Below are 72089 nucleotides of genomic sequence, written 5' to 3'. Positions count from 1 at the left end.
TTAAGCAGCTATGTTTCATTTCTGTCTAAGGGTGAATTACCAGAAGATAAAAATAAGGCAAGAAGGGTAAAGACAGGGGCTAAGAGATATCTGCTAATTGATAATGAGTTATATCGGAAGAACTCTGGTGGACCACATTTAAAATGTATATCACCTGCAGAAGCTAGTCTAATCATTGTTGAGATGCACAAAGGGGAATATGGAAATCATTTAGCTAGAAGATCATTAGCTAACAAAATAATGCGGAAAGGATACTTCTGGCCACAAATGTGAAGAGATTATCTTCGATATGCAAAGAAGTGTATCCAATGTCAGAAGCATGGACATGTTATTCATGTTCTAGCAAAAGAGCTACATTGTGTATCAAACCCATGGCCATTTGCATTATGGGGAATGGATATTATCGGTCCACTAATACCTGAGAGAGGTAAGAAAAGATTCATGCTTGCTGTAACTTGATGAGTAGATAGTGGTGGAGTTTAGGGTTGTGTTGTTCATCTTGAATCCTTTGTTTGGAGGATGGTTTTGATGGTTGGAAAAACTAGACTTGTAACTCTTCTCTCTTACTTTCTAATGGGTATTTGAAATTACTTCTTAATGTGAAACTCTTGGTTGATTTGTAGATGGATTAAAACTTGCTTTTAACTTGTTGTTGAATCAAAACATAGAATTAAATTGGTTTTGATGGTTATCTTGCTCACAAAGTTATACTCATTTGAACTTGTCAAATGAGTATGACTAGTGTTTTGGGGTTGAATAAAAAATGAGATAAGTAGAGAAAACTTGTATTGAATAAAAGAATGAAAACTTGTATTAAAGTTAGTATTGAAACTTGTATTAAATCACTTAAAGCTTGAAGAACATAAAATGGAAAACAAGTAAATAACAAATTACACTATTAAATTAAAACATTTTATCTACTCTTAATGACCAAAGATTAGCTCTAGGGTTACTCTACTCCTAACAAACCAAATGGTTTGGACCCTAAAATAAATGATAACTAATTCTCTACATCTCTTTGGTTTATATAGGACACCAATTACATATTTGCCCTTCCTTGAGGATAAGATTAAGCTTTGTGGGCTTTTGACTTAAGCCTATCTAATTGAATTCTTGATTTGGCTTTAAGTCCTTGAGTCTTCAGCTTTTGGTTTTGAGTCCTTCAAAGTTTGACCTTAACAGTTGACTTGGACTTTTCGGCACTTTTGCTCCTAAGCTAGAATCTTCCCGAGCAGCGTCAATAGCAATCATTTTTGCGCTAAAATGCATGTTTAGGAATATACGTCCTAAATAGCCTGTATCCTGCAAACGGTACCAAAAGCTATAAGTTGTATGTTTATTAAGCATAAGAAGGGAATATTTGAAGCATTGTAAAGGTAATAAAACACATATTTGGGGACTGATCATAACTGACTACTTCACGAAATGGGAAGAGACTATAGCATTGCAACATATCAAAGAGCAAGGCATTATCAATTTTCTGTTTGAAAGAGTTGTTTGTCGATATGGTTGGCATATCAAAGAGCAAGACATTATCAATTTTTCTGTTTGAAAGAGTTGTTTGTTGATATGGTTTACCATATTCCATCATATCGGATAATGGGCCCCAATTCATCAGTGGCAAAGTGAAAGATTTTTTAGAATCACACAAAATTAAGCACTTCACATCAACACCTTATTATGCTCAAGGTAATGGGAAAACTGAAGCGACAAATAAGACTATTATGGATAACATCAAGAAGAAGTAGGAGGACAATAAAGGTTTATGGGTCGATGAATTAAACAACGTGCTATGGGCATATAAAACAACTCCAAGGGTAGCTACTAGGGAGTTGCCATTCACTCTGGCCTATGGTATGGAAGCAGTCACTCCAGCCAAGATGGTGGTATCGACATCCAGGATAACGCTTGTAGAAAATGGGCTTAATGACCAAGGAATGCATGCAGAGGTCCTAAACTTGGAAGAAAGAAGAGAACAAGCAAGAATAAAGCTTTATTCTTATCACAGACAGCTCTGAAATGCATTCAATAAAAAGGTCAAAGAAAGAAGTTTCCAAAAGGGCGACCTAGTGTTGAAAGAGGTAACTAAAGCGACAAAAGAGAAGGGGGCTGGCAAGCTATCGGCAAACTTGGAAGGCCCTTACATTGTCCATAAGGTTGGAATAAATGGGGCATATTATTTGAAGAATGTTGATGGAGAGTTACTACCAAAACCTCAGAATGCCAATAATCTGAAGGTATTCTATCAATAATATAGTTTTCAATTTGATCGCGTAATGAGCTGTGTAGTAAGAATATTCAGTTCAATAAAAAGTTTCAAGTTCCAGAAGAAATAATGTTATAATATGCATATAAATCCCTGATATCGACAGAAATGTTGGTATTAGGCATATCGTCAAAAGTCTTGGTATTAGAAACAGTGGCAGATACCAGGCATAGAAAGACCTGATATCGATAGAAATGTTGGCATTAGTCATATCATCAAAAGTCCTAGTATCAAAAATAGTGGCAGATACCAGGCACATAAAGCCTTGTTATCAACAGACGTGTTGGTATCAAGCATATCGTCAAAAGTCCTAGTATCAGAAACAGTGGCAGATACCAGGCACATAAAGCCTTGTTATCGACAGACATGTTGGTATCAGGCATAAAAAGCCATGTTACCAATAGAAATGTGGATAACATGCATATCATCAAAAGCCCTGGTATCAAAATCCGATGCAGATACTGGGCACAAAAAGCCCTAGTACCAATAGAAATATGGGTATCAAGTATATTGTCAAAAGCCCTGGTATCAAAAATTATCAAAAGGCAAGGAAACTTATCAAAAATCATCCAATGGTTAAGGTATGTTTTCCCAAGCTATATATTGCTATATATCAAGGATACTTTTTTGGTTATGGGAACCAAAATTTTTATTCACATAGATATATGTCTAAGTATCAATGATACTCTTTCTCTGTTAGAAGGTATCGAAAATTTCGTTTCTTCAAAGATATATATTATAAGTATCATTGATACTCTCTCTTTCTGGGAGGGTAGTGAAAATGTCATGCTAATAGATATATGTCTAAGTATTAATGATACTCTTTCTCTATTGGAGGGTATCGAAAATTTCATTTTTTCAAAGATATATATTCTAAGTATCATTGATACTCTCTCTTTGTATAAGGGTAGCAAAAATTTCATTCTCGTAGATATATGTCTAAGTATCAATGATACCATTTCTATGTTTGAAGGTATCAAAAATTTTATTTTTGTTTATTACAATGTGAAAAAAATTGAATTTTTAGGCACAAATAGTACGATAATAAACTGTTTATTCTTCTTCTTCTTTTTCAAAAATAAACAGAACGATTGGAAAGTAAATAACATAAAGAAAGCATCAATCATCATCTTCATCTTCATCATCATCATCATCTTCATCTTTATCCTCATCATCACCATCAGTTAAATACCCATCATCACTTTTTTCATAGAAATAAGGGTCTCGAAGCCATTCATCTTCATTTTCTTCTTCTTCGTCTTCTTTTTCTTTTTCTTCTTCTTCTTTTTATTCTTCTTCTTCATCGTCTGAGTACTCACTGGTAGGGCAATCCGACCAATGAGACCACTCAGGCATAACCATCTTTGTTGTTTTTAGTAAGAGATTTACAAAACTCAAGTTAGACTCATACAGGTTGATGGTCGTTTTAAAGAAGTAAAATATTATAAAAACAAAGAAATTTAAGGGGGATTAGCAAGAAAATGAGGAGGTTTAATGAGATTAGTTGAAAATTTAATTTTTTGGTTATATGTGCATGGGACAGTTTAAGAGTGTTAATTCATTGAATGGTAATTCATTAAAATTTAATGGGATGTTAATTCAATGCATGTTGGTTATTTAGTCAATTTTCTGATTTCATTTATTGATGATAAGGTGAGTCTTTAAGTTGAGTAAATATTCAAGACAGTGGATAAATATTACAAGATTAATTACCAAAATTGTCATCAAGAGCAAAACTACTAGTTCAAATACTGGCATCTGTAGTACCCTTGACTCAATACCATGTCGAAGGGAAAATTCTGGTATCTGTAGTGCCATTGACTCGATACTAGGTCAAAGAAAGTTCAAAGACAACGGTATCTGTAAAGCTATCTCGATATCCAAGGTATGTTATCAATTGATACTACTTTTAAGTGGAGTATCAATTGAAATTCTAAATTTCTTTTCAAAATATTGTTAAGTATCAATTGATATTACGTTTAAGTGGAATAGTATCGAAATTCTAAATTTCTTTTCAAAATATTGATAAGTATCAATTAATGCTACTTTTAAGTGGAGTAGTATCAAAATTCTAAATTTCTTTTCAAAATATTGCTAAGTATCAATTGATACTACTTTTAAGTGGAGTAGTATCGAAATTCTAAATTTCTTTTCAAAATATTGCTAAGTATCAATTGATATTACTTTTAAGTGGAGTAGTATCGAAATTCTAAATTTCTTTTCAAAATATTGCTAAATATCAATTGATATTACTTTTAAGTGGCATAGTATCGAAATTCTAGATATCTTTTCAAATATTTATAAGTATCAAAAGCTATTAACAGATATATTGTAAATATTAAATAAACTACAAGGAGCAAAATAGATCTATTTCATAATTAAAAGAAAGTTTAAGAGAGTATGGCAAAACAGACAAGTCATTGTATCAGAATTACAGACCATGAATAAAAGATTAATTGTTAACTGGGGGAATATTAAGGAGATCATCCACCTCAGCTAAGTCAAGTGAGTTAATAGATATGGTCTGAGTAGTATCAGCAGGAATGCGATGAGCTGAGTTAGTTTCTGGGTCAGGATCAAAAGAGAGAGTCGCATTTTGAGTTTCTTCTTCATCGGCATCATCAGCAGTAAGCCCATGTTCTACAAGGACAGCATGAGGAAGATATTGTTTGAAGGCTTCCAACCGATCACCTAGGAGGTTTAAAGCCAAAACAACGTTGTTATACTCAGCATCAGAAACCTCCTCATACTTGGCCTTTTCTTTAGCAAAGCTTTCATTAGCCTTATGCAAAACATCTTCAGTGGCTTGCTTTAGAATTTCAGCGTGTTCGGTGATTTTCTTAGTTAGAGTCTCTTCGGCAGTTTGAACAATAGTCTTCAGCCGATGTACTTCACTATTCAACTGACCTACTTCTTTGTTCAACCGGCTCACTTCCCTATTCAATCTATCAACTTCCTGCTGCTGAGAAACAACTGTTTTCTGGAGGCGACCAAGGGACGATCTTGTTTGTAATGAGTATCGAGCCAAGAGGGCCACTTTAAGCTACATGAACAAGAGGAATAGATAAGCAAACAAATTAAAAGAGATAAACCCATTATGAGATGATAGAAGAGAAAGTAAGAATACCTTTCCAACATAATCACAGATTAATGTCAAGCGTTCAACACTAGATTTGTTGCACATGGCAATTTTATCATTGGGAAGAACGCAATTGGTAGAAAGAGTAATAGCTAACTCATCGATGGGGTTGTCAGCAAAAAGCGAGGCTGTCAAAGGGACAACACTTCCATCATTCAAAAGGAAGACAGGTTGGAAGCCGCGAGTAGTATCGGCAGACGTAACAGAGGCAAGAGTTTGACCAGCCTCAAAACCACTTTCACCCCAGGCAATTTTTCTTTTCTTAACAGCAGGAGCAATAGGAGCAGTAGTAGACGTAGTATGTGTATCTTGTTAAGAAGTAGGATGCTTATCTTTGGAAGGAGCAGGATGTTTATCCTTGGAAGAGGCGACATGCGTAGGGAGGAGCAGGTTTAGCCTGCGGAACTTTAGCTGACACTCTTTCGGTAACTTTCTTTTTCCCTTTATCAGATAATGGGTAACCAACATTTGGGTTTATCGCCACTTGAGGTGCCATATCTGTATACAACAAAGTATGTTGATCAAATACATCTTACAAAGAGGGTAAAAGTCAGGAACTTCTTTTTTAATTTGGGGAAAAATATCTGGGGTCATTTTAAGGTTATTATTTAAGTAATCAATATAACATTGGAGAAGAATAGGAGGTAGTTCATGCAAAGCAGAGGACAGAAGAAAAGAAGGGTTATCTAGAGAATTTTCTAAAGAAGATTGAGTTGGAGTTGGCGACTGACCCATTCTATGAAGAGCCTTACTTTTAAGAACATAAATAGGGGGACGGTAATTATCGATGTCTTCAAGATGAACATTAGTGATGGGGTTGCCTTTTTTATTAGCCCCAGTCCTGGCATCGACTTCTTCATTGGTTCCTTTCAAAAGTTCGAGTACTCTCTTCGAATTCCCACGAACCTTGTCAAAATGAGAAAGGAAAACTGAAAAGATACAGATAGGGTTTGGTCAGATTGGAATTCCGATAGATAGATATCAAAAATAAACAAGAGGGATAGTATACCTGAAGAATTGAAGACTCGATGTTTCAGAGGAGGAGTGGCTTTAGTATCGGCACTCTCCCAATCGCCGAAAACTATGATAGGGTACAAAGTCCATTCCTTATCGCTATTACGATTTTTTCGAAGGATACCCGCAATCTCTTTCTTTGAATGTTTTTTGGGATAAAAGTATCCAATGTGTTTCTCATAAAACTTATAGTGAAGAAGAATGTCAGATAATCTAATTCTATAAATTTCATACTTTTCTGGGGAGAAATGGCTATTGTAATAATTACAGACAAACATCAACCTCCATAAATTACCCATGCCTTGACTAGGAGAAATGTTCAGATGGTTTAAAACTTCAGGGTCGAGGTTTGTCAGAGGAAATCTCAACCCTGCAACTATTTGGCCAACGGTGACAATGATGGCTTTCTTATTACCACTCTAGCATTTGGTATATTTCTGATTCCCAACATAATGTTGAAAGTAAAGGGAAGGGGGAATTCGATAGGCAGTTTGGACCAAAGCTAGATTTTGCCGTTTGATAAAGAATGGGTTGAGACCATGCTTCCATCGACTAGTATCTTCGACAGTCTCGCCTTCAGATTCAGAAGAAACAATTTCGAAAGGATGACAAGGAATTCCTTCTACAACATAATCTATTTCCCAGGAGGTATTAGGTCGATAGTTCCTAGTAGAAATGGAGGTAAAGTTATGACTATCGACTCTATCTTCAGAATGAGTATCTTCACTATTGGTTCTAACATCAGAAAGGGTGTCTTCACTTGCCATCACGATGACTATAAACAAAGAGGAGGTGACGACAAAGGTATTTTTAGTATCGCCAATTTAATATATATATATATATATAGCACATCGTCAATAATACAATTTGAGATATCATAAGTATTGATAATGTGGTTTCAGTCGATACATTCGATGTGTAAAACAACATATAGAAGGTTGTACACACAAACCATATTAGTGATACAAAGATGCAAACTTTTGAGCCTTTTAAAGAATAATACAGTGTTCTCTACTTTATATAACACAAAAGTACACAGATTCACAATCTTCGAGTTTAAAAAATCTTCAAAACCTTAAACTGTCGGATTTATTTCTTTCAAGATTATGTGATAAGGTGAGTTTTAGGTTAACAAGTAAAGTACAAGAAGTAAAGAGCTTACCATACAGGTTGCAAAAGTTTGTTTTTATGGAGAAGAACAGATGATTACAAGGACGAAGATGAAAGGAGTATACTGGTTTCTCATTTTCTCTAGATAGCGTATGTAAGAAGTTGAAAAAGTGAGGGAAGGCAAAACGATTTGTTCAAACTTTTATACTTGAAGCTTGGGCCGGGTTGTTATTCGGGCCCAGATGTGAAAATGATTATTTTGATACAACGGTTTCTCAAAAGTTGAAATTTGAAGTGAAATTTCAAAATTTCGAGAGGGGGAGATATAGTGGGCAAATATTGTGCCTCTAGGCATTTTATCTAAAATTTCAAAGCTTGAGATATTGACATAAGGGTCAATATCTCGGTATATTTCGTGGTTATTTCAAATAATTGCAAGTATAGAGTGGGAAAAGAAGGAGAAAGATAATGGACATGCGTTGATCAATGATTGGAGATGAGACACTATATAAAGAGAAGATCAAGAAGGATTCAGGATCGAAAGCGAGAGAATGACTTTCATTTGCTAAAAATATAAAGTGAGTATCGAGAGCTAGATCATGAGTGTGTAATCATTTCTTCAATAAATAAAGTCCTTTGACTCCAAAATCAATCTTCTTTAATCATTCATATTACATATCCACCATTATCTTCAACTACGAGCATTAATTCGAGTGATTTTGGAACAATTAAGAGAGATTGTTCTTAGACATCACAGTATTGATGTGAAACTTTATGGAGCATTGATGGTGAAGCATTGATGAGTTTGGCTGAAGTTCTGGACTTGATGGAGACAGCTGGCTCATCCGTTACTGACTATTATGATGACGCATCATGATGGTAGTTCGTTATGGCAGTTCGTGAATGAGTATACGGGCAACCTGCTTGGCGATCTCATGGAGAGATTGTCAATTCGCTATGAGTTCGTAATGAGGTCGTCCGGAGAAGTGTTCTCTGATAAATTGTGTTGGACACGTGTATAATATACATTGGTTGTGTATATTAGTCCCTCACAATGCACATAAAATGTATCCAAGTTAGTAAATAACAATAAGTTCGATCTTTCCTCTGCATATGTTGTTCTGAAGAATGTGAAGAGGAAGGTTAAATGGTTCAAGATTGTTTAGGGAAAGCTCTCAGTACCTAAACACTCTTTCACAATATGGCAGTTATTCGTGGGGTCACTTCCCACCCAGAATAGATTGATGGCCAAGAAAGTGATAAGGGTTTCGAAGTGTTGTTTGTGCAATGTACAAGAAGAAAGCTCTGCTCACCTGTTTTTTGATTGCCCTTACTCGAAAGTTGTCTGGCAAGAGTTCAAGAAAATAATGGGGTTGCCTGATAGAGTGAGATCCTCACATAATGAGTGGTAGGCATTACCTTATGTGAGTATTTAGGGGGAAGTCAGTGGCATCTGAAGTTCTAAGGGCTTTAACTTGTGTAGTTGTACAAGCAATATGGAATGAAAGGAACTGGTATCTCAAAAGGAAGAGATACTTATCTGCTGAAGCTGTAAGTTTCAAGGCTTTGAACAACATGAGAGTGTATATCGGGAAATCATTGGATAAGGTTAAGGAAGATGGGGCTACGAGAATGGTGTTGACAAGACTAGGCATTGGGGTTAGTTTCAACCAGAGAGAAGATAAGTGGGTAAAGTGGGAGAAGCCTACCACTGACATGCCGACCTTCAACACAGATGGCTCACTACAAAATGGACGAGCTGGTTATGGAGGGGCTTTGCAAAATTGGAATGGGGATGTGCAAATGGCGTTCACTGGAAGCTCAAAGAAGCTATCAGTATTACATCAAGAACTGTTGGGAGTACTTCAAGGGCTTAAAGGGGTGGCAGCAATGAATATCATGAGAGTGGAAGTGCAAGCTGACTCAATGCGAGTGGTGAAGATGCTGACCAAAAAAGAAGACCCACCATGGTACTGTTGCAACTTAGTAGCCCATATTTTTGTGGAGCTAAGGAAATTTGAAAAAGTAAACTTCAAACATGTTCTGAGGGAAGACAACCAGGTGGCAGACTATATGTCAAAGCTACATACTATGGACCTAGATGCCACTAGCGAATGTAATGAAACTTTGTACTTTATGCCCCCCATAGATCACAAAATTAGTGAATTGATCAAAGGGGATAAAGAAGGGAAGTTGTACTTGAGAACTTAATATTAATATAAATAAAGGTTGGGGTACCCTAACCCCTAGTTGTTTAAAAAAAAAAAAAAAACAATAAGTTTCACTGGAAGCTCAAAGAAGTTATCAATATTACATCAAGAACTGTTGGGAGTACTTCAAGGTCTTAAAAGGGTGGCAGCAATGAATATCATGAGATTGGAAATGCAAGCTGACTCAATGCGAGTGATGAAGATGCTGACCAAAAAAGAAGACCCACCATGGTATTGTTGCAACTTAGTGGCCCAGATTCTTGTGGAGCTAAGGAAGTTTGAAGAAGTAAACTTCAAACATGTTCTAAGGGAAGGTAACCAGGTAGTAGACTATATGTCAAAGCTACATACTACGGACCTAGATGCCATTAGTGACTGTAATGAAACTTTGTACTTTATTGCCCCCCATGGATCACAAAATTAGTGAATTGATCAAAGGGGATAAAGAAGGGAAGTTGTACTTGAGAACTTAATATTATACACCCGGTTTTCAAAAATATTAGTGATATACCCCCCCCCCCCCAATTGCAAGATCCAACGGTTACGAGATGATTTTTTTTTTTTTTTTTAGATGAAGAAATATGACCGTTGGATCACTCAAATGGGGTAAGTCTAACTAACCCTATTATAAATAAAGATTGGGGTACCCTAACCCCTAGTTGTTTCAAAAAATAATAATAATAAAAATAAAAGTTTTGTTCATGAAATTTTTTGCATAAACAATATATGACAACTCGCATATATAATATTAGTCAGCTTGATGGTGTCAAGTGTAAACTAACTAACTAAGAGTATGTATAACGTAGCTCGTCTTCTATATTTTTCTCAGCTGTTGATGGGAAATATAGGAGCAACTCATTTTAATTTGTAATTAAGATATTAGTGGAAACCAAAGATATGTATGTTTGGCCACTACTCACTGCCCATATATAATGGATGAGATATGATAAGTTTCAAGTTGGCTCATCAGCAAGTCGCAACTTCATCATTTACAACAACCGAAGTTGAAGTATACTTAATTTTTGCGCCTTCATTACCGACCTTTTCAGTGCCATACATCGTAAATAATGGAAGATAAGCTTAATGGACTTTTTTTTATTGTTTAGCATGAACTCGGGTGAGACATGGTGGAACAATTTGGAGTGGGACGATGAATCCATCAAGTCCAAATTCACACCAGTTTTTCAATAGGGTTGGGTTGGAGTTGGACGATGAAAAATTGGTCGTCAGTTTTAACTCTTCTTCTGCATTTTCGATTCAAGACTTTGTTAATGGTTATATAATACCTCCATAAAACACAATAATTATGACTTCTGTTATTTTCTCTTGTAGAATCGGAATAGAACCATTAATAGCTTTTGTAGCCAAAAAAAAACATTAATGGTACATCATCAGCTCCTTTCTCTTCTCCTTCATTCATTTTCGTTTATTACTCTTATTTTCTACTTTTTAATTCTTCTTCACTAAAGCATGAGTGGAAGTCAACTTCAAGTTTAAGAAACATATTGCATTCTTACTACTTCATCCAAAGTGCAAAACTCGTCATATAATTTGACAACTAAAAAATCCAAATATGAATGTATAGAAAGAAACTTATAAAAAATTTAAAATTGAAATTCTCAAAACAAATTGATTAAAACTTGAATCAACTTGTCAAACAATACATTGAGTTTGACTAAACCGGCAGAAGAAAGTAAATAAAATTATGAATGTCAGCTAGACTAATCATCATGGAACTTCTATTTTGTAAATGGGATGTACCTTTCAAATAAAACTCTCCGTCAAGAAATCCAAATGCAGATAATTGAAAGACACTTTGTTTTCCACAACCTTTGGAGTTTCAAAAACCTGAATAATGTCCTTTGTTTTTTAGCACAATAGACCCCTGGCCATATTGGCACCCAACAATAGACCATATCCCATTCTGAAACACAGACAGGATATGGGTCACATTCAGGTTTTCCATGAAAAGGAAGCAAAAATTTAAAAAAACCTGCACTACTCGTTAGCATGTTGAGTAAAAATAGCATGCTATCAAATTTAAAAGAAAAAGAAAATTTTGAAGAAAAGGTATAATTTGTCTTACCCATCATTGTTGGAGTTATCCCTCACATGAGAATGAGGAAGAAAAGAAATCAGTTCTGCGTGAAAAAGGTATGAGCGCGCGCGCACTCAGATTGGTCTTAGTCTAAGGCGTGCCCACGCCCATGGTATTGGACAACGCAACATGCACTTGAGGGCGCGCGTACTCGCCATTGGCCTTGCCGAGAGCGCGCTCGCGCCCATGCCTATTTTCGTCAGAATTTCTATTTTTGCGAAACCGCGAGTTTGTAATATAGTTTTGGGGTTTTTTGGCAAAACCTAAGACACAAACCAGACAACATAAGAGAGAGAAAACCCAATCTTGAGAGCAATCAAGATTGAGAGATAACCTTTGCAGAGAGAAAAGCATGTAAAGAGAGAGGAGTGCTCTAGTAAAGTGAAAGACTGAAAGGAGTGGTTGTAATCGTCTTTCTCACTTTATAAAAGGATTAGCTCTTGTGGAAGTAGGCATCATTGGCCAAACCACGTTACATCTAGTGTTGTGGTATGCTTTATATTTTCTTTGCATTATTATATGTTGTTAATAGTTATTTAGATAGTTGGGCATGTTAGGTTGGTTGTAGTGAAAGTTTAGATCTTTGTCTGGAGTTGTTATTGATCCTAGTACAAGTTATCTGTGTAGTAGGGATCGATTGGTATCGGATTAAACCCCAATAAGTGGTATCAGAGCCTTGGTTAGATTAACCTAGGGTGTTATCCAAATCTTGGTCGGAAGGTGTTTGACAAAATTTCTAAGAGAAGATTTGAGTTTAAATAACTTATAGAGATGGACCATTCCGTGAACACTCACATGACGAGTCTAAATAGGAAGAACTACACCATTTGGAAAGCTAAGATGGAAGACTTGCTCTACTGCAAGGACTTGGCACAACCCATTGAAAATGGAGGAGAAAAACCGAAATCGGCTGTTGCGGCTGAGTGGAGCAAGCTTGATAGAAAAGCAATTGGGTGCATTCGATAGTGGATTGACGATAGTGTCTTTCACCATGTATCCCAAGAGACTACAATTTTTGGCTTGTTGAAGAAACTCGAAGACCTCTATGAGAGAAAGTTGGGCGGAAACAAAATGCTGCAATCTTGCTGCTCATTAAGAAGTTTGCCAACACGAAGTACCAAGAAGGTTCTTCAATGTCTGAGCATCTTAATGAAGTACAGAATACCATCACTCAGTTACATTTGATGAAGATTAATATGGGAGATGAAATTGAGGCTTTGTTTCTATTAAACTCTCTACCCGAAAGTTGGGAGACATTAGCAGTTTCTCTACACGGATCAGCTAAGGATGGAATTATTTCCATGGAGATGTCTACCACATCTTTGTTGAATGAGGAGACTAGAAGGAGTTCAAGAAGCAGCTCTTCTCACTCAGAGATCCTTGTCACAGAGAAACGGGGGAGAGGTAGAAGTAGATAACCATTTCATTCTAGAGGTGATGACAGAAGAAAATCTAGGGGTGAAGCTAGAACTCCTAAGGCAGAGAGGCAATGTTACTACTGTGCCACCAAGGGTCACTTCAGGTATGAGTACAGAACTCTGAAAAGAGATAAGAAGAATAATTATGTACATGAAGACATGGTAAAGAGGAACAGAAACTCAGGCAGAGATACTACCGCACTAGTTGATGATAGTCTAGTGGAAATTGTGTCAGATTATGGTGAGTGTTGTCTTAGTACCTCATGCCAGGATACAGAGTGGGTGATAGATACAGGAGCATCCTATCACGTCACACCGCATAGGGGATTCTTCACTACCTACAGCTGTGGTGAATATGGTGAAGTAAAGATGGATTACAGTGGAGTCTCGAAGATTGCAGGCATTGGGGATATTCATATAGAAACCAATGTCGGATACACCTTGACACTCAAGGATGTAAAACATGTCCCTGACATTCGACTAAGCCTAATTTATGCTGGGAAGTTAGATGATGATGGCTTCGTAAACTCGTTTGGTAACGGGGTATGGAAACTGAGCAGAGGTTCCATTGTAGTAGCCAGAGGGAAGAAAACTTGCTCTTTTTACAAAACACAGGCTACTTTGTGTAAAGCAGAAGTAAATGCGGCAGAAGAAGAAGCTTCCTCCGAACTGTGGCATAAGAGACTATATCATATGGGCAAAAAAGGCATGGAAGTTCTTGACAAGCAAAAGGCCTTGCCATACATCAAAGGTACACATTTAAATAGATGTACTTACTGTTTGGTAGGAAAGCAACACAGGGTGTCTTTCCAAAGATTCCCGTCTCACAGAAAGGACAACATCCTTGAACTAGTGCACACAGATTTATGTGGTCCTATAAAAGTAAAGTCCCACGGGGGAGCTTTATACTTCGTGACCTTCATTAATGATGCGTCGAGAAAAGTATGGGCATATAGTCTGAAGACAAAAGGTGAAGTACTTGGCGTGTTTGAGAAATTCCATAGCATGGTAGAAAGAGAGACAGGGAAGCTTTTGAAGTATATTCGCTCAGATAATCGGGGTGAGTACATTGGGCCATTTGAAGAGTATTCCTAGAGTCATGGGATTCATCATGAGCAGACCGTTCCCAAAACTCCGCAGCAAAATGGTATAGTCCAGAAGATGAATCGTACCATTGTAGAAAGGATGAGATGCATGTTGTCTCACTTTAAGCTACCTAGAAGCTACTGGGTAGAAGCAATGCGCACAGCCGTACATGTGATCAAACTATTACCATCAAAGCCTCTGAATAGTGATTATCCAGAGAGAGTATAGTCAGGAAGAGATGTTGATTATAGATACTTGAGGGTATTTGGGTGCAGGGCATTTGTGCATATTCCAAAGGATGAGATATCCAAGCTTGATAACAAAGCCAAGCAGTGCATTTTTCTGGGTTATAGGGATGAGAAGTTTGGCTACAAACTCTATGATCCGATTAACAAGAAGGTAATCCGAAATCAAGATGTTGTGTTCTTGGAAGACCAAACCATAGCAGCTTTTGAGGAGGGTGAGAAGCTACAAACTTTCACTAATGATCTTGTTGATTCAGAACCAGAAGTTCCTACTGTAGAACGTGCAGAAGGCATTGAGAATGCAAATAACCATGAGCTTGAAACTTATGATGAGAATCCTATTGCTCATGATGGGATAGAACCTATTCATATAGAAGATGCAGATGAAGTGCATGAACCACCACCAGAGCAAGCAGAAGTGCATCCTCTTGAGGCACCAACAGATGGGGCAAGGAGGTCAGATAGAGAGAGACAAGCTTCAAATAGGTATCCACCACATACGTATGTTCTACTATCAGATGGTAGAGAACCTCTGTACTATCAAGAGGCTCTTAAAGGTATAGACAAAGAGAAGTAGCTGAAGGCCATGCATGATGAGATGGGTTCTTTGCATAAGAATTACACTTATGAGTTAGTTGAGAAACCCGATTGAAGAAAAATTCTCAAGAATAAGTGGATCTACAAAATCAAGCATGAGGAGAATAATCCACACCCAAGGCACAAAGCTCGCTTTGTTGTGAAGGGATTTGGTCAAAGGAAAGGTATTGACTTTGATGAGATTTTCTCTCCTGTAGTCAAGATGACTTCTATCGGGGTGGTATTGGGTATGATCGCAAGTATGAACCTAGAGATTGAGCAACTAGATGTCAAGACAGCTTTTCTTCATGGAGACATTGAAGAAGATGTCTACATGGACCAACCAGAGAGGTTTGAGGTCAAAGGCAAGGAGGACCTAGTATGCAAGCTGATAAAGAGCTTGTATGGGTTAAAGCAAGCACCGAGACAGTGGTACATAAAGTTTGATTTCTTTATGGCGAAGCAAGGATACAAGAAGTTTGCTTCCGATCATTGTGTGTTTCTTCATAAATTTCTAGATGGGGATTTCATAGTGCTCTTGTTGTATGTGGATGATATGTTGATTGTTGGCCCAAACATCAACAAGATATCCAAGCTGAAGAAAGACTTGAGTAAGTCTTTTGAGATGAAGGATTTGGGTCAAGCAAAGCAGATACTTGGGATGCGGATCACTCTTGACAGAAAGAGTGAGAAGTTGTGGCTTTCTTAAGAAAGCTACATTGAGAAGGTGTTGCAGAGATTCAATATGGATCAAGCGAAGCCAATCAGTTGTCCGCTTGGTGGCCAGTTTCGCATGACCAAAGAGATGTGTCCAAAGGGTGAGCATCAGCAGAGTCAGATGGAAAATATTCTTTATGCATCCGCAGTGGGCAGCTTAATGTATGCAATGGTGTGTACAAGACCGGATATTGCTTTCGTCGTGGGCGTTGTAAGCCATTTTCTGGTAAATCTAGGGAAGGAGCATTGGAAAGATGTTAAGTGGATATTGAGATATCTTAAGGGCACTTCCAAAGCGTGTTTGTGTTTTGGTGGAAGTAAGCCCTTATTTGAAGGCTACACTGATACAGACATGGTAGGTGATGTTGACTCAATGAAGTCTACCTCCGGTTATCTGGTTACTTTTGCAGGGGGAGCAGTTTCTTGGCAATCTAAGTTGCAAAAGTGTGTTGCCCTCTCCACTACAGAAGCCGAGTATATTGCAGCCACTGAGTGTTGCAAAGAGATTCTATGGATGAAGAGGTTCTTCGATGAACTAGGACTAAAACAGAAGCAGTTTGTAGTTATATGTGACAGTCAAAGCGCCATCCATTTGAGCAAGAATCCAAGTTTTCATTCTAGATCCAAACATATACATGTGCGTTATCATTGGATTAGAGAAGTACTCGAAGACAAGCATTTGTGCATTAAGAAGATCCATACTGACAAGAACGGGTCGGATATGATGACCAAGGTCTTACTGAAAGGTAAATTTGATGTTTGTTGTGCTACCGCCGGAATGGTAGCAAACTCCTCCTGTTGATTTGGAAATTGCATGGAGGTATCCCCCATCATTGTTCGGGAGGGGGAGATTGTTGAAGTTATCCCTCACATGAGAATGCGGAAGAAAAGAAATCAGTTCTGTGTGAAAAAGGTCTGAGCGCACACACGCTCAGATTGGTCTTAGTCAAAGGCGCGCGCACGCCCATGTTACTAGACAACGCAACATGAACTTGAGGGCGCGCGTGCTCGACATTGGCCTTGCCGAGAGCGCGCCCGCGCCCATGCCTATTTTCGTCAGAATTTCTATTTTTGCGAAACCGCGAGTTTGCAATATAGTTTTGGGGTTTTTTGGCAAAACCTAAGACACAAACCAGACAACATAAGAGAGAGAAAACCCAATCTTGAGAGCAATCAAGATTGAGAGATAACCTTTGCAGAGAGAAAATCCTGTAAAGAGAGAGGAGTGATGTAACGCCCGTATTTAAAATACGTATTTTTCTATTTATTAATTAATTAAATTATTTATTTAAAAATCGGCTGGATTGGATTTGGGATCCGCGGGCCTGATTTTTTGGGCCCGAGTCTGTATTGGGCTTGGGTTTCAAACCCAAGTATATAATCACATTGTTATAGAGAATAGGGTTTTAGAGAATAAAAAAATAATGAAAATGGAGGCAGAGATAAAAGTTGGATTGCTAGAGGGTGGAACGCGACGATTCGGACTACGAGGGATTCGTCGAGTTGAGTTTTAATACAGGTGAGTAGATATTTTATGGATTTTTACTTTTATAAAATCCTTGTTACTGTCAATTTCTTTTCTGTTGAAATCTGTCGTGTTGTTAAAACTTAACTCTCTCAAATTTGATATTGAGTATCCCTAATTTGAAACTTCGGAAAACCGATATGAATCGCCGGGTTTGATTTGGGCTCGTTAATGGCGGCGTGAGCCCAAACAAACAGTGGTCGTGTAGATGGCTTGAATACTGTTATACTATATTGTAGTGTGGGTTGATTTCGGTTTGGAGGTTGAACTGTTATACAGTTTCGGATGGGTGATTGAACTGTTGGAGCTCGGTAGTGGTCGTTAATGGCGGCCAAAGCTACAACCTCGAAATCGCCAGTTTATGCTTTGAACTTTTTTTTTATTGAAACTAGATAATGTGATTTATGTTGTGATGATGGTGGGATGTTGTTTGGTTGTTAGTCGATTGAATGGTGGTGGTGGAAGCTTGAAAACAAGAGGCTGTTAATGGCGGCCAAAGAATCGCCCAGTGGATTTGATTAAGTGAAAGGTTGTTGTGTAGGTTGGACGATGTTGGGGGGCTAGTGTAGTGTGTAAGGGAAGCAAATGGGGGTGGTGGAAGCTTGAACCAGCCATTAATAGAGGCGGGAAGTATTTCAGATCTGGATTTAGGAAGAGTGTTGATTTTATGATTTTCGGTTTTTGCTTTTGTTAAAGTTGGTTGGTTTTTTATTTGGGGTACAAAACCGAGTTAGTTCGGTTTGGTTTGGAGCGCCGGTGGGTGGTGGGTGGTGGCTGGAAGTGGTGGAGGGAGAAGACGACCTGTTGGGCCAGTTGGGCCTGGGTCGGTTTCCCTTGGGCCTTGGTTGGTTTCTTTGGGCCGGCTATTTTGGTTTAGTTTGGGCCCAATTTAGGTTAAGTTGTTTGGGCCAAAACTAATTAGTTTTCTTTGGGCCGGTTTCAGTTAAATTTTTAGGCCGAACCCATTTGTGTTTCGGGTCAGTTCAGTTGAAGTTTTTGGGCCTAAACACTAGTTAGTTATTGGGCCGGATTAATCCTTTGTTTCGGACCAGTTTAGTTTAAGTTGTGGACCAGTTTTAGTTTAAGTGTTGGGCAGGTTTCAGTTAAATTCTCCGGGTCGAACCCATTGGTGTTTTGAGCCAGTTTCTAATTTTGGTTTTTGGGCTGGTCATGTAACTTAAAATATATCTAATTGGGTCTTTAAATGTTCAGACTTTCGGGTTCTAAGGTTTGGGCTTGGCCAGTTGGGTCCGAACCATTACCTTGGTCATGAGCCCATGAGCCATGCACCTTTGCCCTTAGGCATGAACCATGGCTATGACCATGAACCTGTTGAACATAGAAACGACAGTTTGACTTTGACAATGACAGTTTGACTTTGACTTTGACCATTGACCGTTGACTGTGGAATGTTGACTTTTTTCAGTTTTTCTCATATTTAAGAATATGGACAAATATAGTAATAAAATATTGTCGAAAATTATATAACGTTGTTTGTCATTATCTAATTAAGATTTGACGTGAGTAGTGTGTAAAGCATATATATATTGGGCTTTGATTGTGGACTGTAGACTATTTAATTGTGCTACATTTTATGTTGTAAATTGTATGAACAAATCAAATGCTAAAATGCTGTGGAAGCTTGTATAAATTTGGAGGTCATTATCTAATTAAGATTTGCCGTTGATATTGTGACATTATATAATATGTTGGGATATATATATTAAATGTAATAGTTTTGGAGAAATAAATGTATAAACCTTCTATTATTTTATCTGTGAGATGCTAGTAGAGTATTTGTGGATATTTTCCACGGGAGTGTGGCGTAGTGCAATAATATATTTACACGTGAAAGAATGAAAGTGGTTAGGAGATATAATTGAGATATTTCTAAATATTGTGGCATAGTGTAATAAGGTATTTGACCTGCACGTGATATAGTGGAATTATTATGAGTCATAAATGGATGACACTTGAATAAATTACGTAACGAAAATCCTAGAACCTAGCTACCACAACTCATGTGATTTGGCCCTTCGGTGGTTTCAGTGAATCTGAATGGCCTTCGGGCGTAAGTAATGTAATTGGCCCTTCTGGCGTTTCAGTGAATTTGAATGGCCTTCGGGCGTAAGTAATGTGATTGGCCCTTCTGGCATTTCAGTGAATCTGAATGGCCCTTCTGGCGTAGCCGAATAGTGACTTGATTATTCCGTTCGCAAAATAGAACGAGGCCTTGCGATATTTTTGTTGAATAGTGGCGATTACTTACATAATGGCTTTCGTGTGAGGGTTACGGTGTGCGACATCCATTTCGGGGTAGTTAAGCACCGGAGTGGTTCATTATGTAAGGGGAAGCATGTGGATGTACATGTTAGGCATTGGGAAGCGATTGTGGTAGCTAGGAAGGAAAACTAGGTAAGACATAGATCTGATGTGATTTTAGGGACACATAAAGAAAAAACCTTAATTAATATAATTATGGTAATATGTTGTTTAATGATATATCTTTAGATAGAGGATTGTATATGGTTTCTTGAGAAGTGGGTCAAACTAATTACTTGTGCGAGATGACCCACTCAGTAATTGAGCTTGAAATGAGAGGTAAGTATGGAATATGTTTGGTATCGGGTTATAGTTTAGTTAGAACCTAAAAAGCCTCGTGGAGGAACTAAATGCCTTTTATTACGCGTATGGTTTGTTGTGTGGTTAGTAGGAAGTTAAAAGCCTCGATTGGAAGAACTACCCGCCTTTATTTATTGTACTTAAGGATGTTGTATTAGTCATTAAAAGTTAAAGGCCTCGGTAGAGGAACTAACTACCTTAAGGATTGTGTATGTATATGTATAATTATATGTTGTATTTTAGAGCTACTCACACCAAAGATTTTTATAATCTTGACCGATTTGCATGTTTGTTTATCGGGTGTGTTCATTAAATGAACATAGTTGATAAGTCTTGACAGGTTTAGTGTTGAAGAAAGATTAGTTCTTTCGCTTGTGGTTTCGTTAAGCGTCGCGCATTTCAAGATAGGCTTTGTTTTCCTTTGAGGTGATATAGATTTTCAGTTGAGATAAGGTTATTTGCATTTTCATTTGTTAATTTTTGTAATGAAGAGGACTTTTGTTTAAGTTAAAATTTTTATTGGTTTTTAATTATCTGCATATTTAAACTGTTTATGGGTTTTTGGAAATTGAGAGTGCGTCACACCTCGGAGATCGAAGAGTCAGGAACAAATAATGTTTTTCCGAATTCTGTCGAAATTCGGGTCTTGACAAGTGATCTAGTAAGGTGAGAGACGGAAATGAGTGATTGTAATCGTCCTTCCCACTTTATAAAAGGATTAGCTCTTGTCAGGGCCGACCCTAAGCTTTGAAAGGCCCAATGCAAAGTCCGCAATATGGGCCTATTTGTTTACTTTTTCTAGGCTATTGTTTGGGGTTTTAATATCATAGTGGGCTTTGTATAGCTTAATGGGGCCTTTAGTTTCGGTTTAATTTGGAGGCCCTATGCAAGGGCTTAGACAGCATAGGCCCAAGGCCGACCCTGGCTCTTGTGGAAGTAGGCATTATTGGCCGAACCACATTACATTTGGTGTTGTAGTATGCTTTATATTTTACTAGGGTATGCCCGTGCCTACGGCCCACGAGACCTCGACGCGCCTGCGACATTATCCCGACAACTCATCGCGCCTTCGTCGCAAGGCGTACACGCATCTTAGGCGTAAAATATTGACACAAGACCAAATAAACAACTCAATTTATAAATCTGACCGCCAAGGCCATCCCAATTACCCATTATCTATAAGCCCAAATCAATTGGGTATTAGCGGTTTATAAATTAGCCAACAATTTATAAGTCCAGCTGCAATTGTTGACTTTTGGTTGATTTTTGGATAGATCCCATAGTATTGATTACACTTAATAAAATTACACAAACTCTCCAAACACTTGGATCTGTCATGTCACAACTTAGAAAAGACAATGGCAACCATTGGATAGAGTCTCTGTGGGCTCCACACCATTGCTTTTTATTAGATAGATTTGCATTATTATCTGTTGTTAATAGTTGTTTAGAGAGTTGGACATATTATGTTGGTTATAGCGAAAGTTTAGATCTTTGTCTGGAGTTGTTATTGGTCCTAGTATGAGTTATATGCGTAGTGAGGATCAATTGGTATCAGATTAAACCCCAACAATCATCTCACTCTTCCTTCTCCCTTTAGCTCCCCATTCCACTCTTCTTTTTCCTCTTTTAATTGTTGTAGTTCTAATATGCTCTAAGAGGCTCCTGGATCAAATAATTGTTAATAATTATTTGAGTTTAGTCCAATACAGTGGTATCCAGTTTACGATTTCCCGTTAATTATTCTTTGATGTTAGTTTAATACAGTTGTATTTAGTTTCCGATTTTCTCTTAATTATTCTTAAACTAGTTCAATGCAGTTGCATCCAGTTTCTGATTTTTCGTTAATTATTCTTTGGGATTAATTATTGGGCTGACGGGTTTTGATATTCTTATGCTTTATTTTGGGTTTTAGGCTTTTAGCTCAAATTGCATCCAGAGTTGAGACGAGACTCAGGTGGATGGTTAAAACTTCCGTGTGATGGGTTGGGTTCGGAGTCAACTCAATAGCAATCCATCTATGCATCTAGTGTTCATCGACACGTTACTATATCAATGTCTTGATCATTTGGTTCCACACCAAGACCAAACAATGAGGCTAAACTGATCCAAGAAAAAGATAATAAACGTTCAGTGGAAATTCCTTATTTGTCTGATTTTTCTTAGTGTCAATTCTTTATTTGCCTGATTTTTCCTTAAAAGTCTCATATATTTTTTGGAATTAGCCTAAGTGTTTTGCAAAGAAGGTATAGCTATAATATATATATATATAGATAAAACCAATTTAGCTGATATTAATTGACAAATGTTAGTACTCGGCGCTAAGGGCATCCAGATTTAGGGCATTGGCCCGGCCCTCGTTATTGGTGGTGAGTGAACTTATTATTATAGTTAAGTTGGTTAGCATTTCTAATTTGCTTTTCGGCTCTCTTCCTTCCTTCCCTCCCAAGAATGTCGAATCTTCCAGAAGAAATGATAACAAACATTCTTTCCAGACTTCCTGTGAAGCCTCTCTTGCAATTTAAGTCTGTATGTAAGTCTTGGTACTCTTTAATCAATGATCCTATATTTATTAAAATGCACCTTAAGCATGCTACTCGAAACAATAACTTGAATGCTATGTATTTTGATGCTTCTAATATCTATACCACAGACTATGATACATTATTAACAGAAGCAATAGAGGTCAATTTTCCATTTAAGTCTTCTAAAACTGTTGTTGATTATTATGGTTCTTGTAATGGTTTAGTATGCCTTGATGTTAATAGTAATATTGTTATATGGAATCCAAGTACTAAAGAATTCAAGAAATTGCCGTTGTCGTGTGAGGTGTTTTCGAAACGTGCAAAGGGTTCAGTGGCAACCTTATTGTCTGGTTTTGGATATGATCCTAATTTAGATGATTATAAGGTTGTGAAGGCGATGCAGTATTCCAATGGTAATGACTTTGTTGGTTCGGAATTTGAGGTTTATTCATTGGAAAAGGATTCATGGAGAAAGGTTGATGGTGCCCCTTACTACATTTGTGGTGGGAATAGTTTGTTTGGATTTGAAAATCCTCATTGGCTAGCCATGACCGGACGTTGGACGTTTGAATCGAAATGCATTGTTTATTTTGATCTCGTGGAAGAAAAGTTTTATGAGATTCAGCATCCTGACTGTGTAAACAATTTAATGAAGGTGGGTCTGTTAGGAGGGTCTCTTTATATACTCGATGATAACGAGACTTGGTCTGACATATGGGTGATGAAGGATTATGGTGTAAAGGGTTTATGGAATAAATTGTTTACCATTTCCCATACATGTCAATATTTCCGAATACTACGCTTTTCTGAAAATGGCAAAGTTCTTTTTGGGCCGATAAACCAGGATCTTGTTTTGTACGACCCAGAACTTGAAAAGGCAAAGTATCTTGAGGTTCACGGTATTTCAAAGATGTGTTGTGCAGAGGTATATGTGGGGAGCCTTGTATCACTTAAAACGGGTACTTATGTGGGGCAAGAACAAGCAAAAAGGGATAGCATCAGAACAACGGGTTTAAAAAGGTAGAATCTATCATTATCTCTTTTGTTCCTTCTTTAGTAAATGGCATTGTATTAAATATTTACATAATGAGATAACCGTTTTATGAGTTTAAGGTTGAACACCATAGGTATTAGATAACAGCCCAATGTCAAATGCATTTATTACATATGGTTAAGGGAATTTTCAGTGCCCTTTACACTACTTAGTTTCCATGATGGCATATCGTAACTCAGATGTGGATTATCGTTTCTATTACAGAGGATTTTTACTCTTAGTGATGACAATGTAGAGGGCAGTAAAATTGAAGTACAAAGAAAGAAACAAGTAGAAGAATTAGCATAGTATCTATTCTTTCTGTCTATTAATCCATATAGAGTTGTTTCGAAAAATTCAGAATTAATTCCTTATGCTCTGTCTGGTATATTGCTCTTGTCTGTAAAGTAGGTTTTATTTGATATTTTCTAAAGTAATAGTCATTTGTTTTATTGCGTATCTGTGAAACCATATCATTTTCATCTTTGATGGATTAACGAAATGCACTTGAAGATTGCTTTAAAAATCTTGTCCTAGTTCTGTACTCCTTTCGTCCTAACCCAATGCTTTTGGTTCGGATTTGTGTTGCAAGTTTTAAAAAGAGAAGCTGGGTTTAACTGTTTAAGACCCTAACTAGCTAATTGTATAACATAAATGATTACTATTCTAGTGTACCCTTCACCTCTTGTCTAGCTATTTTTACGTGTATCATTAAAATGGTGAAAGAAAAGAAAACCGTCTAGATACATGGCTACCACGGGTGGTGTGACTGGGTTTATTGGTATTTTTTCCCCCATTTATAGTCATTTGTGACAGTTTCTTGATTATTAGTCTGTCTTTTCTCTGTTTTTCTTTTGTCTGTTTTCTACACATGATCTTATAGTAGTGTTCCATATAAGGAAATAATATTCAATTTATAGTAATTTAATAATAACGTCGTCGACAAAATGATTCTTCTTCAACAAGATACGTACATAATGTGATTTACATATGTTAACCTTTTGCTTCAATCCCGAAAAAAATCATTTTATTAATCAATTCAAATATTTTTGGCTGTCCAAATGGAAAGTAGAAGGAAAGAGTTACGAACAATCTAGGCAATAGTTAGTTTGTGTACGTATGTTTGTGTTCAACAATAATGACAACAGTAACGTCACTCATTCGCAGATCTTTTTTTCTTATATTATTTTCTCTAATAACCTTCTAAACTGCTTTTGAAGTTGAATGCTTGAGTAAAACCTTTTCACTCAGTGATAACTAGATAAAATTGTTTTGTGCTGTAAAAAAAGTCTTGTGTTCTTCCAGTATCTCTTAGGGTCCCAAGTCCTCGTTCCATAACGCCTACATTCGGATGACTCCATAATAACTGTTTTTGGCAAGGCTGTTTTAAATGAGATTGGTAACTCAGTGATGCTGGCGGGGTATGAACCTGGACCCCTGGTATCATCACCCAAAGGTTTTACTGACTAAGCTAGCTGGCACCTGCATGAGTCCCATAATCAACTATACTACTAGGGTAAATAATTTGATCGCAGTTGTGAATAATACCAATCATTGCCCCCAATCTAATATGGTTGCGGAGATCTCATTAGAGGGTTTCTTGTTCCTCTTTACGTTTGTATGTGCTCCATAGCGCTTACTGGTACTATTCACGACTGAATCAAATATGGACATCATCCTCAACTTCGTCAAATAACCATTCACAGAGTTGATTGTTTCCTTCCTTTCTGAGAGGGAGGAGTATCTACTGCATTCTTGTAATGAGGATATGCTGGATTGTGGATACTGATATGAATGAATGACTTGATTGTAAATGACCACTCTAGAAGCAAATTAGCGACTGAAGCTGCTCCACCTGCAAGTCATTCAATGTGATGTCAATATATCATTCTTCAAGCCCATAGGAAAACCAATTCAAAATGGAACACCGGTTCATGTTGATCGAGTAGTGGTGGATACCAAGGCAGTGGCGTGGTATTGGGTTGGCGGCACTATTAAGAACTGAGGCTATAGTTTTCAGGACTTGATGGCCTGTTGGAAAGCCCTATTTAGGGACTATTATAATTATGTTGGTGTGCTGTTTTGGGATGATCGCGGTGATTCAGGGCTAAACAAGTCCAATTGTGGAAAGTAGGAGTTGTTCCTTTACAGGGGGTTATGTCTGTTGGTTTGGGTGTACTGAAATCCTCCCTCACTCAGCCTTTCCATCAGACAATGCTAAGCATAAGAGAAGTTTGTTCATATCCTTCCTGGTTCAGACACTTTTATGTCAGTAGATTGTAACTTATATTTTATATGTTTCTCATGAATAAAGTTTTGTTCATAAAAAAGAAAAGAAAAAAAGGCTAGAGCATTCCTCAAGCTATTGAGAAAACAGGAAACTCATTAATGGCTTACATGTAGACTAGAAACACTATTTGCATGTTTTTTGTTTGTATCATGATTTCTACTCTCAGTTTTTCTTGCGCGATATATTATAAAGGTTTAGATGTTCTCTCGCTTTTCTGGTTTTATTTGAACTTACTTTGATTGTCTCTGACTAGCTAACGAATACTACTTTGCTTTTTCTGACTACCGTTGTTGCAGTCTTTGTGAAATCATTGTCATCTAACTAGTGTAAATCAGACCTATGGTGTCTATCCTTTCATCTTTTGGTTCTTTATTTCATGAATTCCACATGAATGAAATTCTAAGCAGCACGTAAAATGATATATCTGATGATACAGGTAATCTAAGTAGCATTGACACGGCTATCGGTGGCCGATGTGGTAACCTATATGAGGTAGGACATGGGGACACCTCTAAAAACAAAATTACTATTACTATTCTTTAGTTGCGGAACTAATTAATGGGCCCTAGTGAAGTCTGACATGGGGACACCTCTAGGTGGCATATCATGGAGTCGTGACTGTTAACGGATTGTGTCCTTAGTCTTTTGGAGTTGAAAAACCCTAGTTTGAAATCTATTCATAATGTATTTGTGTGTCTGACACGGATATGTATTTTACACAAATCTTTTTTAGAATATGAAGTTTCCATGTTACGTAGCAGCTGACCAATACTGCTATAAAAGCCTCTTATAATTAACTTTTTTGTATTTGTTGGTTAATTTCTTTCTCTGAATGTCGTGATATTAAATAGGCGAATCAGTCTCCGTGTACTTGCTGATCTGCTTCCTCCAGCTCAAAGCATCATTTCTAACTCCAGCATTTAAGAAGCTTGTGGAATTAAAATATCTGCATTTCATTTGAGTTGCCCAAAGACAGGTTGAATGAATAAAACCCCAAGCTTGTTTTTATAGAAGTGCATGAATCTGTATGTACAGGTCTTTTTTCCTAATCATCTAATCCTCCACTTTTCAGGAGATTTGATGCTGAGGGTGCAGAGCAAGCGGAGTATATGGGAGCAGCTGAGCAGAAGTAGCAGTCTTGCTAGCTAACAAGCTGGGAGTGCAGCTGGTCATTTTTTAGGGTGACAACAAAATGATGATACAAGCCTTGCAGGAGAGACAAAGAGAAAGCGGGTTGGTGGAATTTTAACTTAGTTGAAGACCTTTTATTTTGTCTATCTATCTAGTTTCCTGGGTTGTAAGTTTGTATGGATTAGGAGAACAGGTAATGAAGTGGCTCATGAATTTGCTTCTTGGGCAGTGAAGCATGAGAAAAACTTGCATTTGTTTTGTTTAAACCTGTAGACATGTCCTATTACCGAATGTCCTTCATCAAATTTAGTTTGTTTAAAACAGATGATGTTGTGTTTACTTTGGTCAGTTGAGACATCCATTCTCATTTCCTTCCTTGCTTTCTATTCCGATGGAAATCTGATTTGCGAGTTAGAAGTTGGAACTTCTTCATCCTCTGAATGTTGCCAATTTTAACAAGGATGACCTAGTATCTACAATTAAATTTCGGAAACTCAACGTGTTTTATGTTCATTCAACTTAACATGGGGCCCAAGATTCAGGGCATGCCTTGGGGCCCATAAGCTCAGTGTCAAATATTAGTTATTGGATTGATGCAATAGGAAATGTCAACGGGTAATAAACACTACTGAGTTACAGTGAAAAAACAAATTTTCACTAGCAGTTGCTTAATGAAATATGTTTGTCTGCCTGAGAAAAAATATTTTGTAAACTATATATAATGAACTCTCCGAGTCCTCATTGGCTGGCCTTGACCAGTACTTGGTCATGGTTACCCGGATTTGTTTGGTGAGATTCAGTATCCTGATTGTCTAAACAATATATATACAAGATGTAGGTATGTTAGGAGGGTCTCTTTTTGTACTCGATGGTTTAAACAAGTTTCAGACTGATGTCTGGGTTATGAAGGATTATGGCGTAAAAATCTCGTGGACAAAATTATTTTCCTTCTCCGAGTCACTTGAGAGCTTTGAGGTGCAGTGCTTTTTTGAGAATGGGAAAGTTTTTTTAGGACCGAAATGCTTTGATCTTGTTTTGTACGACCCTGAACTTGAAGACGTAAAGACTCTAAATTTTAATTTCACGGTGTTTCAGAATATTCTAGCTTCCAAATTCGTCCTACGAACGAGTGTTGTTATAAAAGTATTAGCATGCTCGTTATAAAAGTATTAGCATGCAGCTATGCATAACTATGAAATATGAATATTATATTTACCATTCATCCAAATTTCTTGCAATGCGAGAATCCCACTTTCAATAAAAAGAAAGAACCTATTCTGATAAAACCCTTTGACTTTTTTTTTTGTTGTTTAATTAATAATATAAGTTTGATTAAAGTTTTGGGAGAATGCCCAAAGAGACAAAGATCACATTGACGCTAATTGAATAGCAAAACATTACGATAAACACCATTTTAAATGCGAAACTATACTTGTCAAGACATTCCCATTATATATGATACAACTATGTTTTGAGATTAGGTCGATACATTTGCATCCACTTTCTGAATTTCCGTTAATTATTCTTTGAGGTAAGTTCGATGTATTTATATCATGTTGCCAATTTCTGGTTAATTATTTTTTGGGGATAGTCCGATTAATTTGCATTTAGTTCGTTTATGATTTTCCACTAAATATTTTTTTAGGTTAGTTCGTTCCATTTGCATCAAGTTTTCGATTCCCCGTTAATTATATTCTTTGAGGTTAGAACAAACCTTCAATCATGAAGAACAATTCATTTAGAATAAATATTCAATAACAACCCTCTAACGATGAACAATGAAGGCTTAATTACAAAAAAAAAAATGAAGGCTTAGTTGCATTTATATAATAACCAATGTTTCTAATTCTATTTAGAAACCAAAATTGAAACCTTACTAATTAACTTAAATCTAGAACAAATAAGAAACTCTACTAATTCAATATATAAAACTACTAATAATATAATTAGAAGTTTCTATACTCATACATCATACTCCCCGGCTTAAAAGAAACTCGTCCTCGAGTTTGGTTGCATGTAGACTTGCGAATATTCAACAAAACTCTTGTACGTACTTTTAAGGGTGGAATTCGAGCTAAACAAGCCGAGCTTTACCATGCTCAAGCTCGGCTCGCTAATTACACGAGCTTTAAATTGAGCTCGGGCTCGGCTCATATAGTTAAACGAGCGAGCTCGAGCCGAGCTTAAACGAGCCAAGCCCAAGCCGAGCTCGAGCCGCTCGATTATTTTACACTATAACTATGCTATTTGAGCTAAACGAGCCGAGCTTCATCAAGCTCATTTGTTACACGAGCTTTAATTTGAGCTCAAGCTCGGCTCATATAGTAAACGAGCGAGCTCGAGCCGAGCTTAAAAGAGCCAAGCCCAAGCCGAGCTCCGAGCCCTCGGCTCAAATTCCACCCTTACGTACTTTATCATGCATCATAGTTTCATGCAGTTGCGTCTAGTTTCCAATTTCCCGTTAATTATGTTTTGAAGTTAGTTCAATGCACTTATTGCATCAAGTACTTTTCGATTTCCGGTTAATTATTCTTTGAAGTTACTCCGATGCATCTACATCCAGTTTTCGATTTTCTGTTAATTATTTTTTGAGGTTAGTACGATGCATTTACACCCAGTTTCTGATTTCCCGTTAATTATTCTTTAAGGTTAGTTCCATACAGTTGCGTCCAATTTCCGATTTCTCGTTAATTATGCTTTGAAGTTAGTTTGATGCATTTGCTACCAGTTGTTTCTGATTTCCCGTTAATTATTTTTTTAGATTAGATCGGTGCATTCATATCTAGTATCCGATTTCCCGTTAGTTTTTTTCTTTACAGTTAGTTCAATACATTTGCATCCAATTTTCCGATTTTCATTAATTATCTTTTGAAGTTAGTTAAACGCAGTTACAACCAGTTTTCAATTTGTCGTTAATCATTCTTTTAGGTTACTTTTATGCATTTGCATTCAATTTGTGATTTCTAGTTAATTATTCTTTGAGATTAGATTGATACATTCACATCCTGTTTATGATTTCTCGTTAGTTATTATTTGATGTCAGTTCAATGCATTTGCATCTCATTTCTGATTTCCCGTTAATTATCTTTTAAAGTTAGATAAATGCAATTTCATCCAGTTTTCAATTTGTCGTTAATCATATTTTTAGGTTAGTTTCATGCATTTGCATTTAGTTTTTGATTTCCCGGTAATTATTCTTTGAGGTTAGTTCAATGCAGATGCATCCATTTTTTGATTTCCCGTTAATTACTTTTAGAGGTTAGTTGGATGCATTAGCAAGGTAGTGGAACTGGGATGGAAGCATATATGGGTGGAGTCAGATTCTACTGCAGCAATGAAGTCATTTAATAACAACCAAATGCATTGGTGAGTGTGAGCGGCATGGAAAAAAGTCAAGCATCTAGCCGATTGGATTCTAATCACCATTACATGGCGAGAGGTAAACTTTGGAGCAGACATTTGCTCTAAAACTGTTGTCACCTTGGCAAAGGGGAAAACAAATGGTGGGTCCAGTATTCCTAATTTTCTATAGAGGATAGAAAATAATAATATGACCTACATACTATAGATTTGTAAGTTAGCTATCTGTCGAAATGAAGACATGATACCTATATTAACTTTTAACTCTTTTTTGAAACGTGTAACCTTTTCTTAATCAATACAATTATTTTTAGCAAAAAAAAAAAAACCCTCCGTTAATTACTTTTTGAGGTTTGTTCAATACATTTGCATCCAATTGCCCATTTTCCGTTAATTACTTTTAGAGGTTAGTTGGATGCAATCACGTCCAATTTTCGATTTTCCATTAGTAATTCAAGGTGATATCTAACACCAAATTCTATTAATCCTTCTGTTGTTTCCTTGCAAACATGGCTTTAAAAAAATATCATACAAGTACATGATTCACTATGTTGGATCATAAAAAAAATTCCAATTTTCAATTTCCAGTTAATTATTCTTTAAAGTTAGTTCATTATATTTCCATCCAGCCTGTTTCGGATTTTCCGTTAATTATTCTTTGAGGTTAGTTCAATGCATTTGTATAATGTTACCAATTCCCCATTAGTTATTATTTATGATAGTTTGATTAATTTGCATCTAGTTTCTAATTCCCCGTTAAATATTCTTTGAGGTTAATTAGTTCGATGCATTTGCATCTAGTTTCCGATTTCCTATTAATTATTCATTGAGGTTAGTGCCATGCAATTGCATATAGCTAGTTTCTTATTTTCCGTTACTTATGCTTTGAAGTTAGTTTGATGCATTTGCATACAGTTTTCAATTTTTGCTAGTTTCTTATTTTCCGTTACTTATGCTTTGAAGTTAGTTTGATGCATTTGCATACAGTTTTCAATTTTTCTTTGAGGTTAAATTGATGCATTCACAACCAGTTTCTAATTTCCCATTAATTATTATTTGAAGTTAGTTCAATGCAATTACACCTAGTTTTTTATTTCTCGTTAATCATTCTTTTAGGTTTGTTCAATGCAGTTGCATCCATTTTTTGATTTCCTGTTAATTATTTTTTTAGATTAGTTAGATGCATTTGCATCCAATTTGTGATCTCCCATTAGTTATTCAAGATTTAAAGGTGGTGTGTAATACCAACTTCTATTGATTCTTCTGTAGTTTCCTTGCAAACTTGACATAAGAAAATATATTATACATGATTCACTAAGTGTGATCATCAAAGATTATCCAATTTCTGATTTTCCGTTAATTATTCTTTTAGGTTAGTACAATGTATTTGCATCTAGTTTTCGATCTCCCATTAATTATTATTTGTTGTTAGCTCCATGTAGTTGCATCCTATTTCAAATATCTCATTAATTATTTTTTGAGGTTATAATGCAGTTGTATCCAGTTTTCGATTTCACGTTAATTATCCTTTGATATTATTAGTTCAATACATTTGCATCTTGTTGCCGATTTTTCGTTAATTATTCTTTGAAGTTAGTTTGATGCATTTGCTACCAGTTTATGATTTCATGTTAATTATTTTTTTAGGTTAGATCGATACATTTACATCCAGTTTCCGATTTCCCATTAGTTTTTTTCTTTGAAGTTAGTTCAATACATTTCCATCTAGTTTTTGATTTCATGTTAATTATTCTATAATGATATTTCAATACAATTGCATTCAGTTTCTGATTTCCCGTTAATTATTTTGATAGGTTAGTTCAATACATTTGCATCTAGTTTCTAATTTTCTATTAATTAATTTTTGGGGTTAATTCCAAGCGGTTGGGTCCAGTTTTTGATTTAGCGTTAATTATGTTTTTAGTTTAGTTCGATACGTTTGGTTTTAGTTTTTGATTTTCTGTTAATTATTCTTAGAGGTTAGATCGGTGCATTCACATCCAGTTTATGATTTCCTATTAATTATTTTTTGAAGTTAGTTCAATGCAGTTGCATCACTTACTTAGCTTGCTCATGTCACTGATAGAGTCATCTTCAAAGAAACCCTTCATTTTCTCATCGATCTAAAACAAAACCCCACCTTACACGCAAATCTAAATATTCTTGGAGCATTATGTGATGGTTCTCTTTTTGGTATAATATTTTAATAGGTTATGGACTATCACTACATAGTAACATGTGATTAGTATCGATAGTCTATACACTACAAAGAGATTTGGGCCTTCTATAAATTTGAGAATAATAATGTTTCATATTTTACTTAATGTGTTTTGCAAGGTCTACATGTCTTAGAAGTTATCATTTTCTCCTAACAATCATTAGTTATTTTCATTATTATTGTGTCTTGTTGTCATCATATAAAAACACGTGATTGACATTGAGGATATAAAGCATGATATTGCTGCTAAAAATATATGTATCAGGACAGTGAAATCACCATGTCACAAACATGATCATCTACCTTGTTGAATTCAGCCTTAATATTTAAATATTATACATTGTCCAGGCTGAATGTCTCTCCAACATACTGCTTAACTTCTGTAACCGTATTATCTATTACTGTTAGAACTTATTGGTACTTGAAACTCGTTTATAATTGATCTAACTTTGTTAAAAACAATTTTTAGTGCAAAAAAAATGAAATCTTGTAACTCTCTGATATAGAGGTTTTGTTTATTTGGGTTATTTTCTACTTGGGTTTTCTAGGGTTTATCTAGCTAAATTTCTAATTTAGAAGAAAAATTGGGAAAGAGTGTTTTTGTGGGACTTTTCGTTCAACCCCTTTTACGTGGATAATGGAAACTCCTAATTTGGAATTCATTTTTTTTTTTTTTTTTTTTTTTTGTAATTAGTATTATAATTTACAAAATATTGGAGACTCTGTGAAGCCTTGAAAAATAGAGCCAAGAAGATATAGCTATAATATGTATCTAAGAATATATTGGTGCAAAGGTATATGTGGATTATGTGGGGAGTCTTGTATCACTTAAAACGGGTACTTACGTGGGCAACAAGGAAAAAGGGATAGCATCAGAACAACATGTATATATGAGGTAGATTCTGTCATTTGTTCTTTCCTCGCAAGTAAATAGAAACATAGATTAATATAGTTTATTTACATTGTGACATTAACCCTGCTATGAGTTTTAGGTTGAGTATCGTACATATTAGATAATAGTAAGTTTCTTGCTTCTGCATTCTACCCCAAAAGGGGTTTCTGAGCACCAAGGGTCATGCCACAGATAAATATCAGCTTCATTTGCATTTAAATGTCCAGTATACTTCATTGCTGTCTCTCTATGCTTATTCAAATAATTAGTAGTCATACGGATTCAATGTAAGAGATAAACAACTCCCAGTAATTTCGCGAACTCTGCCAATATTGGATGATATGAGTTGATGCAATGATGTTAATCTTGATCATAATAAATTGTTTAGTAATTGTGATGCTGATCAACATCCCAAGTAACGTTCAGTATTTCAGTAGAGTACCAAAACTGTATGAACCTAAAACCCACTCACTCACAAGTCACTCCTTTCTCTCTTTTCTCACTCTTCCTCCTTTTTCTTCTTCTAGCGGCCTCCCTTCTCTCTCCTCATCCTCTTCTTTTTATATTCATTGATATCTGAATCGTCCATCTGTCCTCTTATCTGATGGCTCCCCCTTCTGCCGTACATATGCCACGTCTGCAGTTTAGGGTTCCGCTGTCATGTTTCCCTGTTCCCCGGGTTATCCTATTATAATGCATCCAACTCTTTGTCCCACTGATTTGGTCTACTTCCCTTTTATGGGATCACTATTCCCTCTGTATCTGGGTTGTCCATTTGTCTTCTCATCGGGTGACACCCAATTCTGCCATACACCTACCACGTCCGCGGTATCTTGTTCATTTGTTATATTTCTGCTTCTCGCTTCTCAGCAGTTGGCGGAGCGAGGGGGGCCAGTGGTGCATGCGCTCACCCTCAACTTTCGCAAACAAATTTTTTTCTACTATTCACATATTCACACAAACCAAAAAGCTAGCTGTGTCTGTGTAAAGTACTAAAGTACGGTTAACACTTAAGCACTTCACAGTGTTGGCTTTCAAGTCAAACTTAAAACCCACGACCCATAACAGTTATATCCGAAAAAGAGCAATCTCCAAAAAGCTAACTGTGTCTATGTAAAGTACTAAAGTACGGTTAACACTTGAGTACTTAACAGTGTTGGCTTTGAAGTCAAACTTAAAACCCACGACCCATAACCGACCAAAATACAAAATAAAAAGCACGCACACAAACCGAAACCAAACAATTGAAACAAACAAAGAAACAAAAATATCTTACTCCAATTTGACTTTTTATCAAAAATTGAAGCAAAACCCACTACGCAGGTACCTACTTTTCCACAGATTTACCTTTCTCTTTATTATTTTAATTAGTTATCTATAATTTCTAAAATTTTATAGGTAAGCCTAATATTATTAAATTTCTTGTCTTATTTTTTTTTATCTTTTCATATTAAGTTGATTCCTAAAGTATGTTTTTTAATTTTTTTGTATTTTTTTTGTGAATTCATTAAACCATATATTTTTATTTAATTTTATTTTGTGAATATCATAATAACATTGGTAGTTTATTTTAATTAGTGCAATTTCAATTCAGTTGATTAATAGTTTATTTTAATTGTTTAAACAGATATGTTAAAGTATTTGATCAAAGGAAAGTCGTTACCCACTCAACCTACTCAACCACCTAATAAAACAAAAATCCTGTTGCCAATGTTGAAGTAGGATCTTCCTCAAAGCGAAGTCACCAAGAAATTGAGGATGGTGGTGTTGAACAACCCACGTCAAAGCGGGTTCAACGTGAAAATCGTGAAGAACTTGACTTGTCTAGTCTTCAGGGAGACCCCGCGACCGAGGAAAAAGATTTCAGATTATCATCCTAATGATCAAGACTCGGTGAGAAGAGCATATTTGCTTAGGGGTCCTTGCCAGCCTAATCATGCTTTTCCTCCAAGAACAAGAGGCAAGAGAATCCGACGCTTTCAGATTGAGTGGTATGAGGAGTTTAGTTGGTTGGAATATAGTATTCACGAGGATGCCGCATTTTGTCTATATTGTTATCTCTTTAAACCTAATAAGGGGACACAAGGAGGTGGGGATGTTTTTTCTCACAGAGGGTTTACTAATTGGGAAAGAAAAACCAAATTAAAGGAGCACGTTGGAGGACCAAATAGTGCTCATAATATTGCTTATAGGGCAGCACAGGCTTTGTTAAATCAAGAGCAGCATATCGAGACATTTCTTCACAAACAATCTGACCAAGTTCGAAGGGATTATCAAATACACCTAACTGCAATAACTGATTGCATTAAGTTTCTTTTGAGACAAGGTTTAGCTTTCCGTGGTCATGATGAATCAGATGAGTCGATCAATAAAGGTAATTTTCTTGAACTTATACGGTTTTCGAAGATCATAACGAAGTCATTAAGAAAGTTCTTGATAATGCTTCTAAAAATCGGAAATTGACATCGCCTCGATATCCAAAAAAGATATTGTGAATTCGCCGCCGTGGAAACTACAAATGCTATTCTAAAAGATTATGGAAATTCATTGTTTGCTATTTTAATTGATGAAGCACGTGATATATCAATTAAGGAGCAAATGGCGCTTGTTTTTATGCGTTATGTCGTCGATAAGAAAGGTGCGTGATTGAGAGATTTTTGGAGTTGTGCATGTTAAGGAAACTAGTGCATTAACACTTAAAAAGGCAATCGATGAGTTGTTCTCCAAGCATGGGTTGAGCATATCTAGCTGCGTGGACAAGGGTATGATGGGGCAAACAATATGCAAGGTGATTTGAATGGCCTAAAAGCACTTGTAATGAAGGAGAATGAGTCCGTGATTTTATGTTCATTGTTTTGCCCATCGCCTTCAGTTAGCCCTTGTAGCAGTTGCAAAGAATCATGAGTCAATCGCTAACCTTTTTAGTATTCTCTCTAATGTGGTAAATACTGTTGGAACATCATGTAAGCTACGGGATATGTTGCGCGATGCAATGAAGGCTAAAGTTGTTACAGCGTTACAAAGTGGAGAAATTTCAAGTGGCAAAGGGTTGAATCAAGAGACTAGTCTTAAACGATCTGGTGACACTCGATGGGGCTCACACTATTATACACTTCTTGGCATGATAACCACTTGTGGTTCAGTAGTTGATGTGCTTGATAATGTAGCGGAAAATGGTTCAAAGCTCGGAACAAAGAGGTGAGGCTTACGGATTATTAGATTGGTCGGTCTTTTGAATTTATTTTCAATTTGCATTTGATGAAAGCGATACTAGGAATTAGCAATGATTTGTCAAAGGCATTGCGGCGTGAAGACCAAGACATTGTCAATGCTATGACTCTTGTTAAAATAACAAAGGTACGCTTTACGGTGATGAGAGATGATGGGTGGGATAGTCTCATTTGAAGTTTCTTCACTATGTGTCAAACATGATGTGGTTGTTCCAAATATGGAAGAGAGGTATATGGCTCGAGGGAGGTCTCGACGAAGAGCAGAAGGAAACACCAATTTACATTACTATCGTGTTGGATTATTCTATCACTGTATTGATTTGCAAATTCAAGAGTTAAACGACCGGTTTAATGAAGTAAACACAGAATTACTTCTTTGTATGGCATGTCTTGATCCTAGTGAATTGTTTGTTGCTTTCGATAAGCAAAAGTTGATCCGTTTTGCTCGACTTTATCCCAATGATTTTTCAGAGATAGATCAGATGGAATTAGCGGATCAGCTTGAGAATTATATCATTGATGTGCGTTCCGATACTAAGTTTGGTTAAGTAAATGGAATTAGCGGCCTAGCCAAAAAAATGGTTGAGACGAAGAAAGACATTGTGTACCCACTTGTTTATTTGTTGATTAAGTTGGCACTGATTTTACCTGTTGCTACTACCACTGTGGAGAGGGCATTTTCTGCTATGAATATCATAAAGAATCGTTTGCGCAATCGGATGGCAGATGAGTGGTTGAATGATTGTTTAATAACATACATTGAAAAAGAAGTTTTTGATAGCATTGATGCCGAATTGATCTTACAACGCTTCCAGAAGATGAAGAAGGATGACAAAAAAGAAAGCCGCTGAGGACAACTATGAACAAATACTTGTTTAGATTTGATTTTTTTTTTCTAATACATTAATATATATAATATATTTTTTTTGTATTTTGTATGCTTGGTTTTTGTCTGGCTGGCTCACCCTCACTTACTTTCCTAGCTCCGCCACTGCTTCTCAGGTTATCTTGTTACCCAGCATCCCCTCTTTATCACGCTGACTTGGTCTCCATCCCTTTATTGGGTCACCACAAAAACATAGCAACAACTAACAAGCACCTCAAGTGCTGGCACTTCTCAAACAGTGTGCGTTGCTAATTGGCCTTCCAAATTTCAAATGAAATATCTACGATCTTAGTGCATGTACAATTAGCCAAAGCAAAGTAATTCCATTATTATTGTAGGTGGACTGGGAAAACAAATTTGCATTAAAACAATTTTGCTCATCAACTGCACTGCAAACAATCTAACTTTACACTAATGTAATGTCCTACAGTTGTATGACGCAAGCTTAATAGCTCATGACCATCAGTGATCTTACCTAGGGTCTTAATGCACCTTTGCTCCCAAGAACTTTTAATCCACAGAATTCATGTCCATAAGTTTATATCTGATTGGATATGTGATGCAACGGTGAAGTAGTCAACTGCTGATCAATAATTTGATGACAACACAAGGACAAGGATAACGTTCAAACTGCGCTCTAGCAGCCACCCCCAGCGTAATACGAACTTCCTAGATTTGCATAATCAAACATCTAAATCGAAGTCTGAATCAGAACCCAAATCAAAATCAAAATCTCTCACCATCTCTTCAATTTCATTTTACTTTACATCTTGTGATCCTGCTTCAGCTTCAAACACAATCCTTCAAACATACTGATTACTGAGGCTTCCACGATAACTGGTGACCACTTCATGCAGTGATCGTTCAACGTCTGCTCTCTATTGGTAAATGCTGCATTTATAGGAACAGAAGAAATTAAATTGGAATAGTTAGTAAATCTTACGTCGACGAAAGAACAGGGTAATTAACTTGTCGTGCCTTCCACCATCCCAGCACATCAAATGCTTCTCTGTTCTCAGATGCATTACTATGAGAGGAAGCTCTTTTACGCATTGCAAAAGTGGAAAAGGTTGGATCCCCTTCTTCTGTGACAGTCGATTCCATTGGAACACTTCTTACCTGTTCTTGTTTGTAATCATTATAAAGGTTCTTCAATGCATTTCATCACTTCTAAACTTCCCCGGCCTATCATATCCATAAATGATTTTGAAACATACTTCCAGAAATGATACCTTATGCCTTGGATCCATGCATGCGGCAATCCTAGATCGAGCAACCGGTATTTCACCCAAATATTTTGTTATCTTGGATTTCATGCTACAAATCTCCTAGGATGGATAGCGCCTGAAAAATCATAGGACATTGACTCATTGCAATATTAGCACACTGCTTTAGTTTCAACACTTCCATCTTCATTTGTAACCTTTCTTTTATCCAAGTGCTTCTACATATCATCTGTAGCTAGTTTGACTTTCCTTCATTTATTCCCGGGAAACAAATTATTAGAATCATGAGAGCCAACGGATTCTTCTGACAGCAACTTTCTCACTAATGGTAGGGGTGATGGTGTATTAATATGACTAGCATCATGCACGTGCGATGCACGTCTTAACAATACAGATGTTAAGATTAAATCCCCAGCAATAAAAACTATAATAAACTCCACGCAAGAAGATTTGAGCAAGAAAGAAATATAAGCATGAAGATAAAAAGTTGTCTCGCTAATTTAGTTAACTCTTAAATAAGATAGTATTTTCATTGTTTGAAGAGGTGTTAGAGGTGCTTACAGAATAGGAGCACAACATGTTAAAAAAATAACAGATTGAGCCCAGTTAACACCGGCTGAGTGTCCTTCTACCATCAACAACAAACCATATATGCACCACCTAACATAGAAAACTACAAACAATACCATTGCAGATATGTGTGATATTACACATCAACTTCTAACGCCGCAAGCCGCAAGCCGCAAGCCACCAGCCAAAAGCCATCTAGGCCATCATTCAAAGGCCCAAGGTTTTTTTTTTCAGAACTTCTTCAAACTCCTCTTGAGTGAAATCATTTTTTATATTGAATTTCTCGCGGATCTTATATACTGTCTTCCCCTTAATTGTGTCAGCCACTCTTTGGCCTGCTACTTCAATTAAGTTCTGTATGTTCAAATAATTTGTAGCCTGCAGAAAACAGAGCAAACAATCAACCTAAGTTACCATATTAGTTAGAATCTTAAGGGGAGTAGAAAAGAGTCAAAAGACATTAGAAGCATACGTGAGCATTCAATAGTCCCTGCGATCCACATTCCAATTCTTACACTTTGATCAGCTTATCTAGGTTTTTATCCATCTTCTAGATAGTCAAATAAGTCCTACCACATAATATACAATAGAATCTACCAACATATATTTATATATCGCTGATCTATTTTATTAGGAACATAACCTTAGGTGGCAGAATATCAAAAAGGTCTTAAGTAATCAGTTCTTTTAGCTTATATCTTCATATAGTTCTGTGATGCGATATGTTGGAATCAGCACACTAAAGCAGAAAGTTCACCAGAGGTAATGGACATTAGACTTAGATTGCAACAGAGTAACTCTAGCCCTAGCAACATCTCAAGGGGATTTTCCATATCTATTAACATTTATGGAAATTCCCTCTTATTAACCAAGTTGGTTGGTCATCCTATAACAAATTTTGTTAGTGAATGGAGTGATGTCAGTAAAAAAAAAGAGGAAATCGACTGAGACAGAGGGTATGAACTTAAAAGATACTCACCTCAGGAACAAAGATTGATCCATAGGGTGTATATGCGATGTCTATCAAGAGTGGTTGTCACATTATCAGACTTATTCACAATGTCTATTAAGTTGGAAAGATTTATAAAACAGCAAGTACCTACATATACATAGGATTCAGTACATAGGCGTCAAACCTATGTAAATATTAAGATTGGCATGTAAAAATAGATATTTAGTAATATAAGATTTGGTAATTCAAGTCTAACCATGAAAGAGAAGAGGGAAGAGCAGAGAAGCAATATGTAGAAGTGAAGATATCAGTATGGTGGGACATAGAGAATTGTCAAGTACCCAAAGGATGTGATCCACATACAATAGCACAAAATATAAGATCATCTTTAAATAGGATGAATTATTGTGGTCAAATTTCTACTATTTCTGCTTATGGTGATACTAATCGGATTAATACTCAAGTTCAACATGCTCTTAATTCTACCGGCATCACTTTAAATCACGTTCCTGCTGGTATTTTTTATTTTTTATTCATAAAAATTCCATCTTTCTTGAAAAATGACATTACCATAAGTTGTTATAAACACAACCAAAGGTGTATCGCAAGCTAATTGTTCCAGTTTTAGTGTTGAACTGAAAACTGGCCTAGTCAAGACTCCATTAGCTACTCAAATAGATTAATCAATTATTACAGATCTTGAAGACACATTTGAGGAAACAACGTTATTATATAGTAATTTGGTTAAACTTTTCAATTGCAATTAGGAATAAACCAATAAGCGATTATGCGATATCAATTGCAAAATAGAAATAAACATAATATCAAATATAATGCAAAATAGAAAGTGTTGGAAACAGTACCTGACCAGACTCATTCGTTGGAGGATTATATCCCAAAAAAAACTACCACTATTTTATCCAATTAAATGAACATTTCCTTTAAGATCTAATCTCTCATTCCCCATAAGAAACGAAGTAAACGACAATTGTTGCTGCATAAACCCATTAGCATCCATTCATAGACTGAAAGCCGGGAGACGAAGAAGAACTTGCACACATGGGGAGAGGAATGCTCGGGAACTGTAGAGATACTATCTTTATCAGGGTCTATACTGTAGAGATACTATATTTATCAGGGCCTATACGCAGTGAATGCTCTGTATCATACTGTAACTGGTCCTCGCCATAAGCTACAGTGTTCTTTCGATGCTAATAATAAGCACACTTTCGTTTGCATTCAAGGGACCGTTGTTCATCAGTAATATCATACGTTGCCTTCTATCTCATTCTGTAGACGTTCATGTTTTGTCGTTCTCGGCGATAATGAATTGCATTGTTGTAACTACATTGGACCCTTGTTGGGAAGAGTTGTCCATGTTGAATGCCCTTGAATGCAACCAATCCGAGTAGTAAACATAAACATCTCTAAAATTGTATTCAAACAAATCTAATAACTTATAAAAAAAAGGATTAAACAATTATAATTAACCAATTAAATAAATGACTAAAAACAACCCCTTGAATTATCCAATCCGAACAGTAATGCCAACTGTTAGTGAATGGGGTGATAACAGCTTAAACTAAATGAAGGAAATTAACCAAAAGAGAATCTCTGAGTTGGAGAATTTCTTACCGCAATTAAACTCACCAAGTTTCCACTATCAAAATTACCAAGCAATCATTCTCTACAACCACGATACCAATATGCTGACACCGGCCATTCGTTTAGTAAACCATCCAATTTAGTTTCCCACCCAATTGAAGCACACCTTGATTGATAAACTCAAAAAAATATAAAAAATAAAAAATACTGAGTTGGAGAGTTTCTTTCCGAAATCAAATTCACTAAGCTCCCATAATCAAATTTACCAAATAGCCGTTATACATAACCCACTTAACGAAACTTCCACTTGTTAAGTAGATTAATTTGATAGAGATAGAGATGGGGAGGAGAGTTAGAAGCTTGAGCAGAGAGAGAAAAAAAATGGAGACGAAGAGAGAAAGAGGAAAAACCGAGAAGTGCATAGAATTTTCTATTAGGTGCGAAATGACGAAACTACCCCTTTTATTTAGATGCACAATGACGAAAATACCTCTGTGAGAGTTTAGAGCATGCTATTTTTAGCTGCCCTAGTCTTGATAAGATTTGGTTCGCTTCCCCCCTTGCCATGCGTTTCCAAATTTGGCCTCCCAACTTTTCTGTCTCTGATGTGGTTAGAAAAATTATCTCCAATGGTCACTCAAAAGATAGCATTATTCATAATTTATCTATTCTAGCATCTATCGCATACATGATTTGGTTAGATAGAAATTCTATGGTTTTTGATCCTCATTATAAGGCCATTTCTCATACTCAGATGCTTGAGCAAGCACGTAGGAGTATTATTCCAAACACTCCTCCTATAGTTTTGAAGTATTTGATTCCAAAAGGGCATGTTTCTGAACTTTTTATGCTTGCTTGTGATGGCAGTTTTGACCCCATCTCTTTGCAAGCTGGTGTAGGCTATACAATGAATAGATGGAATTTCGATTTTGCTATGCAGAAGCAAGCCCATCGCAGCGGGGACCGAAGAGCAGAGCCGCAAAGCAAGATAAACCGGATTGGAACAAGCCCGTCGCTAAGTGTTAGCAAAGTGGTCGTCGTGTTCGATAATAAGAGCATCGTCCAAGATTTGAATGGAGTATCAACAGATGTTTCTTGGTCTTCGTTGGAATTTTGCAAAAGATACATCATCTCAAAACTAGTTTAGGCCAGTAAAATTGTCTTTTGTCCTAGAGAGCCGATCAAACATGCCCATCTTATGGCAAAGATCGGCGTCGTCTAATCTGTCGATAGTATGTAACCAAGTTCCTACGGCAGTGAAACTTGGGTTCTATGATGTCCAGTCATGTCTGTACGAACTTTTTGCTCTTGGTTAATGGAAAGGAAAGTTTGTGAAAAAAAAAAAAAAAAATTGTATACCATGTAGGGTGACTTCGGATCGGATCGGATCGGATTAACCTCCTTCGGAATTTTTCCAAATTTTTTTCGGAACCTAATATGCTAGCCAAATCCGATCCAATTTTTTTTCGGATTCAAAATATATTTCCAATTTCGAAACTTTCGGAAATTTCGGAATAACTCAGAAATTCGGAATACTTGGTAAATTTTCAAAGATCTCTTTACTTTCAATTATTTTTGGAATATCATACGCCAATGTTCATTGTAGGAAGAGAAAACCATGTCCACAACACCAATGTACCAACAACAATACACACTTGTTTACTGAGAAAACCCATTTTCATTCAAACAAGTGATCTAAGAAAAAACGAGAAAAAGAACCTGTAGCCACCAATAGCAAGCATTGCATTATGTTGAGGTCTGGGTATTTGTAATGTTTCAATCTTTTTTCGTGTGTGGAAATTGAAGCGTGAAGTGTCTGCATAAATAATGGATTATGGTCTTGAACTCTAAGTAGCTTTACATAATATTCTATCTATTGGAATTTGGCTTTTGGATTGGTCTGGAAGTCATTGTATGACTCAATGACATTTTTTTTTCATATCATTGTTGTTATGGCAGGCGGTGTAATGACGATAAGAGTAGTCCAATTCAAAGTGGGGAAGTAGCGGCTAGGTTATGTTTTTGTTTTGTTTTTGGAAGTAAAAAACTAGAAAATGAATGAACGGTCGAGATCTAATCAAGTGGATAGTGAGAGAAGTATATATTTTCGGAATAAATTGGCAATAATATCAGAAATTTCGGAATTTTCGGATCGGATCGGATTTTAGAATTATATCCAAATCTGATCCAATTTTTTTTCGGAATTTTCGGAAATCGGAAAATCGGAAAATCGGCAAAAAGAGACACCCTTAATACCATGTTCAGATTCCATCGATAATGCGTCAAAACTTCTCTGAAATATGTGTACTACACTACAACGATTACAACTTGTTATTAAATTGATTCTAATTAATTGTTCTTTATGTTATATTGTGTCGAAGATCATATCTACAGCAAGACAGCCTTAATTTGTATGAGAGTTTGGACTTTGGAGAAGGATTAGAAAGAGAGATAAAATCATGTCTCAATTCGAAATTAATAAATGGGTTAGTTAGACTGACCACCATTACTAGTTACAACTAGTTTTTGAGCCCGTTCAACGAACGGGGACCGTTTTCATATATATTTTTAATATTTTATAAATTTAATTTTTGAATTATTATGTACTAAAACGTTTTAACTATAGAATATTATAATGACCGTTTTCATCTAATTAATTTAATTTATTTTTAATATTTTATAAATTTAATTTTTGAATTATTATATACTAAAAAGTTTTAACTATAGAATATTATAATAATTAAAATTTTGATAAAAACACAAATTTCTAGAAATATTCAATCTACTACCTTGATAGTTAACCATTTGATAGTTTAAAAGCTTATGCAAACAAAAATAAAAGCAAAACTCGGATAACTAACAAAGAATTTTGGTTATGTAAAGAATTTTGGTTATGTAGAGAGAATCATAACTCTATCATTCCCTATTTATAATTGCCTTTAGATAATTAATATCTTTTTTCAGACTGTGAATTTTTTCTTCCTGAATTTGTATGCACTGATTTCTAAGCATGTCGTTCTTTTCTGCAATCTTAAGTTTGTTCCAAATTTCTTCTATTTCTTCGTAGTTATAGTCTACTACTTCAAAGTTTATCTCACTGCACAGTATTTATAGATTTAAATTGATTAGGGTTACCTATTTGATTAGAAGTTTGTTTATTATTCTAACTTCATGTATATCTATAATTGTACTATTCGATTAATGTTGCAAATATGGTTTGGTGTATTTAACTTGGGCTTAAGGCCATTATATTTTTCACATATAGACTTGAGGATTTTATTTTCTTTTTCATGTTTGAGGTTGGTTATTTCAACATACTACTTGATTTCACGTCTAAATCTCTTAAATTAAATCTGAGATGTGGATATGGGTCTTTCTGTAACTTGAAGGTGAAGCTCTTGTATTTGCTTTGTAATTATAACACATATATGAACTTATTTTTGTCGCTTCTCATATATGAAATTATAATTTTGCACTACTTAAGAGCATATCCACTATTATGATGGGAGAATCTCTCTTATAAATAAAAGAAATACAAATTATTCGCCCTTTAATCAGCAATATGATTTTTCTGCATGTACATTGATAGACACATTGAAGACAATGTCAAGGTTGTGGAAATGGATTTTGGGCAATGTAGAGGGAGTACAAAGAGCATGAATGGCTATTTAACCAATGTTCATGTTGAAATGGGAGATCAAAGATATTCAACACATTATTATGCAAAACTAAAGCAAAACTGTCTCTGCCACATGTTATTAGCAAAGATGAGCCCTAATGCTTGCAGTAGACATTTTGATGATAATTCAGTGAGTCTGAAGCAGGCAGTTCTGTCCACAACTTAAGTGTGTCAAAACCTGATCCAAGTTTATTAAGTATCTTTCAGTTTTGGTCAAAGCTATTATAATATTAATGCTTTCTAGCTCACCATTTTCATAATCGATTGTGCTCTTGTGGTAATTTGTGGTGATTTAGGAGAGTTTATATAATGGAGTTGCAAAACTGCCTCGATAATACTAAAAAAATCTAGACATCTGATAATGTTGCTGACTGCCTAATTATTTGGCACTACCAATGGTGTTTTTTTTTAAAAGTTCATCTAGTATTTGGCATTAGAATACTGAAGGAGGAACTCACTATCTCATTAATATTTGGAAGACATTGTCCAATATTTACATTGTTGAATGTTCAGTGCATCCACTTATTTACAATTACTCACTTCTTTTAGAAGGTCAGCAAACGAAACAATGCTATGATACGAATACCTACTCCAAAGGTGACAAATGACTTATATTTTTTTCGATATCGAACACAATATAACTTGAAGTAGTCATATTTGAAAAGCGAGTGTGCTAATATTATAAATTTAAACTAAAAATTAACGGATTCAATAGTTACAAACTTTCATAAATAAAAAGCGTTAAACCTCGGCCATTAAAAAAATACTATGTGACCAACATAATAAAGTTTTGGTATTAAAGTACTAATCCTCATGGTTTTCTTTTCTTTATTATGGAACTCTACATGCATTTCATTCCTTTAATTTTTTCTTCAAGATAATATATTTTATCTTTGTTGTGTTTATCATCAACCAAACAATCTAGCATAATATTTTTGAGGATATCGAGTTGATTCTGCTTTTCTTCAACTTCTATTCTTTTCTTCATAAGTTCTTTGAAATTGAAGTCTTCAATTTCTATATCACGTTCATCATTTATAAATTGTATTGCGTGAAAAGCTCCTGAATCCTCTGCTTTTGCAACAGAATATGTTGGGCTTCCATCAATTTCTTTAACTATGACGTCTTCACTGTTAAAGAATAAGTCTTTTGGTATCTTTAATGTCACAGTGCTTTTGAATTGTCCGCTCTCTAATTCTGTGTTGTAGACTGGATCTTGTTGAATGTTAAGTCCTGCTTCTAGAATTTCCTTTAGCAATTTTTTTAACATAAACTGTAATTTTCATACGCCATTATCTGCAATATACATAATAAAATGAAGTCAATAAGTAATTGTAAATAATAGAGAAGAGGAAGAATGAAATAATTAGTTAAATAATTTTTGAGTTTTATGGTGTGGGCACGTGCAAAACGTGTGAGGGGTAATTGTTGCATTTTGAAATGGCATAACACCAGACACACCACAATAGACGGTTAAACTTGGTAAATGAATCGTTAACTAACGATAGGGTTACCTAAAGCTCAGAAACGTAAAACTTTGGGCCCAACGCAAATACCCATATTTTTTTAATTAGGTAGAAGCTATTGGGTCATAATAAAATGAAGTCAATAAATAATTGTAAATAATAGAGAAGAGGAAGAATGAAATAATTAGTTAAATAATTTTTGAGTTTTATGGTGTGGGCACGTGCAAAATGTGTGAGGGGTAATTGTTGCATTTTGAAATGGCATAACACCAGACACACCACAATAGACGGTTAAACTTGGTAAATGAATTGTTAACTAACGATAGGGTTACCTAAAGCTCAGAAACGTAAAACTTTGGGTCCAATGCAAATATCCATATTATTGGGACGTCCTAAAGCTAAATCACCTTATTTTAAATTAGATATATTTTTTTTAATTAGGTAGAAGCTATTGGGTTTAGAAACCCATAAGTATACTATTAGTGTTGGGCCTGGGCCGAACAAATTGCGGGTATTGAATCTAAAATTCAATTCAAATTTAAATCCCTATCTGTTTTTCCCACGCAGCTTCCTTTCAAAAAGCAGATGCAATTGCCCAGTAATGGCGAAGCTTTGGCATTATCATAAATGTCAATGAAGTTTCTTGGACCCTTAAGAGTAATGCTTTAAACATCATACCATCTTTGTTAGCATCGTAATTACTGATGCTAACTGTCTCTCTGAAATTGTTTTGTGCTCTACCAGAGTGGTGATAGATTTGTAGTGAAGGTGAGGATCTCGGGATCCTCAGCTGCTAGGATATTCTTTGAACATGCAGTTCGCATTCAAGCCGCTCCAGAAGTCAGGAGAGAGACCAAAAGATAAATAGTCGCAGGTGTTCAACCACGGGGTCACCAATTACAGAGGGTGGATTTTGGCCTTAACTTATGGGTATTGTTTTGGAGTGGAATCGACGGTGGACAACATAATTGCACAATACTTTTATGACAGGTTCAATCTAAAGCTCGAAACTGCCGGAATCATTGCAGCAAGTTTTGGTCTAGCGAATTTCATTTCTTGACCTGGTGGAGGATTAATCTCTGATATGATGGCTAAGAGGTATGGGATGAGAGGTAGGCTCTGGAGCCTCTAGGTGGTGCAAACAATTGGAGGTCTTTGTGTGTTGCTTGGTAGAGTGACCACACTGGAGGCTTCAGTAACTATGATGATTGCTTTTTCTAATTAAATTTTGTTGTCTGGACGTCTGGTGTCACAATAACAATGTTGTTAAAATTATTTTTAAGTGTTTCATATATGTTTCTGACTTGGGAGTAATAAATTTGTAAATAATATTTACACATCCCGCAATTATTTTTTCATTTTGCTCCTGCTATGTTTCACTGAAAAAATAAATAAAAGAAAAGAATAAATTTTTAGGTTTGTAATCGATTCAAGTATGTCCTTGAATACGATGATATTATGTCCCTCCTACCTGAAACACTTTAAACTTTTAAAGGTCATGGATGTAGGCAGAGGTCTTACTTGTTGTTTCTGCAACATGACCATAAAGATCAGATACTGGAATGTTTGTCTTCTTTGCTCCCAGGGCAACTGGTGGAATGACATCTTTAGTTACATCTGATAAATGTATATTTGAGAGGTGACCTCAAGGTTTATCCCTCATCTGTTTGTTCTTGTACTGATATCAATTCATATTATTTTCGATACCTAAGATGTCTAGTAACTTGAGTACAGTTATAATCATGTCTTAGTTTGTCACTTTGTCCAACGCACCGCGTTTCTTTGAAATTTATGTCCTCTTCTTATCATCTGCTCATTAGAATTTGTCCAAATTCTCTAAATAATTTCATGATTTGTGTGATTACATACATATACTGACAATTAGTTTTGTATTTGCTTGCAGCCCTCATCTTTATTCGGTCCTATTGGTCCCTCTTCGACTATCTGCACAACTCTACCTACATTATTTGAGGTAGTTCATCTTGGCATGGCAAATCAATGTTAAAAGCTCAAGAAGCGGTTCGTAAATCGAGGAGCTTGATATAAGGTAGCACTGGTTTTTCTTATTTTATTTTATTTATAACTGGTATATAGAATATATTAATAAGAGAATCAGGATCACAAAAGTAGACGGAGCTAAGCTACACTTGTCTACATTCTCGTAGAAATTTCCTATTAAAAGAGCACCAATGAGACTTCGTCTCATCATACTTCAAGAAAAATTTACTTCGCTTTCAGAGAAGCTCAATGCCTGGAAAACTAACATTGTATCAAAGGATGATTCAATTCAGAAGATGGTTGGCATTTTAGATTCAGAACAATCTAATGGTGAGTCTTCTGTTGCTTCTCAATAATGATTTGTCCCATGGTTAGAGTTATGGCGTGAGTCGGAGTAGATAGAAGTGACTATATTAATGTTTTTTGGTTGTTCTTTATATGTTTTTGTTCTTCAAATTAGGTAATGATTTGCTGTGTTTTTTTTCTTGTATATTTAGTGGCACCCGGATCAAGACTCGCAAATGGAATATAACAGCTCCTCTGGACCCTGCCGCATTTGTAGATGCAGTGGTCCAGGTATATCTGGATAATGCTGGTGATTTGGTAAGTCGGTCCTTGAGTGTGTGGTAGTCCAGTATTTGTACATATTTTTTGTATCGGTCACCATCAGCTCTTGATATAACTTTGTCATTTAGTTCGGTTTCATTCTTATATCTAATCGCCTTTTCGCTTTAGGAGGAGAAAGCCAATGCAAAAGATCTGCATCCAAAGCTTCGACCTTAACTTTTCAAGATACGGATGCCATGTGTAATTTAAGGTATCTTTTCTAGCTAATTGTTGGATCTGGTTTCCAATAATAGCCGGTGTTTTTGATTGAATATTTGCAAATTTCATGGGTTAATCCCACTTCGTTGGATATTTTTTGGATGTAGTGGTCTAGGTATATCTAGATAATGGTGGTGATTTGGTGAGTTCCTATTATTCTGATTTTAATTGATATAACTATTTTTAATTGATATACTGAAAATAGATGAACAATAGCCCTTGGTCCTCTTTGATATACGAAAGTTAAATTTATACCACCTAATTGGTAATGCGCTCTTCCACTTTCCTTTTTCAGGCCGTTGTGCTTTTTTCTTTGGGTGGTTATGGAACGTATTTAGGGTTCTGGATACGGTACTCAGATGTTTGGTAAGTCTGTCCTTGAGTGTGTGGTAGTCCAGTATTTGTACATATTTTTTGTATCGGTCACCATCAGCTCTTGATATAACTTTGTCATTTAGTTCCAGTTTCATTCTTATATCTAATCGCCTTTCGTTTCAGGAGGAGAAAGCCAATGCAAAAGATCTGCATCCAAAGCTTCGACCTTAACTTTTCAAGATACGGATGCCATGTGTAATTTAAGGTATCTTTTCTAGCTAATTCTTGGATCTGGTTTCCAATAATAGCCGGCGTTTTTGATTGAATATTTGCAAATTTCATGGGTTAATCCCACTTCGTTGGATATTTTTTTGGTAGATGTGAAACATTTTAGAATATAATAACTGGGGCAAGTGAAACTTCGATATGCTACTTCCCATATCTTCCGTGTAATCAAATAAACTTTTAGATATTGAAAATCTACGTAGGTTTTTATCAAATTTTAGCTCGTTATTCATGCTTCTTTCTACCCAAGCATGATGCGAATTGTATGCTAGGAATGGATTGATCGTCATCATAATCCAAGCCCTTCTCCAACCAACTTGAAGTCGGGAATACCCTTTTCACCCTTTTCAGCCATTTTATATTATCCAGGTCCTAGCAAATCTTTAAGAACTTGTTCTAGGTATATAATATTATTTCTTCTCAAGTACTTCGGATGACTCATAACCTGTTACTTCTAAAATACTTGTGTTATGTAAGGATGAGATGTAAATGCTTATGCATTGTAACTCAAAGGCTTTTTTGGTCAAGTGTATTGTGTACAGAAGATATCTTGAAGTCTATAGTCCTGCTGAAAATTTTAATCTGAGGTACCTTATTATGCATAACAATAACACATGAACACTGAATGAGTTAAGAGTTGAAATTTTGAGAGAATACTCGTTTTCTCCTCTTCCTTTTCCCTTGTTACTTGTTCTACTGGATACTTTTAATTAACTGCAACTCTAGAAACTTTTCCTTTGGACACCGCCTTAATATGTTTTATGTTTCGATATAATGACACAGTTTTGTTTGGTGAAAAATCTTCGTATAATTTAATTCCCTTGTTAGACTTCAAGAAGCAATTTCCATTCCAAAGGATTAGGTTCCAGTTTAATGGATGACCTTAAAGACCGACTTTACTGTTAACAATGAAACGGTGTTATATAGATCATTGTTTACGGACGGTGGTAGCCACATTATAGCAATTCGTTTGGGCCAATTAGATTGAAATGTCAAATTGGTCCACTTTGAATAATATGTAAACTGTAGATAGGAGTGACTATATTAATGTTTTTTGGTTGTTCTTTATATGTTTTCGTTCTTCAAATTAGGTAATGATTTGCTGTGTTTTTTTTCCTCAGTATATATTTAGTGGCATGCGGATCAAGACCAGAATGGAATATACGACTCCCTCGACCTACCGCATTTGCAGATCAAATGGTCCGGATATATCCGTTCATAAGGTCGCATCGATTATTTTCGAAAACACAAAGTTTATAAATAGAAAAAGTAATTAAGAAAATCAAGTGTAAGAGCTTTCTATATGAGCACCGTAGATATGTCACCTCTTTGAGATATCTACAAAAACAATCAAGTCTTTTTTTCTTGTCCTTTTATATAGAAGCTCTTTGTAGTCTTGATTGTGTAATCCTACCTAGTTGCTAGGTCAAGTAAGAGGTATATTTACAGAGTAGAAAAGACTCTTAAGTATTTATTTGATCTCATATTAGCATAGGGGACATGTTGTTCTCTTATCTTGCAATTTTATTAAAGGGCTGATGGTTTCTTATTGTTATTGTGGTATTAGGATCTAATGGTTTTGACACTGCAGGTGGTTTTCATAGGAGGCCGAACCACAACCGCGCACAACAAAATCTGATGAGGGGAGCGACATACCTATTCTCGTCATAGATTGTGAGCCAACACGTGAAGCTATTTTGCCTTTCGTTCTTTACCTACGAGAAGATCTTGCTAGGAGGCCTTTCCTCATAAAGAATCTCGAAAATGTTATGCTATGATTCCCTGCAGTCATTGGAGCTTTTTTGAAGAGAATGAAAGAAAGAAGCTTGCTATTTTCACAGCCCTTACATTCTCCCGAAGTTGTCCGGACTTCCCGGAGACAGGTTATGCAACCGCTACTCAAGGATAATCTTGGGGAAAGGGGCTAGTGCTTACATTCATAACAGACTTCTTCAAGGAGTACCGATTGATAACAAATGTTGATGATTTGATTACACTCGGAAGTGGGGTAAGATGGAGGACAATCTCCTTGATTTTTTTTCCTTCCGCAAAGCTCTCCTAAAGGTTTCTCCGAAAGCATTTCACGTGAGTGTTCCTTTCGAAGATTAAAGCATATCTTTGTTTTCGTAGTGCATTTCAGAATACCATTTATATGCCTAAAATGATGAAATTAGGGAATAGCCAATGAGATGAAAATTAATAAGTTTATGGAGTAATTTATTCATGTGATGTTGTAGTGGTATTGGATTTACTGAGTTTTAATTGTGCTTTATGTTACGTTATGTCTATTTCTATTCAGCAAGGAAGGCCTGACTGGGTTGGTCGAATACAATGAGAAGAAAATATTTGAGATCAAACTCAAGGAAATGAAATCTGCATTGACCACCCAGATAGCAGAGGAGATTGACATATCTGAAGTCATTGACACTGTGAAGCAACGTGTTAAGGTTGCTAAGCTGCCTGACGTTGAGGTCGTACGCATTCTATGGGATGTAATTATGGATGATGTTCAGATTGGTCGGGAAAAAATCAGCAAAAAATGCCAATGCCGCATTGCGCCGAGTTTGTGCTTTACCATTTCATTAGTTTTTAGTTGCACCATTTTATTGATTTCTAAATTTTAGTTGGTTTTTTACATATTTTTCTTGTCGTTCTTTTTATGGATTGCTGCATATAAAGTTAATATAGAAATTAGCCATTTGGTGTTATCCTTGGCCACTCAGAGTCCGGGCATAACACAACAATAGCTTCAATGGGACAAAACCTCATTTCCCTTCACAAATGTAGCTGAAATGTAAATAAATTTTGTTGTCCGGACGCCGGTGTCACAATAACAACGCCACGTGTTGGAGCGTGGTCATGCCTTTTGCATTTATATCGTAAAACTTCAATACAGTTTTACTATGGTGGTGCATGGTAGTATACTACACTTGGATGGAAACTATAAGTAAAGATTACTTTCAATTGGGGCTATAGTATCTTCTTTGGAGATGTTGGAGAGGTTTTATTTTTGTTTCCCGATTTTTGGGTTTGGTAGGTTCAGGAAATAACAAAATACTAATGTGTTGTTAAAATTATTTTTAAGTGTTTCATATATGTTTATGACTTGGGAGTAATAAATTTGTAAATAATATTAATATATTTGATTATATGTACTATTTATTTCCCTCTATTTTTCCTGTGTACTTGGTAAAGCACTCATCAGATCACACATCCCGCAATTATTTTTTGATTTTTGCCACTAAAATTTGCCTTACTCAGAATGGGCATTATGCATAATCTGACTTCTTAAGTTGGGGATTAGACTTATGCTGGTTTCCTAGGTTGTCATGTTGTATCAGCACAAATATTAGATTACAGGCATGATTGAACATCTGAATTTAGATTTAGCTATTGTGATGCGAAGCAATTAGTGCAAAAAGAGCATTTGTAGCAATGGTGCCAAATATATCTAAACATGCTTGGATCATGTCCTATTGCCCATGTGTTTATAATGATTTGAGACTTTTGAGGTATGTGTAACCGTTAACTGTACAGTCCTCAATGCTGTCATGAGGTATCAGTAAAGGTGCTAGTGGATGTTACAAAATGGAAAGAGAAAGTTGTCTTTCCATGGTGCAGTTTTGGGAGGAATATCTTCTTCTACACCATCACCATCTACTTGTTCATCTACACCTACCACTACCAATAACATCACTATTACTACTGCAACGACTTCTGTAAAAAATTTGAGGTGTCTAAGATGTTATTCAACCAACACCAAGTTTTGCTACTACAACAACTACAATCTCATTCAGCCACGCCACTTCTATAAGACATGTAGGAGATACTGGACTAAAGGCGGTGCGCTCCGTAATGTTCCAATTGGTGGATGAGGGCCACATGATTGGATCCCACCATAATTGTGTTCTATGTGTGTGTGTGTGTGGTGTTGTGTTTGTATCTAATAATGTGGACATTGTGCAGGTACCTGTTAATGCTAAAAAAAAGCAATCAAGGAAAATGTTGTGGTGGCTGTCAATAATTTGTATGATGGCTTCTTTTTTCGTCACCATGAATGCAAGTTAGGATCCAAGCAGAAGGAAATGGAGAAATTCTAAAAAGGAAATCTAGAATAGCTTAGAAAGCCAGAGGATGCAACATAGGCAATGTACTGATGGATAAGGTAATTCTAACTAACCCCTTTTCTTTATTTTTCCATTGTTAGAGTATTGTCATCATGGTGGTGGTGGTCAAGGAGACGCTTCTAGTCTGAATTCTGTTGTTCTTTATCATTCCATTATCCGATTTGATTTATCCTTTTTTTATTGTTTTTTCATTTATTCCAACTATTATAAATATTTGAAATCGTAATAGTATTTACATAAATAAGTTTGAAATCGTAATAGCATTCACATAATGAAGAAAAACCAAATTAACTCGTAAAGGACATGTAAAAACAGAATTATTAAGAAAATTCAAATGTCAACTTATTTTCTCCATTGTTCATTGAAGAAACTCATACATACGAAAACAATCTAATATCTTCCAACTGAATTGTTGGCCGTTATTCAAATAACATATTGGCTACGAATCATGTTGCATCAAACTAAATTGTCAGCATCTATTCCAAATCATTGTTCTGCATATTGAATGAAAAGTTTCTTAAAGTAAGTTATTTTGTAATTTAAAAGTTACATCAAATTGTTTAAATAATATTTTGAACACAATACCTTTGATTCTGGAGTTTTCCGATTTTTTTTGCTTGGAGAGACCTCATCTGTAGGATTCTTGTTTTTATTTTTCTTTTTATTTACTCCATTTTCTTGTATTTTTGGCATGTACAAATTTAAATATGAAAATATTTGACCAATGGTTGTAAGGGAAGTTAGTTTAAAAGATAAATACCTGCTCGATGATTTGAATGTCTGTTGTGTTAGTTTCTTCTATGTTTTCCTTATCCATTTTTTCTTCCAAGATATTGTTTACACTGAATGTTGGATAGATTTCATGCATACTGTACTCATTTATCACAACTTTGAAGACGTATGTCTTTCTAGTGTTTTTCTCTAATTCTTCTTTAATTTCATCCCAACTATTGCCCTGGATTGTAGAAATAAAAATGCATTAATATAAATTTCTAAAAAAAATTTACTTGGTATCAATAAAAAATTGTATATATACTCGCCTTTAAACTCATTTTTTAATTTTGTCAAATGGTTGCTGCACTATGTCTTCTGCTTTATTTCCAAAAACAACAAATGCTGTTTGATTTGTTTCATCTTGCACACAAAGTTTAAGATAGTACCTGTGTATAAAGAGAACATAATTGATCATATTAGTAACATATAAACATAATTTGATTTTAAAATTTCAATTTGTTTACCTCTCAGATGGTTTATTGTAAGTAGTTTTACAATCCTTGCAGTATGGCTCATCCCCGTTTTCCACATGTTTGACAGTACAGAATTGGCAAGATTTGTAATTCCAACGATTTCCAAAAAGCTTTATAAATTTTGCTTTGCAAGTAAATGACTTATGCTACAAATAAAATGATTTATGTATCAGTATAAAAAACATAAAATACTATTTTTTTTTTTAAATCTCTTCTAGAATCTTTATTTAAGACTAACCTGGTTGCATCTATTTCTACCTAATTGAATTAGGTCAGATATGGTTACCCTGTCTTTACTAAGTAGTTCAGAAATTGTAGTACCAGTAACATACCAACTGTGTTGAATGCATTGACGTAGTCTTCTTTTTTTTTTGCATGAATTCTTCAAAATCAACAAATGAAAACTTGTATTGTCTGAATTTTTTTCCATCTTCCTTTGAAACGGTTACAAGTGTATCTTTTTTAAAGGAAATGGTGAAGTTGGCCCTCACCGGCTCATATTGAAATTTTGCTGCCTTAACCTCAAAATTTTCAAAACAATAAATTTCTCCTTGTTTGATTATTTTTTCAAAGGAGTTTTGGATTTCCTTGTCGATTTTAGCATGAATTTGATTTTCTTGTAATGACACGGTTTTAATACAAATATGTTAGATAATACAGGGGAAAAAAACATGCTATTAATTGAATATTTATAGATAAAATTTAAGAGAGATAGTAAACTGTTTATGTTCAAAAATGACAATAAATTGCAAACAATAATATATTGAAAACACATCATGACTTGACTATAATAGTAAAATTAGATCAAATAACTTTTACCTTTTCATCAATCAATATCATCTCAATTCCAAAAACTTTTTCTTTATACCTTGCTATCCACATTCTGCTTACTCGTGTTATTATTTTGCAAGATGGTGAGTAAAGGTTAAGCTCGTCCAAAGTCTTGCACTTCCTCGCCATATCGTCTAATCTCTATAGCATAAAAAGTGCTTCTACATGAGTCCTTTCATAAAAGGCTATAGCATAAAGGAAATTCACATTATTTAGTCACGTTACACCAATAAATAATCACAGATCCGATTAGATAATATACTCATATTCTTATATACCCCGGCCAAATAACAAAGTGGTGAAACCCAAAATTGAGCATATTAAACAAATATAACATAGCCGAAACAAATATGAAAAATATAAAAAAAAAATATTATCAGCTACATACCGTGAACACGACCAATATACATCAGATGCTTCCATTCATAGGCCGTCGTCTTATAAAGTGTAAAAACTTAAACCAAACTTAATGAAAAATATAAAGCTACCAATGACACACACACACACACACCAATTAACATTATGTGCATTGTGTGGACAGATATATTTAACGATTCTACATATTTTAATATAATAAACAATAACAACATAAAAAATGTCAGTGGAAAATAGACAGTAGAACCTTACTTGAAAGGTGCTACACAAAACAATAAATATTCTTCAATAATGTTTAACTTCAACCAAAGTTTTCTAGCATAGTAAACACACAAAATTCTTTCATAGGTGGAGTGATTAACTGTAATGGATGCTTGCATTACGCTTGAAGAATATACTAACATGTACATCCATTACCCTTGTATACTGGAGTGATTAACTTAGAAATAATTAGAACTATTGTGCAAGCATCTTTACATGTACATCAACAAACAATCATATATGAAGATTTGAGATGATCATGTCGAAAGAGTAAACTTGCTTGTACAGTGCTGACCGTTGTACATGCATAATCAATATTGGCTCTTGAGACACATTTGTGTAACAAATCAGACGTTTCAAAGTGGAAAAAATGAACCTAATATTCAAAGCTAACAATCTGATAAACCATAAAGGCATGAACTTATTGTTAATCAACACTATTTGACAATATATGGTGTCTTTGAAATAACTTGTGTATGTGCCTTATGTTGCTTCCCATTAATAGTTCTCTAATCTTATGTTGAATGGAAGCATGAGTTTCATATATAATATAAAGTTAATTCAGAGTTGTGATTGTAACTGTAGTCAATAAAACCGTGTAATATTCATACAATTAATTGCATGAAAATAAATTCTTGACTACTAAATCATAAATCAGTTACAGGATCAAAAGAACCCATTATCATACCTTTTGCAATATTCTGCTAACGTGCTCGCCTCTTCCGCAACTCGATATCTAAACCAAATAAAGGAACCAAAATCAATAATTATGAAAATAATTCATGATGACTTTGCATTTTCACTGGTATCAATCCACCGTCATCCACTTTTACTGATTCTAGAATGTAACTAATTGCTTAGACAATCAAATTTTGGAAAAATATAAACAATCATTATAAGATATACGAACTTAGTGTTGCTAAATAAACTTGTAAGTACTGCTACTATTTGAAATTCAAGCATTCAATCGAAAGCAGTTTTTGTAGAGGGTACTTTTGAATAGTTCAGAATTTACCTTTGAATTTGTAAGGTAGGCTCCTTTTTTTTAGTGCTTTATGTTATATAATCGTGATGGATTTATATAGGTTTAGTATTAAGTTGATTTATTGAACCGATTGAGTAGAAAAATAGATAAACATTAATAGTAATAGAGTCCTACTAAAAAACAATATTAACAGTAATAGAGTCCTATTAAAATTGTAAGATTTAGTTAGAGATTTTGTTGCCAATCAACAAAATAATCTCCACTTTGTGGCGATAAGATTTAGTTAGAGATTCTGTTGAATATAATTTTGTGTCCGAGTCTGATAAAGTTGGACATCCAGGTGTGATGTGCCGTATTCATACTTGGTGCCAGTTGTAAGCAGTAATAGAGTCCTATTAAAATTGTAAGATTTAGTTAGAGATTCAGATAAACATTAATAGTGAGAGTCCTAAAAAAAACATTAACAATAATAGAGTCTTACTGTAAGATTTAGTTAGAGATTCTATTCGTTATAATTTTGTGTCTGAGTCTGATAAAGTTGGACATTCAGGTGTGATTTGTGCCGTATTCATACTTTTGCCGGTTGTAAGGTTTGAGCCAATAGCATAACAACCTCTCTTGCTTCCTCTCACCTCTAGCTTTTTCTTCCTAAAGGATCTTTGCTCCATGTACTAATTAAAACCTGTTGGTTCAAGAAAAACTGCTTCTTCTGGCTTTGCTTTTGCCCTGGACTGTCATAAATATGGCCATGGTGCTATCATGCTCTGTGATGTCCTTTAAACGAAGTTTCTTCCTTTTGCTCTGTCGGTAAATTACATTTTCTCTTGGATGAATCACATCTCGTCAATAATTTGATACTGAACATTTCAACAGCAGAATTCGGATGTCAAGTCCTAAAATGTTGGCATCTCTTTCTATTTTAAGATGCCTTGTTTCTATTCGGATGTCAAGTCCTAAAATGTTGGCATCTCTTTCTATTTAAAGTTGTCTTGTTTTTACAGGTTAGCAATCAACCAAGCTTCCAAATCCTAATTTTTCTCCACCACCTCCAAGTCTTCCAACTGCAACATCTAATGTGGAATCACCTAAGACCTGGTCATTAAACAACTAAGATAATCCTTTTGTGTTTCTTGTTTAGGTTAAGAAACATTGATAATTAAATATATCATTGTCTCCAACAGACCAAAAAACCACTGGGAAAACAAAAAAATGGAAATACAAAGAATATAAACACCAAAATAGTTAACTTCATAATTCATATAGAAAACCAAGTAAAAAGGCTACACCACTTAAAGCAACATAGAAGTTGTAATGAACTTTCTTGGACTAAATCAACTACCTAATATCCCCTATAAGGTTCTCCTGCATTAAAGAAGACCAAAAGCATAGTAAGGATAAGTTATTAAAAAGTTAAAAAAACACCATAAAGTATTTTTTGTTTGAAATACAGTACCTTCCTTAGATTGCTTGAAAAACTTCTTTATACACAATGTTTTGTGTATATCCTTTTGGCTCGTCATCTTCCCTTTTGATTAGAAATTTTAGCCCCTGTCTAGATGTCGTTCTCGAAACAGCAACATATAACTGCCCATGTGTGAAAATTGGACGTGGTAAATAAACACCAACATGGTTGAAAGTTTGTCCTTGACTCTTGTTTACTGTCATTGCGTAACACACTTTGATGGGGAATTTGTTTCCTCTTGAAGACAAATGGCCACTTTGTGTCAGTTGGAGATAGGACAATTCTTGGAATATAGACAGGTTCACCTATGTTTGTACCTGTAATTATGAATTTGCTTATATGATTGTAAAGATCCAAATATTTATTGGATCACGTATTTTCTTACCTGTTATAATTTTTGCTTCAATAACTTTGGATCTCATCCTTGTCACAATCAACCTAGTTCCATTGCAAAGCCCCGTACTCTGATTCAAATTCCGCATTAACATTATAGGAACACTAACTTTCAGCTCAATGTTATGGTTTGGTAATCCAGAAAACTGAAGAGTATTCAAAAATTCGGTAGGAAAGAGAACGTCCTGTTCAGCAAACTTTCCTGTAAAACAACGAAGTAATAAGATAATAAAAGTTAAAAATAGTTATTTATATAACTACTTTTTTTAACGTGCTAACCTTCTATAGGACAAAGTGTGTCTGCACTCAAGTAACTCTGTAAATCTCCTGGAAGTGATGAAATAATGTATGAGTTGATTTCATCAACTGTTTCATTCTTGGGGGCCAAGATGTTTCTTTCCTTGAGGTACTTTACAGAACTGTGATTGTTTGCAAAATCTGGATAAATATTTGAAACAATATCTTTAATTGAGTCTTCTGATTTAGGAATAAGAAGATCATCTGGAATTTGTATCCATGTTGGCTCGATATCGTTCTCCATAGAAATTGTTGGCAACTTTCCGTCTCCCAGATCTAAAACCCATTTGCTGAAATCTTCTATAGAGCTAGTTGTTTCTGGATCAACATTGTCACTTTTTAATCTCATGTTTTGAGTCAGATGAAAAACTTTACATTTTCCCCAGATTTTAGACCTGTCAAATAGAATTAAAAATGGCAAAATTAATAATTGTTCAAGGTTACTAAATGAATTATTTGATAAAATTAAGATTGTTTGATATATTCAAAATGGTACTGCTTTTATTGAAGCGCCAACAATGTCAACCTCTTTTACCCCTTGGAATAAGCGGCAAAATATCATCCCAAGTCTCCACCCATTAAAAATGTTTTTCCGCCAAAATATTTGTTATTTTCATCCATTATGTCTTTTAAAGTTCTGTCGACAACTTCGAATCCGTGCCTATGAGTCATTGGAGCTTCATCCCATAAAATAAGATCTGCTTTTTGTATTAGCTTCGCAAGTTCTTCATGTTTTGAGATTTTGCATGTCGACTCTTCACTGGTAGGAATTTCAATGTTGAACCTAGAATGTCTTTGTTAAGCCCCACGGTAGGAGTAGTGATGCTATTCCAGAAGAGGCAACTACAAGAACAATTTTACATTCAGATCTTAGCTTTGAGATGATAGTTTTGTATAGATACGTCTTTCCGGTTCCTCCACTGCCGTAAACAAAAAATACACCTCCATTATGTGAATATACTGCTTGGGTGACTAACTGGAATACTTCATGCTGCTCAGTATTAAGAACTTCATGCATTCTAACGTATTCATCACGTAGTGAACGACAATTATAGTCAAGTTCTCCTGCGATCAGTCTATTACCAGTTGGCATCTGGTCTTTCATATTTTGGAAATGGGAAGTCATTGACCTTTGCTAAAGTTTTACCTCTTCTGAGCATGATTATTTCAATCTCGCATAGAGTGTAGTTCTTTATTTTCTCCTCTGATAAAATCAATGTCTGATTTCCATTGATTCTTCTATACTGAAATAACATGTCATCTCCTAGTGCCTGGTGATGTTTCTCCCATAGTTTTTCAGGAAATGATATCTCTCACATCAACATTAACGTCACAAACAGCTCTCGCAATGCTTTAGGACATAACCATCCGCTAGCTTCTTTTAGTGCATCATCCCACTCTTTGTCATCATCGAGCAAACCTAGTGCCTGGCAGGTAAATTTAATTGAACAATTAAATATGTATAGTTTAAAATTAAAATTCAGCATATATTAACTTCAGGAGTTTTTCAAAATAGACAATAGGAAAAAACAAATCTAAGTGTGTATGTGTTTCCTAAGTTTATTTGTAAAAGTTTTAGGAGGGTCCCTTTTCTTTATTGTCGGATTAAGTATGCTCCTCCAAAAATGCTTCCACCGTCTCAACCAACCTATCCACACTCTTGAGACGAAATCTTGGCACGAAAGTCTCTTAGCAAATGTTTTGTAATTGTTACCCTACTCTCTTAGCAAAGTGCTGCCAGTTTAATTTAAACTTCATGTTTTAACAGTAATCTATATATATTTAAAATTTTCCTTCTAGTTATCTAGCGTCTAAAGTAGCTTAAGCTTGGAAATGTGACTTGTAGGGACAGGGAAGACATCATGTGCTCGGGTTATCGCTAATCAAGCAGTAAGTAACCAAACACTATTTCCTTAGGGAAGACATCATGTGCTCGGGTTATTTCTAATCAAGCAATAAGTAATGAAAAACTATTTCATTTTTTCCCTATTAATACACACATTTGTCAGTTTCCGCCTATAAATAGACTTACATTTGTGACCCGTTCTACTTGAATTTTTTTTGCTTTCCTAAGTTTATATGTAAAAGTTTTAGGAGAGTCCCTTTTCTTTATTGTCGGATTAAGTATGCTCCTCCAAAAATGCTTCCACCATCTCAACCAACCTATCCACACTCTTGAGACGAAATCTTGGCACGAAAGTCTCTTAGCAAATGTTTTGTAATTGTTACCCTACTCTCTTAGCAAAGTGCTGCCAGTTTAATTTAAAATTCATGTTTTAATAGTAATATATATATATTTAAAATTTTCCTTCTAGTTATCTAGCGTCTAGAGTAGCTTAAGCTTGGAAATGTGACTTGTAGGGACAGGGAAGACATCATGTGCTCGGGTTATCGCTAATCAAGCAGTAAGTAACCAAACACTATTTCCTTAGGGAAGACATCATGTGCTCGGGTTATTGCTAATCAAGCAATAAGTAATGAAAAACTATTTCATTTTTTCCCTATTAATACACACATTTGTCAGTTTCCGCCTATAAATAGACTTACATTTGTGACCCGTTCTACTTGAATTTTTTTTGCTTTCCTAAGTTTATATGTAAAAGTTTTAGGAGAGTCCCTTTTCTTTATTGTCGGATTAAGTATGCTCCTCCAAAAATGCTTCCACCGTCTCAACCAACCTATCCACACTCTTGAGACGAAATCTTGGCACGAAAGTCTCTTAGCAAATGTTTTGTAATTGTTACCCTACTCTCTTAGCAAAGTGCTGCCAGTTTAATTTAAACTTCATGTTTTAATAGTAATATATATATATATATATATTTAAAATTTTCCTTCTAGTTATCTAGCGTCTAGAGTAGCTTAAGCTTGGAAATGTGACTTGTAGGGACAGGGAAGACATCATGTGCTCGGGTTATCGCTAATCAAGCAGTAAGTAACCAAACACTATTTCCTTAGGGAAGACATCATGTGCTCGGGTTATTGCTAATCAAGCAATAAGTAATGAAAAACTATTTCATTTTTTCCCTATTAATACACACATTTGTCAGTTTCCGCCTATAAATAGACTTACATTTGTGACCCGTTCTACTTGAATTTTTTTTGCTTGCAAGAAATTGTGTTTTCTGTTACTAAATTCAGCTAAACATGATTTACCATGTTTTGTTGTCATATCTATTCCTTTTACTTTATTTTACTTTGTTGTCATGACTCCACCACTAAAAGAAATGTGTTGTCGCCAAAGGAAGCAACAGGATACTTAGTGATGAGTGATGACCTAATGAGCGGATGGACTGCCTTTCTCAGTTCAACCTTAACTTGCCTGAGGTTTGGGTTAAAGGTAGGGTAAGTTCTAGAAACCCACAGACATCACCCCCACCAATGCAAACACACATAATCCAAAAAACCTTGCTAAATCTTCTTACAAAAGACGGGACCGGGGTAGGCCTTCATCTTGTCAGCAGGGCCAATCAACAGCTCCAAACCGGGGTATGGATGAACACTACTAACTTACTTCCACATATGCGTCAGGCCATACTTGCTTTGGTTTCTTCTACATATATCATGTTCATTGTGAGTGCATGAATCCCAAGATGCACGCTGGCGGTGATTGATTTAGAATCCTGCTACTTCTCATGCAATTATTTCTGCATTATATATGAATGTTGTTCTCTCTATATTGAAATAAGAACTTTATGTATGTAATGTGCAAAACATTCTCTCTAGTACTTTTGAATAGCCTGTAAGACCATGGTTTACATGAGACAGGAATGGAGGCAACCTGGAGAGTATCGACTGAAATGGCTTTCACTTTCACTTTTCCTTACTTTAGGAGGTATTTGACTACATCCAAGTTGCAACCTTCATATGTTCTGGTGAGTCTTTTATTTTTTCTTCTTTACATTCTTTTTATATATTTCTCATTGTGAAGACAGAAGACTCTAATTAATTCAGGCCTAGATACTAAGTTTATGTATTAGGATATTCATTTGATAATGTGCAGTGGCTTAGACTCCTCAATTAATACCCAGCTATGGGGTTCATCTCTGGTAATGTGGCTTTCAAGTCGAACCACTTAAAGCTGATGCAATTGTGTTGTCTCCCTTTTGAGTATTTAGAAGATGTAAAAGCTTATATTAGTACAATGAGTCTGTCAGTGTGTGTGTGGTAAACAGTAATTCAACAATATAGCATGGTAAAAATGAAATTTAAATTATATTCATCTAGAAATAACTATGTGTTGACATGGTTATGTTGTTTAACTTCCCAAGATTCAACAATTATAATGATAAACGAAAACAAAATTTCATAAGTTACCTCACACGCTGCTTTGAAAGTAGGATAAATAGTTCTATTAACTGTTCTGATTTCTTCAAAACTTCTAGGACCTTTGACAATATTAAGCAACATCCGTAAGTAAAATCTCTCCCCTGATGTAGGGTGAGCATAATAAACACGGCCGATCTTTCTTTTACCCTTTCCCCGTCTAGGAGTCCACACTCTGTCATTGACTTGCCAAACCCATTTAGTGGGAAATTCCATATAAGTAAGTTCTCTAGCAGATGGATACATGACATTGGCTTTAAACCATTCTGTAAATTTTGTTTTTGAAACTTTCTCGCGTTTGATGACTTCTTCTGGTAAATCATTGTCACTATAGTAGACAATTTGTTCTCCTTCAAGATGAAATGGCAACCTCTCTACGCTTGGGTCTCTGTATTGAATTTCAAAGTTCAATAATCTCCAACATGCTTCAGAAGCAGAAAGATAACGACAATCAAGAAAACGTCCAACTTCGTCCACATCTCGAATGATTTGCTTCCCCGTGTCTACATCTCATTTGCGACATTCTCAACAATAAAAGCAAAGTGGCTCTATCTTTGCCCTTGTTAATATATTTGAAAAGATACTTTATCGACCTTGCCTTATTACAATGCTCAACATTTATGTGTGCTTGAAATTTAACACACAAATCGACATTATGTGGTATTACCCACCTATCTTGTCCAGTTCCTCGATCTTATCAAACACTTTAACCGTGACTTTCTTAACCGTTGTTTCTTCTCATATAAATGGTGAAGTCATTGTGATCAATTGTAGTATCACTGTTGAAAGCCTTCGGATAGTGTTTAGAACATTTATTTTCCAACATACATGGTGAGCTTGGATTTTTATCTCCGCAAGGTCCGTGTATCATAAACCGTGGTGTAAGCTTTGCATATGCTAACTTTATCTTCTGGGTCAGGAAGCTCGGCTGATATTAACTTATTTATCTGAGCAGGAGTTTTGGGCTTGGAACCATTATCCAAGAAAAGCAATATATGAGCATGAGGTAATCCTCTTTTCTGAAACTCTATTGTGTATATTGCTGCAAAAACAAAGAAAAGACAATAAAAGAATATAAGGTAAGCTTTTCGTATAAGAAAAGATCATTAAATCAAACAGGGCATTAACTACCAAATTATGCAAAAAAACATTTTTTTTGGAAACTATAGGAAAGTATGGATTTTAGTATAGCATCTATTTTTAGTATGATACTGCAAAGTAAGTCCTAGGCAAAATAGACAACTCTCATATTTCAGCTTTCAATAGATACACTAAAGAGCCTTTACGTTAGGGAAATATCCCTTAACAATCACAGTTGTCCTGCTCAGATGCAATCTATGGCAGAAGACATCCTTTCAGGATATTATTTTACTGTTCCAGAAAGATTGAGGAAAGTATGGATTTTAGTATAGCATCTATTTTGAGTATGATACTACAAAGTAAGTCCTAGGCAAAATGGACAACTCTCATATTTCAGCTTTCAATAGATACACTAAAGAGCCTTTACGTTAGGGAAATATCCCTTAACAATCACAGGTTGTCCCGCTTAGATGCAATCTATGGCGAGAAGACATGCTTTCGAGGACATTATTTTACTATTCGGAAAGATTGAAAGTCGCTCGTCGTCAATTCAGGTCCAATTCGGGGGTTCAAATAACGCAACTTGGCCATGTTAAAGTTAAAAGATTAAAATCTTTATCTCAAGTATAATGTACAATTCAAATTTACAGCTATAACTACTTTTTATTTTATTTTTATTTAATTGTTACAGGATTTGGCCACTACCTTTATTCAGGTTCTTGGTAATGAGAAAGCAAGCAATCAAATTTTCAATATCTCTGGAGATAAATATGTCACGTTTGATGGGTTAGCAAAGGCGTGTGCTAAGGTAATTATAGCAGAGAATATAAAAGAATTCAACAAATGTTGTTCATTTGTTCAGGTTGAAGATTTTTCTTTTTCCCTTATTTGATTCCACTGTTCACTATAATCCTAAGGAATTTGATTTTGGTAAAAATAAGGCATTCCCATTTCGTGACCAGGTAAACACAAACTAAATCCACTATAACATTTCCTAAATTATGGCAACAAACATTGCAAAGAACATGTGCAATAGGTAAAAAGTAAAAAAGAAATAAAGAAAACATTGTACTGTTTTGTGTTTGGTTGGTGTTGTGTGTGTGTGTGGCGCTACATGAATGCTAAGTCCATGGTTATTTATGTTGTTTTCTATGCTAAGTCGGGATAGTGCAGGAGCTTGACTAAATGTGTTTGAGTTAGGACATATTTATTGTTTAACTTTTCAAAAGTAGGGTCATTGACATTTAAAACTTATGTGAAAACATTTAAATATAAAGACTGACCTGCCCAAGCTTTACCAAAATGTTTACGCCGTTGCAAATCAGTCATTAACTCGTGTAGTTTTATTTCAAATACCCGAGCAACAATATCAGGGGCATCTTCAGGTTTTAGTCCCTTAGAAACCTTGTCCAATGCTATTTGAATTTCAGGCCACTTGGGGTTGCAAGTAAATGTGGTGAAAATGTCAGGAGTTCCAGCCCATCTGGAAATGGCTATGGCATTCTGATAATTTTGTACCATATATCTTGGACCACCTGTAAAAGACGATGGTAAAACTAATCATTTATCATTATAAATTAATTTTTAAAACTTGTAAGTGAGTTTTAGGGATTTCAATAGACTTAATTACCTGTAAAAGATGATGGTAAAACTAATCGCCTACCAACAGATGCAGGTTTAGCGTCCCCAGAAACAACAGCATCAACCAAACCTTGGTACAATTCTGCACGTATAGTATGTTGGTTATTTCTAACCCATGAAAGCCTCATCTCCTCAACAAAGAATTGTATGCATCTACCCAAAACTGTAACTTCAATCGTTTACTTTTGAATATTGTTAGCCCTTCATTTCCTTTCATTTGCATTCTAAATGCATAGTACTCTCTCATGGTAACATGTTGTCTTTTACCCACTTTACTACCATTTCTGTACTTGGTTTCAGGCACATATCCATCTGCTCCGTCAGGAAATAAGAGAGGGTATTGCATTGACATAAAACTTGGAAAAGTTTCATCAATTCTCTTTAAGCCGTATCCTTTCTTGTCAACAATAATGTCACGGTGACCTTGAGATTCATCTCCATTACCAACAATGAGAGCAGCTACCTCATTAGAAGTTGGTAAGTTGTAGAGCCTTCCATCAGTTACTCTTCTGCTAATGAGTCTTATACTAACATAGTTTTGATTCTTCAAAGCGATCTCTCGCCATTCTGTAAGTCTCAGCTATTCTGTTGTTTTCATTTAACATGCTAATGAGTCCTACTATAATGTTTGGATCCAACGGTTTCTTCTTTTCAATCTTCTTACTAAAAGAGTTCAATCTGTTTTGCACTTCGTTGCCTGTATCATATATGTATAACTGCCCAAATTTAGGAGTCTGGCCTGACACAAAGGGAAAAAACCAAATTAACTCGTAAAGAACATGTAAAACAAAATAATTATGAAAATTCAAATGGCTAATTATTTGCTCCATTTTTCATTGAAGAAAATCATATCTAAAAAAAAATGTAATATCCTAGCCAATAAAAAAAAAAAAATCTAATATCCTAATATCTAAGAATCTAATATTTTGAAATATTTTCAAGAGGGTATTGTAGTTCATTGGCTGTATCATATATGTATAATTGCCCAAATTTAGGAGGTGTACTCGGAATTGGTAGCAGGGAACCAATTTTGTGGTGATTTTGTGTGGCACGATCTTAAAACATATGGTCCCTTACCATTGTTTATTTTTTATCAACCACCCCCGGTTGATGTGAAAGCAAACATCGAAGTTATAATGACTCATGTTTTTTCTCGTAATTTGTCGACATTGAACCACCTTGAGAATCTAGTATTTGGTTTAGGAATGGAGGTGCATCACCTAAAAGAGGAAGCTGAACTTTTCCATAGAGGTAGCATATTCCAAACTTTGGTTTTTTGGTCTGCTTTGTTCTACCAACCCTTTCTTCATACCAAAGTATTGCTCCAAAAAACGAACACATAGACTTTGGCTCTCCAAAATTCCAGGCTTCTTGACAATTTCCTGTGTTAAACACAAACATATAAATTTCTTTAGGAATTTTTATCATAATACAAAATTAAAATATATGGAAAATCTTACTTTTATGTTCAGTTTCATTTGATATGTCTTCTTCATCACCATCTGATTCACTACTCATCATTTGTGAATAATAATCTTCGTCTAATGATACAGACTCATTAAACTCAGCAACAACGGATTTTTTCCTCTTCTTATTCAGGTCAACTCTTTTTTGTTTGGAAATTGTTTTCATTAATTCATTTCTTTCCTGATTTTGCATACACTCAACACCAAGAGGCCTTTTCCTTTTTTTCCGCTAAATAACTCATTCGATTAGATCGATTAAGTTTACATTCTACTTTGCTTAAAACTGGATAAGTGCCTGCAAAATCAATCAATTAGTGTTTTTCTACCGCAATATTTGTGCTAGTGTACAACATACTCAACAAAGAGGAGAGGGTATATGAATTGATATCATGAGGTATTGGGTACCATGACAACTTCACAACCACAGAGAAAAGTCCACTTGAAAGAGTGGAGGTGTAGGTCCTTTTAACCACAACCACAGAGAACATAATATACCTCATAAAAACGCAAAGATTTGGTATACTGTATAGCATAATAATTATTATAAAATCATTCCATTTCCAATTCAGTTGATTTAAACTTAAAACTTTCATACTGGAAAACTAAATAAAAATAAAATAAAACAATCTAATAGTTTATACTGAAAAAATAGCAAGCACTGTGTTTCTGACATTTACTTTCATAATATATTATTAGTTGTGATTATTATTGTTATTATCAGTGTGTGTGTGCTTATCCAGCACTTCAAGGTTTTTTGCAGACTCAAAAGGCAACAACATGTTAAATTCTAGGCATGTTTGTGCTTGAAATACCTTACTGCTGCATACCTTTCCCCACAGAGTGAATATAGGTATTAAGATTGAAACAATACCTATTTTTTCCTTTGATTTTATTATTGTCCTTCTTGCTGCTCTAGGTTTTGCTCTATTTTTTTATGCTCTACCACTGGTTGAAGCACGCTTTGGTGTTCCTTTTGATACCATTGAAGCTATACAATTGAGAGTTTTTAGAAAGTTGAGTTTGATATAAGAAGTTGAGTTTTTGGTTTAGTAGGTTTTAGGAATTCAAAATCTAACTCAGCTGCTAGGTTTGACAGTTTTAAGAAATAAGAAGTGGAGTTTTTGGTTTATTAGGTTTTAGGAATTTTGTTTTATTAGGATTCATAGAGTTTTAAAAAATAAGAAGTTAAGTTTGTACGTGTGTTTTGGAACCTGTAATAATTGATATAAACATGCAATGTCATATAGTCGTTACTGATTGATTCTTTTAAGAAATAAGAAGTGGAGTTTTTGGTTTATTAGGTTTTAGGAATTTTGTTTTATTAGGATTCGTAGAGTTTTAAAAAATAAGAAGTTAAGTTTGTACGTGTGTTTTGAAACCTGTAATAATTGATATAAACATGCAATGTCATATAGTCAAGATTCGATGATTGATTCAATTGAATACTATTACATTATTTGGACATGCGTAGCTAATTAGCTCTAATCAAATAGGAAAGAAGGAGCTATTTTGATGAACCCCAAAGGGTGAATTTGGCGCTTAACCTTGCTTCAAGATATTGATGATGCAAAGGTAATGGAGGTTATCCTTGAACTTAATGTATGTATTGTGGAATTTGAGAACGGAAAAAAAAGTGTTGAATTTATGCACATTATACATTTCCTATGAACTATATTTGGACTTTTTTTCGCATAAAAAACATAGATAACTGGACTTGCTATCTTTGAAAGATCTGCTTTGTTCATACGCCTACCAGACAAACTATTGTGTGATGTTCATACTAATTATCTTAACATTAAGATCTGGAAAACGTGTTAGTATGAATAGCGGCATAGGTTGATTTGTCCCGCATCCATCGGTTGATATTTGTTCCTTTTGACCCACCTTTCCTCGAGTGTCGAGTTGGTCTTGCGTGTTTTTATTCATCTAGTCGCGTGAAGATCCAATTGGTCTGTAGATTCTACAATACCTTGTGACAGATATGATGCGAACCACTCTGCGTTTTTGGTTAAATAGATGTGACAATTGACTATAACCAAATACACGTAATTTGCTACTCTGCGTTTTGAAATGTTAGTTTAACTTATCACCATGATTACCTTTTAAGTCTTATTGAGGTATGGGGTCATAAGGTGATGTTCCGCTTTCAGTGATGATGATGATTTGTAAATAGACAAAGCGAGATCCCGGTATTGCACTATTTCTAGGTTGCACATACCACAATAATTTATTGTAGGAACGAATGTTTGAGATCACCGAATTGTTATGTATTGTTTTCTCGGTCGAAATCAAAAACTTCTCGATAACTCATGGGTTCTCGGTTACATCAACATCCCATATAATTTGGGTGGTCCGGTTGACATCATTCCTTTAAATTTATCAGCTCGTCTTCAAGATTAGAAATTATCAATTTTTTTGGAGCATATAAGCTTCCTTAAATGAAAGGGACATTGATTTAGACTTTCTATTAAGGTCCTTTTGGTGCATACAAAATTCATTGGGGGTACTCTATGATTTTGAATCAAGGTTAAAACCTTATGAGCCTTGTTGTGTGAAATTGAGGTTATGACCTTGTATGTTGAGATCTAGGCCTCGGGGAACATTGCCGAAAGTACAAAACCGTGAGACTCTCCATATCCCGGCCTTGATGCTTTTTTTTATCTTTTTATGCACTTGTTTGATTTGTCCAATAGTCGGACATTTTTTACCTCGTATGCAGATAGCTCTATTTGTTTCTTCCAAATGATGCCATACATACCAAAGGTTGGCTTCCGACATTTCTCAAGAGTGTAAGTCGTGGGAACATCAAAAGATGAGAGCCAACCTTGCCAAGGTATGTGTTTTGTGGGAGTGCTTGATCTTTCATGTTAATTGGTGGGATTTCTGCTTTCCCATCAGTGAGAACAACTCCACTTTTATGCGTGGAAAATTTGAACCAACAAAGTCGTGGCATTCACATTTTATTATTAATTTGGAAGTGTATTTTGTGCTCTTTCTCAGTATAAGCCGGTTCAAAGATGGGATGGCTTTAATTTAGACCAAACTTTACTCGATTAGATATGTCACACCCGAATTTTCGATGAATCTGG

At 35.4% G+C, this 72089-nt stretch overlaps 5 protein-coding genes, 1 long non-coding RNA gene and 1 pseudogene across 8 annotated transcripts in view; 5 read left to right on the top strand and 2 right to left on the bottom strand.

The window, feature by feature from the left end:
* The window catches only part of LOC147494318 (uncharacterized), a 963-nt gene extending 690 nt beyond the window's left edge, over positions 1-273 (top strand). The window contains exon 2 of the mRNA XM_086568100.1: positions 1-273. This exon is cut by the window's left edge and continues 165 nt beyond it. Coding sequence (XP_086424226.1) covers positions 1-273 — 273 coding nt within the window.
* An 8831-nt stretch (positions 274-9104) lies between these two features.
* LOC147494317 (uncharacterized) lies at positions 9105-9740 on the top strand. The gene has a single exon (XM_086568099.1). The coding sequence runs from the start codon at positions 9105-9107 to the stop codon at positions 9738-9740; it is 636 nt and encodes a 211-aa protein (XP_086424225.1).
* Positions 9741-21937: 12197 nt separating this feature from the next.
* On the top strand, positions 21938-27328 carry LOC147494316 (F-box protein CPR1-like). Of its 3 annotated transcripts, XR_015199400.1 has the most exons (3): positions 21942-23571; positions 26726-26850; positions 26947-27328. XR_015199400.1 is itself a non-coding variant. In XM_086567098.1 (2 exons), the coding sequence occupies exons 1-2, from the start codon at positions 22478-22480 to the stop codon at positions 25457-25459; spliced, it is 1143 nt and encodes a 380-aa protein (XP_086423224.1). In that variant the 5' UTR covers positions 21938-22477; the 3' UTR covers positions 25460-26570. The 3 variants fall into 3 exon arrangements, 2 of the variants coding, with proteins under 2 accessions (XP_086423224.1, XP_086423223.1); XM_086567098.1 differs by lacking the exons at positions 26726-26850; positions 26947-27328 and adding an exon at positions 25411-26570 and having other exon boundaries at positions 21938-23571; XM_086567097.1 differs by lacking the exon at positions 26726-26850 and having other exon boundaries at positions 21939-23571.
* Positions 27329-35233: 7905 nt separating this feature from the next.
* Positions 35234-36677, top strand: LOC147494315 (uncharacterized). Its single transcript, XM_086568098.1, has 2 exons — positions 35234-35849; positions 36352-36677. Exons 1-2 carry the CDS (start codon positions 35234-35236, stop codon positions 36675-36677), a joined length of 942 nt encoding a protein of 313 aa, XP_086424224.1.
* A 1217-nt stretch (positions 36678-37894) lies between these two features.
* On the bottom strand, positions 37895-42378 carry LOC147494314 (uncharacterized). Its single transcript, XR_015199399.1, has 4 exons — positions 41975-42378; positions 41203-41727; positions 38535-39765; positions 37895-38482 (listed from the first exon to the last, which is right to left on the bottom strand). It is a non-coding gene; the product is annotated as an uncharacterized LOC147494314 (long non-coding RNA).
* Positions 42379-49278: 6900 nt separating this feature from the next.
* On the top strand, positions 49279-53105 carry LOC147494313 (uncharacterized; annotated as a pseudogene).
* Positions 53106-59677: 6572 nt separating this feature from the next.
* Positions 59678-69166, bottom strand: LOC147494312 (uncharacterized). Its single transcript, XM_086568097.1, has 12 exons — positions 68995-69166; positions 68138-68273; positions 67718-68043; positions 67524-67616; positions 67177-67428; positions 65716-65855; positions 65540-65603; positions 64805-65316; positions 61829-61917; positions 60473-60885; positions 60186-60395; positions 59678-59700 (listed from the first exon to the last, which is right to left on the bottom strand). Exons 1-12 carry the CDS (start codon positions 69164-69166, stop codon positions 59678-59680), a joined length of 2430 nt encoding a protein of 809 aa, XP_086424223.1.
* Between the last annotated feature and the right edge of the window lie 2923 nt (positions 69167-72089).

This window comes from Coptis chinensis, chromosome 6 (assembly GCF_015680905.1).
Source record: "Coptis chinensis isolate HL-2020 chromosome 6, ASM1568090v1, whole genome shotgun sequence".
NCBI lineage: Eukaryota > Viridiplantae > Streptophyta > Magnoliopsida > Ranunculales > Ranunculaceae > Coptis > Coptis chinensis.
This window is presented reverse-complemented; position numbering and strand designations above follow the sequence as displayed.

What these genes read in the sequence shown, in the direction of transcription:
- LOC147494317 (XM_086568099.1), top strand. Translation starts at nt 9,105, where the DNA reads ATGAGAGTGTATATCGGGAAATCATTGGATAAGGTTAAGGAAGATGGG.
- LOC147494316 (XM_086567097.1), top strand. Translation starts at nt 22,478, where the DNA reads ATGTCGAATCTTCCAGAAGAAATGATAACAAACATTCTTTCCAGACTT. An exon ending in AGAACAACGGGTTTAAAAAG is followed by an intron (nt 23,572 to 26,946) that starts GTAGAATCTATC and finishes TCCACTTTTCAG; the next exon opens with GAGATTTGATGCTGAGGGTG.
- LOC147494315 (XM_086568098.1), top strand. Translation starts at nt 35,234, where the DNA reads ATGGTGGTGTTGAACAACCCACGTCAAAGCGGGTTCAACGTGAAAATC. An exon ending in AGATGAGTCGATCAATAAAG is followed by an intron (nt 35,850 to 36,351) that starts GTAATTTTCTTG and finishes GCCTTCAGTTAG; the next exon opens with CCCTTGTAGCAGTTGCAAAG.
- LOC147494312 (XM_086568097.1), bottom strand. Translation starts at nt 69,166, where the DNA reads ATGAAAACAATTTCCAAACAAAAAAGAGTTGACCTGAATAAGAAGAGG. An exon ending in CTTTCAAAGCAGCGTGTGAG is followed by an intron (nt 61,918 to 64,804) that starts GTAACTTATGAA and finishes TTTACCTGCCAG; the next exon opens with GCACTAGGTTTGCTCGATGA. An exon ending in CCTAAAGCATTGCGAGAGCT is followed by an intron (nt 60,886 to 61,828) that starts GTTTGTGACGTT and finishes TCTATTTGACAG; the next exon opens with GTCTAAAATCTGGGGAAAAT.